Genomic DNA, 72089 nt, shown 5'->3' on the forward strand with positions numbered 1-72089 from the left:
GAGGTCTTCTCTGGCAGGGGATGCTGTAATCAGCCTTGTCTTTCCTCTGAGAGGAGGCAGGAGGACGAACAGAAAGCAGAAACAATATCCAAGGCGTTCTCAGCGCCCCAGGTCTAATGCTCAGATGCAATCCCCAGGTCATCACAGCCTAGAACCTTGATGTGAATGTGAACTTCATTCCATGGCGATGCCCTAAGGATGTTGCCTCCTCATTTAGAGGGCTCCAGGCAAGATCAGCCTAGCACAGGTTACTGAATGGGGACCTGAAGCCCAGGCCTGACTCTCAGGGGCATTTATAGATCTGGGACTTGCCCTGGTCTCACTGAAAAACCTGATATGCCATCCCTAGGAGTACAGACAACTGGTAAGCCCCCCTTGGCCATGCACTCCTTTGTCATCAGCATTCTGATGGCTGAGGGGGCAGAATCGGGGCCCCTGGGATGCAGATGACAAGGCAGAAACTGTGCATCAACTATATTAGGGATGAGCTTCCCCTTCTGTTTGCTTGTTTAAAATCTAGAAATGATGGACTCCATCCTCCACTGCTCCAAAGTCTGTTTGGCAGCTAAATGGGGGAATCCCCCTCCTCACCCACTTCCCAGAGTATTCACCCTTTGGAATGGCAACCTCCTCCCATTGGACACCACTGGTGGCATTTTTCTGGACCCATTATCTGAGTCTCTCTTCAACTTCCTAAGGCTAGGGGTGCACTTTGGTTCTCTGCTAAAGATACAGCACTCGTGTGATCATTTTCTCAGAAATCAAAGGATGCTAAGGGTTGCTAAGACTTAGAAAGTAAAAGACCCGAGATTTTTCTATTTTAAAAAACCCAACAATCATCCTTGCAATGCTTATAACTATGTGGAAAATGTGTGCATTACTATACGTGGGTAGAGACTAGAAAGAAAAATATCTCCTTTGATGAAGAGAAAAAAACAATGCCTTTACTGGGGTCCTAAGCCATTCCCCACCTAGCAGGCTGAGTCCCTATTTTTTCAGTGGGGGAAGTTCCTACAGTAGAGCTGCCTGAGCCTGGAGCCCACGGAGGCCCTCCTAGCACCCAGTGGTGTTCTTCTGGGCCAGGGGGAAAAATGACTTCCCAGTGTGGCTTTCCTCCAGGCTCCCTTGCCTGGATGGATCAGTGCCTTTCCCTGAAGCATAGGTGGGGTGCCAGTCTGGGTTGCCTCGGGGAGCATTTCTGCAGCCAGCAAGCCCAGAGGAGGCAGTTCTCAAGACAAGAGACACAAATGGTGTGGCCCCCAGCTGCTGAGGAAGCCCCATGTCAGGCGGCTCTGGACAACCAGCATTGCCGCTGTACCAGACCCCTGGAGGAAAGGGGCACCCTCGCCGGTCTCCTGCCTCTCTAAAGTTTCTCTGCTCTGCCACAGTCCTGCCCACTTCTGCCTATCAGCTGTGCTTCCCCCAGGGCCCCACACCCACCAGCACTTGGCTTGGTCTCCCATTTTTGGCTCCACTGTCCTCCTTTAGGGTTGTTCTTCTATCTCAGCTTCCCCTCGTCCATTCCTTGGAGCCTCCATGGACTCGCTTTGCCTTATGCTTCTTGTAATGTCCATGCTTAGCTCCTCTCTGATATTCTCCATCTGGGTCTGCCCCTCTGTTGACTGTTGCCTGAACTGAGCCAACCCTTGACGCCCCTTGAATGGGCATCTTTTGGGTCATATGCTTATGGGAACACCAACCTTGGTCAGCGTCTGGCTCCCAGAAGACGCTCTATTGAGTTACTTTCTTCCTGCCTTATCTTCCTATTTCTTGCATCTCCAGGCTTCTGGAACATACAAGTGACCCACACTGATGCCATTCTCTTTGCAGTACTGGATCTAGTACTGGTCATGCTGGATGGCAACCCATCACCATCTCACACGCCATTTCCAATCAACTGGCAATGACTTCCCAGAGTGTTAATGCTAGAATTGAGAAGCACAAATCTAGGCTCCACGGGAAAGAATTCCAGGATGGACCAACAGTGTCTGTCATGAGCACAGGGCTGCTGGGGGACCACATGCGAGGTGAGCATGTGCAGTTCCCTGGACTCGCCCTAGTTCTGGTCTTCACTCCATCACAACCCGTGTGACAATAGGAAAGTCACTTCCCTTCTCTCTCTCTCTCAAGCCTCTGTCTCTAAATGACAGAGGAGTCCCTGCCAGTTCAGTGAGTCACCCTGAGTCCCGCATATACTAAGAAAGGACAGAGTATTGCTGAGTGACTTTTGGGCTTCTTATCCATCAAGAATTTGGCTCGGGTATCCTTTGTCGTGTGTTCCCACAGCGCGCTGCTTCTGAGCGGCTTCCCAGGATTGGAGTCTCGCCTTTATTTCTAACGGCAGGCCTGCTGGCTGTGGCTCCAAACCCCTAAATTGGGAAATGTTCAACTGCAGAATGTTTACATTGTGTATTCAGAGTATGAAGTGGTGTTTGAGAAGTGTTGCCATGGAGACAGGGAAGTGAGGAGGCAGCTAACTATGAAGAGAAATAATCCAATATTAACACGCACAAGCTACGCTCTTGGGCTGCTGTAAATGAAATAGCACGTTATTGGGCAGGCAGCCACTGTACATGTGCCTGGTCTTGGACTTAGAAATTGGAAAAAAACTACCTCTTGGGTCTAGTTTATTAAAGAAACCATAGCAGATTCTGAGGTTCCCTGACTTTGGGGCAGAAGTCCCTCCCAACTCCAGGAGGTGATGCCTAGAGGCTCAGGCATCTCAAACTTTGTCGCATGGTGACCCGATTGGATAAAAGATGCCCCGTGGGCCACTAGCCCCAACCTGTCCCAATTTTCAGTAGAAAAGGAACTGTGTGGTAACATGCAATGCCACCATCCAAGCAAATTTGTGGTACTGAAGCGTACATTCACATCTGTCTTTGCAACAGGAGTGTGGATAGTTTGCATGTGAATTTAATGTTATTGATGTTGTTCAGTCACTAAGTTGTGTCCGACTCTTTGCGACCCCATGGACTGCAGCCCACCAGGCTCTTCTGTCCATGGGCATTTCCAGGCAAGAATATGGCAGTAGGTTGCCATTTCCTTCTCTAGGGGATCTTCCTGAATCAGGGATCAAACCATGTCTCCTGCATTACCAGGCGAATTCATTACCACTGAGCCACCAGGGAAGCCTGAATATAATGTTAGCTTCTAGTTATTGGAAAATGATAGATTCCCCAAACTGATGCAAATGGACATCACTGCACACTGCAGGGTTAACCAGATAGCTCGCCACCAACGCCACTGGTGAAGCTGGAAACATAGGCAGCACAGGCAGCACCAATGGGACTCTGGCAGCGTGTATTCCTTCCCAAAGTTGCAGGATTCCCAGCCATTTCTGATGCCAAGAGCTGGGTGACAGCCAGGCTTCTCAGTAGAATACTGAATTAAGAGTCTTCAGTCAGCTCTAGCAATAGGCTCATCTTACCTTATAAACAACAAATATTAGAAACCCTTGACATTCATTCATTAACCTTGGTCTTAGGTGAAATGACAGCCTTTGGGGTGGAGTGCTGAGGAAAAGGTTTGCATGTTTGTATCAGGAGCCCACCCCACCCCCACCCTCCTGTGGCTGCAGGTCACCCTGAGAACTGGGAGGGGGCAAAGCCAAGTAGGTGTGTTTGCCTTGGCTCTGCAGCTCCAGCTCCAGCTCCCTGGGTCGCTCGGTGTAGCCTGGGGCCCAAGAACCTTGTCCCCCAACCTGGACTGTGGGCCAGCTGCACCAGGGTCATCACCTATGGAATTCTGAAAAAATACTGCCCTGGACCACAGCCCTGAGATCAGGGATGGAGACCAGGGATCCACGTGTTCGAAAATGGGCCCAGAGGGTGTGACAAACAGCCAGGTGAGGACGCCCTGGGCTCTGTGAACCTCAGGTCACCTTGGGACCCCACCTGGGATCTTGGTCTGGCTGGGAGAGGTTCAGCACCTTGGTTTCTCTGTCTCCAAGCTGAGCGTGGCACGCCTGACTCCCAGGGGAGGTGAGAGCGACAGAACAAAGGAAAAAACCAGAACGCCCTCAGCTCAGCTTGGCCCCTGGAGGGTAGGGTCCCTGGCAATGTCTGTGTGGAGGCAGCGTGTTCCACGGAGAGCCCAAGGGCAGGTTCACAGGGGGCATTTTTTTTTTTTTTGGTTATGGATTATAACCTACATCCTGGAAGAGGACATGGAAACCCACTCCAGTATTCTTGCCTGAAGAATCCTCATGGACAGAGGAGCCTGGCGGGCTACAGTCCATGGGGTCACAGAGTCGGACACGATTGAGCAACTAAGCATAGCACATAATCTACATAAGTTTACATATATTCTTTTATATGTATCAATTCTTCATATCTTTTTTTTTTTTTTTAAAACACCTATTGGTGAAGAAGAGAGAACATGATTTGTGGTCAAAAAGATCAATGTTCCAATCCCAGTTCTGCCATTAGCTGTGCCCACTAGCTATGCTATGTCCCCCCTCTAAGCAGCAGTTCAAGGACTTTAAAACGGAAATAATAATCCTTACCTCACAGGCTTTTGTGAGGGCCAGAAAACAAATTTACCTTAAAACCCTTTTGAGGCGAATCCAGCTATCAGGACATGAATAAAACAGATGAGTGGATCAAAGTGGGAGAAAGCACAGAAGAGAGTGGGTACAGTGCCTGAGGGCAGAGGGGGCGCTCGGAGGGCTGCTCCTGCTGGTCCTGACAGGTACCCCAGCAGGTCAGCATGGGGAACCTGCAGCCAGACAAACAGCAGGCACCCCAGGCGGACAGCGAAGGGTCTGCTGGATGGCAGGAGAACTGCGTCTCCCTGTCCCAGGTCAGGGGTGGGGCCGGCACCCCACATCCAAGGTGACATCTCCTAAGATCTCTTCAGATGAGCAGAGCCCAGTTTCAGAGAACTGAAAGGAACAAAATCTTGAGTCATTGGTACATCCTGCTTTGTGGGCTCAGAGCTGCAAACTGTATCACCACACAGCAGAGGCCAGAGCATGGCTCACCCTTCTGCATGCCGACTTGACCAGAGACGCCCAGACTTTGGTCCTGGGCCCTCCACCCTGTATGGTTCAGGAATCCCTCAGAGGTGCCTCTGTGTACCCAGGCTCACTGAGGTCTAGTCTCTAATATCTTCACTGTGTCCTTAAACTCAGGCAACCCCTCGAGGCAGAAATTCTTAAGATGTCATTTGCAGACTGCTCCCTAATTATTAGCAGCAGTATCTCCTGTTAGAAATAGCTTGTTAGAAAGAAGTAAACAGACATTTCTCCAAAGAAGATACACAGATGGCTAACAAACAAATGAAAAGATGTTCAGCATCACTCATTATCAGAGAAATGCAAATCAAAACTACAGTGAGGTACCATCTTACACTGGTCAGAATGGCTGCCATCAAAAAGTCTACAAACAATAAATGCTGGAGAGGATGTGGAGAAAAGGGAACCCTCTTACACTGTTGGTGGGAATGCAAACTAGTACAGCCACTATGGAGAACAGTGTGGAGATTCCTTAAAAAACTGGAAATAGAACTGCTGTATGACCCAGCAATCCCACTATTGGGCATACACACTGAGGAAACCAGAATCGAAAGAGACACATGTACCCCAGTGTTCACTGAAGCACTGTTTACAATAGCTAGGACATGGAAGCAACTTAGATGGCCATTGGCAGACGAATGGATAACTGTAGTACATATACACAATGGAATATTACTCAGCTATAAAAAAGAACACATTTGAGTCAGTTCTAATGAGGTGGATGAAACTGGAGCCTATTATACAGAGTGAAGTAAGACAGAAAGAGAAATACCAATACAGTATATTAATGCATACAAATGGAATTTAGGAAGACGGTAACAACCACTCTATATGCAAGACAGCAAAAGAGACACAGATGTAAACAACAGACTTTTGGACTATGTAGGAGAAGGCAAGGGTGGGACAATATGAGAGAATAGTATTGAAACGTACGAAAAATAGATGACCAGTGCAAGTTTGATGCATGAAGAAGGGCAGTCGAAGCCGGTGGGGTGGAAGGGAGGTGGGAGGTGGGAGGGGGGCTCAGAATGGGGAACACTTGTGCACCTGTGGCTGATTCATGTTGAGGTATGGCAAAAACCACCACAATATTGTTAAGTAATTAGCCTCCAATTAAAATTAATTAATTTTCTTAAAAAAAGAAATCACTTGTCAGAATTATTAGGCCCCACCCCAGAAACGCTGGGGGTGGGCCCAGCAATCTGTGTTTTAACAAGCCTTCTGGGTGATTCTGATGAGCTCGGGTTTGAGAACCACTGCCACAGGTTTTATCCTCTTGGGGATGGCTGAAGTTGGGTCCCTGCCATATCCTGTATCCCAGCTGGTGGAGGGAGGGGGAGAGAGGGAAGGTCCTAGAGAAGCTCTGCCAATTTTTCTCAGACCTAGACCAGCAAGTGGCTCACAGTCCACTGGAGAAAATGTTACATGGCCACACCCACCTGTAAGGAGGGCTGGGAAATGTAGTCTCAACTGGGGGGCCACCTCTCCAGCTCTGATCCTGTTATTCTCTAACTAATGGCAAGAGAGCACAGACTGTGGACCATGAGCCACTTCTGCTGTACATGTCCTCGGTCACCCTGGCCATCACAAGATGGGGATGGAAGCAGCCCTTGGGACCTCGCAGGGGAGGGCAGAAAATGTGGGTGTATGGCTGACCCAAGGGCCTCTTTTCTTAGACTTTCTGCCTGTCCTCTCTAGCAGCTCCAACACCCACAAGGTCCCACCATCCTGTCCCCAGGGTAACCTCTCTGCTGCTGCATTCTGTGCTTCCCTCCTATCAAATTTCACCTTTCCTGTGTCTCACTTGCTGTTCCAGGATCTTTTGGTAAATCTTACCTTTCCTCTGTCTCATTATTCTATGATTTGTTTATCAAATCTTACCTTCCCTACATATCATTATTCTAGGCGAAGTGTAGATTTTCTGCAGACTCTGGTGGCACTAATACAAGCCCAAGGTCCTAATCCAAGAAGGGGATAGTAAGGGTTCTACTCTGTTTCTCAGGCCACAGGTAGGCTATCATGTCAATTTCTGATAGGTTCCATCTTTAAAGGAATATTGACAATTTAACACATTCAAGAATGGTTGACAATGATAGTGAGGGTTTCTTAAAACTTTGGGGAGTTTTTTGGCTTAAAGAAGACCTGGGAATGGAAGGCATAAGTATCCTCAAAGACAGAAAAGATTGTCATGGAGAAGGACTCAACCTACTCCATGTAGCCAAAGAGAGTCATCAAATAAAGGCAGATAGACGTGGGCTCCGTAATATAAAGGAGAACAGAATGACGAGGAGGCTTGAGAAACAGTGGAACCAAGCACTTGTCTTGTGCGGAAGTAAATTCACTGCTTGAAGCATCCAAGTGGAAGAGAAGCGACTGCCTGCCTAGGAAGCTAAGAGGCATCTGAGAGGAGATGCCTGGGACTAGATGAGCTCTGAGTCCATCCCAACCATAAGAGTCCTTGGTCCTATTGTGTATTTGCTGGTGACCCTGAGTAAGTCACTGAACCTGTATGAGTCTCGTTTCTTCATCTATAAATGTGGGAGTCTCTGCCTCACATACCTCAATCGGGGTATTGCGAGGGTTAAATGGCAAACCAACAGGAGCCCTCTGTAACTGTGAAAACTAATCAGAGCACACCTGATGACCATGGGGACAGTGATATGGATGGTAGTGACAATAAGTGCATCTCCTACTTCCGGTATTTAGAGAGAAGCTTTAGGGACCCAGTGCCTCCAATAATGTAAAAGACTGGCTTGCCATTGGACACCTCAGGCATGAAAGGAGATAGTCAGAGAGGCGGAAGATGGCATTTTCATCTAAACAGGACATCATGAAACATCTCAGGTCACCCATGTCCTCTGCATCTGTTTGTGACCAAATCTGGGAGAAGCCCTATATCAGCTGGAACTCTGCAAGCCAGGCAGGGCATGGCATCTCACTCTGCCCCTGCATCTCAATCTCACCTGGCATTTAAGTTTATTGATTAAAGTTCTGCCGGCCCTGGGGCTCGTGCTCAGGAACAGCCCTTTCTCATTATAGCCCAGCTTGGTTTCGCTGAGGTGTCTTTTCAAGATTCCAGCAGACGTGGGGGCAGGGGGACGCATCTGTGTGTGTTTCAAGGCGCGTTTGTTTCAAAGTGGGCTTGGAATAATGCTGTGGTGCAGAACTGAGCCATTGTGAGCGGATAAATGCAGGGCTGACGCCTGTGGGTCTATTATCTGAACTGTAATAACTGCCCAGGAAGGGCAGGCTTGCTGACCATCGCGACTCACTTGACCAAAAAGCAGAGGGGAGTGGGGGCAGAGCACCCAGCTCTCTGCTGATCATGTCACTTTGCTGATTGTGTAACGAGGGGGCTAGAGAAAGTTCCATCAACTCGCGCCACACATCTGGGCTGGGGCAGGAATTAGTGGGGCTTCTGTCCTTCTTCTGGCTCTTGAACACCACACTGACAAAGAAAAGTAGCAGTTACTCATTCTGTGTTTTTCTCTCTATTCTCTTGGAGCCTTGGTTTCCCCTGTCTCTAGTATCAATTGATATTATCTGGGACCCAGAGAGTAGATTTTGGAACCCATGATGTTTATAGTATTTTGTTAGATTGGTTTCACCCATGCAGGAAGATATATGGGGACGTGATGTAGAATTATAGGTGTTCAATATTATTAGAATCAAAGCTTCAATTACTTAATTGATGAAGCAAGTCATTTTTATAGATAAAGAAACTGGCTTGCTCACACTCAGATCCCAGGATTCAAACCCAGGTTTCCAGTATTCTTTCCATTACAACAGAAATGCCTTTGTTCCTTCATTCATTAGGAAAAATATTGACTGACACACACCCCCACCCCCACCCCACTACTACTATGTGCTGGGTACCATAATTGCTGTTGTTTAGTCGCTAAGTCGTGTCCTACTTTTTTGTGACCCCATGGACTGTAACCCACCAGGCTCCTCTGTCCATGGGATTTCCCAGACAAGAATATTGGAGTGGGTTGCCATATCCTTCTCCAGGATAGGGACTGGCAATAAAGCCGTGACTCAGACAAGCCAAGTCCCTGCTCCGTGGACCTTATATTCTAGTCAGGGAAGACTTGTAGTTTTTTTAAATTAATTTTTATTAGAGTACAGTTTCTTTACAAAGTGGTGCTATTTGACTTACACTTTTTGGTTCACATGTGTGTACCTCCTACTTGCCCAGTGCTGGGCACCTAATCAGTTGTTAATAAATATTTGATAAGTGAATGAATGCAGAGCAGTGACTTTGATCCGTGACTTCATTCGCTTCCCCAAGGCTGCATCAATGGGGTGTTGCAGCGAACACCACACCTAGACCCAGGCAGGGTCACTCATGGATGGGTACACTAACTCTAGGCCGGGGAGAAATTTGTAACTTTTTTCACAAAGCATGAACTTGGAATCATTTCTAAATGGCAGGCACAGAGATGATGTCTCCAAGGAGAAGACAATTTGTCTTCCCACTTTCCATCAGGCAAATCTTTCAATCGCCATAGGGAATAAGTGGAAACAGATTGAGGAGACCCAAAATTTGCATTTAACTGTTTGGAAGAAGAGTTGTCACGTCATGGCCAAGAGCAGCTGAACAGAACTCGGGGCTGGCGGGGGTGGGGGTGTTTCTGAGACATGGCTGGAACTGCAACTGAGGTAGATGTCAGAGCAGAGAGGGCAGGAGAACTGAGTTTTAGAGAGAATTTTTACAATTTTTAATGTCAAAGTTTAGTATTTCAGGGTCCGGGGAGCAATCGCTATTTGTCTTTGTTTGGTCAGCTGTGCCTTCAGGATCATACTCCATGGCCTTGGCAGGGTGGGCAAAGCCCTCCACAGCCTACACCACCCCCTCACCGACCCCATCTGCCTTTCTGAGCTCTCCTGCAGGCTCTGCACTCACTCAGTCCACCCCAGTTCTCTTCCTGGGGGCCCTTTTCTCTTCTAGAACACACCATTTTCACCTTGTGTCTCCACTCAGGCTGTTTCCTCTTCCGGGACAAACCCTACTCCACCTTTCAAGGACCAGTTCCAGTGTTAGCTCTCAGCAAAGCCTTCCATTAGACCAGAAAGATCGAAGCTGTATTCTTATGGCCCTTGGGTCACATCTCTCATACAGCATGTTTGAATCCCTCTCTGGTTGTTCAGCTGATCTCTCTTTTTGACTAGATTTTGAATTCCTGGAGTCTTAATTACCTTTGAATTATCCGCAGTACTTAAAGCTGTGCCTGGCATCCATGTGTGAGAGCGAGAGGATACAATACCAATTAAACTTGAGGTTCAGCTTGCGGGGAAATGCTTGTTGGCCAGAAAGGACTGGGCAATGCACTGTTACTAAAGCAGGATTACCGAGCAGGCTTTTTGGAATATCTTAAAGACATTCATTAGTCTGAGATACCATCTGGTCCTTTACAGAAAAAGTTGGCTCACACTCGATGTGCACTAACTGTACGTTAAGGGGCCCTACTTTAAAGTCTATCTGCAAAGTGCCCTCTAGACATTTCAGCTTCTAAAGTCTTGTTCTCTCTCCCATCCCCCTTCCATCGTCCAATCCAGCTGTCCCCAAACTTTTTGGCACCAGGGCTGGTTTCGTGGAAGATAATTTTTCCACCGACGGGGGCAGGAGGATGGTTTGGGGATGATTCAAGGGCTTTGCATGTATTGTGCAATTTATTTCTATTATTATTACATTGTGCTATATAATGAAATAATTATACCACTCACCAGATGCAGCTAATTGTCACTTTCCACTCACTGATAGGGTTTTGGTAAAAGTCCGAAAGCAATTCATTTATTATGGCCCCTGCGCAGTCAAACCTCTCTGCTAGTGATCATCTGTATCGGTAGCTGCTTCCCAGCACTAGCATCACTGCCTCAGCTCCACCTCAGATCATCAGGCATTAGATTCTCATCAGGATTAGAGAGACTCTCATCAGACTCTCATCGATCCCTCACATGTGCAGGTCACAGTAGGGTTCGAGCGCCTGTGAGTATCTAATCCGCTGCTGATCTGACAGAAGGTGGAGCTCAGGAGGTGATATAAGAGATGAGAAGCAGCTGTAAATACAGACGAAGCTTCACCAGCTCACCTGCCGCTCGCCTCCTACTGTGTGGCCGGTTCCAGCAGGTCACAGACTAGTACTGATCTGTGGCCAGGGGGTTGGGAACACCTATCCCAATCCACTCTTCACTGGACTTCTAGTCAGATCTTGTCAAAAGACCAATTCGACCCTTCCTATCCCCCTTCAGACAGCTCCACTAGATCAAGTCCAGAACACAACAGCTCTCCCCATTTCCTGCCTTACTTGCCAAAGTGATGGTCCCTTCTGCCACTTGCCACACTGTCTCCTCTGATCCAATACGCTTATGATTCTGTGATGCACCATTGATTTATTAAGTTTCTCGGGGCAGGGGTGGGGTGGGGGATGAAAGTATGTGTGTCAGTTTCAGACATGTATGAATTTCAGAAATGTTACACATAAAAAAAAAAAATCAGGCACACCCCTGAATAGAGGAACAACAGTAACAGGGAGAAAGAGCATGTGCCAAGCAATGGCTGAAGCATTCCTGGGGAAGCCAGCCACTTCCTCAAGGACCTTGGGTGTCAGGCCACGGGGCTGGGTCAATGTCCTGGAGGCAATACCAGCTCCCTGGGGATTCGGCGTGAGTGAGTGAGTGACGTGATCAGACTCGACTTTGAAAGAAAGCACTATGCAGCCTGTATGAAAAGATAGTTTGAAGAGGGACCAAAGGAAATCACATGGAGGAAGCCAAGTGTGGACGAAGCCTGATGGGGCGAAGGGGCAGGCACCAGGGTTCGGACTTGGAAGAAAGTTAGGAGATGAATGGATGCAGTTGCTGACTGACAAGATCAGTGGGGTCGTGGGAGGGGTTAGGAGGATGACTCCAGGCTCCTGTCTTGGGAATCTGGAAGAACCAGATATGGGCTCGGAAGAGACATTCACAGGAAACCTTATATTTCCTGGATTCTTAAGCCCAGGTTCAGTTCTCGTCCCCTTGAACAGGTTCCAATCTGACCACTACACCTTGTCTCAGTTTTATGAATTTAGTAATGGAGCTAAACTACACAGCCTACACTGCAGGGAAGAAGGGGGTAACCAGAGACGACCTTCATGTGCCATTGGAGGCAGTACCAGAGCTGCCCACAGAGGGGAAGGGATTCTCCTTCTTGCTGGAAGGTGGCACTGAGGGGTACGGGTGAGGCAGGCACTGGCAAGAGTGAAGAAGCCTCATTCTCCTTCTGAAGGACTGCCTGCAGAAGGGCCATCCCCAAGCTTCCCAGGACCCCTGCGTCCCTGCCGCTTCTCCGCCAGCCCACTCCATGGATCAGGGTGCCAAAGAAGGAGAGTGAGCTCCAGCCAGTGGCAGAGACTCTGAGGAATGGCCTCACCAGCGCCACCACCTTCCCTGGCAGGGAAGCTTGCATCAAAGCCCCCGAGCAAGGACCTCACAGTTGCTGGAAACCAATTCTCTGGGACCTCCCAGAGCACCCTCCCTGCCAGAGACAGGTCCAGCCCCTCCTTGTGCCCTGGGCCTTAGAAAAGAGGGGAGATTTGACAAGAGTAAGGCGTGTGTCCTGGGGCCAGGCTTTGTTTTGTTTTGAGCTTTCTGATCAAAGGTGGAAATGGAGGCGTGGTGTGGTCCTCTGTCCCTGAAACCTACGAGCGGCAGGTGGCAGTGTCTGGACCTGCGGGTGCGTCTCCACTCACGGTGGGACTGGCAGTGGGCGGCCGGAGGTACCAAGCTGAGGGTGGCCTCCCCCTTGCTGGTGGTCTAAGGCTTTGCCTTCAGCAACCACAGGGGAGCAGCCACGGGAGCCGCAGGACCACGGGGGATGGAAGGACTAAGTTTGCTATGGGACGTCTCTGGGTATGACACTCTTTGAGGGTAGTGCAAAATCAATGGGGAAGGACATGTCAGGGAGTCCTAAAGAGTCGTCCCCTTTGAATCAGAGCGTCAAGGCCAACTCCCGAGCAGGGGCTGGGTTGGAAGCTCACTTGATGTTTAAGTCAAAGAAAGTCATGGTACAGGGGACATCTACCAGCCCCATTCCGGTCTCTCTGTGGTCGCTCAGATCATTTACTACATGGAAAATAGCACTTCCCACTTACACAGTTTTGCAGTTCGATGTCAAGGTTGCTGACAGTCTCTCTTGTGGATGGGGCAGGTAAGGGCAGGAATCATTAAGCTCCACTCTCCTGCTGAGAACCTCATGACCCCTACACTTTTCTGAAGTCCCATAGTCAGTAGGGATGGAGGCATTTCCAGCCTGGGGTGGTGGTTATTGTCTCCCTGGTGAGATGACACCACATGATATAATTGAAAGGTCTCTCCCCCATTTCTGTAATCAGATCTTCAAACAGGTCTCGCTGAAACAACCAAGCTTTTCATAGCCTGACAAGAGACCTCACATGAAAGAGATGTTCTCCTGGTCGGGGTCACCTGCTGGGTCCACATCTGCCAGGAAAGGCTGTTGGCTCAGGTATGTGTTGGTTTCAGCCCCACTGAGACATGCATGATATAGAACAAAGTTTTAACTCAGTCAAGCTGTATTTTTTAAATCTTAACAATGTTAGAGATGTTCATCACCCCCCTCTAAAAGTTGAGACAATTATTCTGGAGTATTTGATTAGTCCTAATAACCACATGCTATTAAAAAATCATGGAAACTCATCCAATTAATTAAGCCTCCAATTACAAGGAAGGTAAGAAGAGGAAGCGGCAAGATTTTCTGAATGCTACTTAATAAGGCTTTTAGTTTGAAGAGAATTGTGTCATTTTGTTCTAACACCACAAAAACCTGCCTTGGGGGAGATTAAAGTAGGGATTCTTCAAAGAAGATAATTTTTGTTAAAGTACATAGTGAGCTCTTTATGCAGAGACTTGGCTGAGAACACTGAATTCATTCTACTTGAAACCTTTCAGAAGAAAGATGGGGTTTGAGAGGGAGAGAAAGAGGGTGAGGAATAGAGGATAGAGAGAGGATAGGAATTGAGAGGGGGAGAAGCAGAGGCAGAAATGTCCTAAATTATAAAAAATAATTTAAAGAAGAAAATGTGTAACAAACTATTAGAAATGATCCCTGAAAGTATAGTCTTTATTGTGCTAAGTGAAGTAAGACAGATGGAAAAAGACAAATACCATATAATTACACTTACATGTGAGATCTAAAAAGATACAAATGAATTTACAGAACAGAAACAGACTCACAGATTAGAAAACAAACCTATGGTTACCAAAGGGGGAGGGTCGGGAGGGAAGGGATAAATTAGGAGTTTGGGATGAACATAGACACACTATTGTCTATGAAACAGGTAAACCACAAGGACTCACTGTATAGCACAGGGAACGCTACTCAATATTCTAGTATTTCCCTAGATTCGAAGAGCCAACTTATTGGAAAAGACCTTGATGCTGGGAAAGATTGAGGGCAAGAAGAAAAGGGTAGGGGGTGGTGGAGACAGAGGATGAGATGGTTGAACGGCATCATCGACTCAACAGACATGAATTTGAGCAAACTCCAGGAGATAGTGAAGGACAAAGAAGCCTGCCCTGCTGCAGTCCAGGGGGTTGCAAAGAGTCATGACTGAGTGACTGAACAACAACAATCTGGAAAAGAATCTGGAAAAGAATGGATATATGTATATGTATAACTATGACTTCCCTGGTGGCTCAGACGGTAAAGCGTCTTCCTACAATGCAGGAGACCTGGGTTCAATCCCTGGGTCGGGAAGATCCTCTGGAGAAGGAAATGGCACCCCACTCTAGTACTCTTGCCTGGAAAATCCCATGGGCAAGAAGCCTGGTAGGCTACAGTCCATGGAGTAGCAAAGAGTTGGACATGTATAACTGAACTACCTTGCCCCACACCTGAAACTAACACATCATAAATAAACTATACTCCAATATAAAATAAAAATTGAAAGTGAAAGTGAAGTCCGACTTTGTGACCCCACGGACTGTAGCCTGCCAGGCTCCTCGGTCCATGGGATTCTCCAGGCAAGAATATTGGTGTGGGTTGCCATTTCCTTCTCCAGGGGATCTGAGTCACCAGGGACCTGCCTGCTAAATAAAAATTATAAGTAAATAAATAAATAAAACAAACAAAAAACAAATGTGTAGAAGCTGTTGTCAATCCTAAAGTCAATCCTAAAGGAAATCAGTCGTGAATATTCATTGGAAGGACTCATGCTAAAGCTGAAATTCCAATACTTTGGCCACTTAATGTGAAGAACTGACTCATTTGAAAAGACCCTGATGCTGGTACAGGTTGAAGGTGGGAGGAGAAAGGCTCAACGGAGGATGAGATGGTTGGATGGCATCACTGACTCAATGGACATGAGTTTGAGCATGCTCCAAACTTGAGTTGGTGATGGACAGGGAAGCCTGGTGTGCTGCAGTTCATGGGGTTGCAAAGAGTTGGACACGACTGAGCAACTGAACTGAACTGAACTGACAGGCTGTTGGAGTGAGGAATGGGGCAGAATGGTGAATTTTAGAGAGCCAAACTCTGGTTAAAGATCTCTGGTTCTGCTGGTTGACCTTGAGCAGTTCTCCATTCTGAGTTCTGCTTTAGAAACATCCTGGTATTAAATTCCCGCAGCCTCCCACTCTAACACTTTCTCCCTCCCTCCTTCAAATTGGGTTTTGTGGCCATCCTGATAAAATCAATACCTTAGATTTGTAAGCAATTTTCATTTCAAACTGGTTCACTCATATTCGCTCTCATTTGATCCCCCAAAAACCCCAAGAAATTGACAGAGCAGGAATTATAGACCCAGTTTACAGATTAGGAACTGGAGGTTTATAGATCTTAAGCATCTTATCCAAGGCTCCAGTCATTAGATTTCAGAAGTAGCTCTTGTAGTCAATGGCCTTCTACCAGAAGGTGCAAAAGTTCTTGGGCTCAGGAGTGAATTCATACCCCGAAAATTGGATCATGTATGGCTTCTCTCTCCAAATCTCCCCTGTTGTAACTAAATTGTGTTACCTGGCTGTTGAGACTTAACTCAGAAGGTCGAAGGAGTCTTCAAAGTTGGGAAGCATGACTACCATGGTGTCCAGTGGCTGAGATTCCACCTTTCCAATGCAGGGAGCCCAGGTTCAACCCTTCATCAGGGAACTAGATCCTGCATGCTGAAGCTTAAGATTCCACATGTCACAACAAAGATCAAAGGTCATGCATGCTGCAATAAGACCCAGCACAGCCAAATAAATAAATAATTTTTTTAAAAAGATTGGGAAGCAAAAAAATGACACAGCAACTCCAGCAGGTGGCCATAGCAGCAGAATGGGGTATTTGCAAGGTCACTCTGAGTCAGTCTGACAGTTTAGGACCTGAGTTTCTCTGAAGAGCCAGGGATGGCAGAGATTGGGTCTTGTTCTAACTGGGAGAGGACCTTGGAGCCCATGGTGGCTATAAGAGTTTGCTCAGGCTGCCATAACAAACTACCACACAGAGGGGATCTTCAAACAACAGAAATTCTTTCTTTCATGCTTTTGGACCCAGAAGTCCAAGATCAAGGTGTTGGCAGAGTCAGACACCATCTGAAAGGTCTAGGGACAAAGTCTACATTGCCTCTTTCCAGCTTTTGTGGCTTCGAACAGTGTTTGTTGTTCTTTGGCTGGCAGCTGTACCAATCCCACCTCTGCCTCTGTCCTCACTTCTTGCCTCTGCTTCTATTTCTGTATCCAGATGACACCAGTCTTTGGATTGGGGCCCACCCCAATTGGGTGTGACCTCATCTTTAATTGATTACATCTGCAAAGACCTCATTTGCAAATAAAATCTTATTTACAAGCTCTGGAGGTTTGTGCTTCAGCATATCTTTCTGGGGAATACAATTGAACCCAGAACACTGGATGGCTTCTACTCCACCACTTTCCAGAGCTTCGTAGACAATTATCAGGATGGCTTGCCACAGTGGACACATTTCCGAAGTTCTGACTTTGAAAAAGATAATCTTAAGCAACTTCAGAGAAAAATCTTTACTTGCAGTTATGCAAAAAAAATTTCAACAAGTTCTGGACAATTTTCCCCAGCACTGAATTACTTAAAGAAAACTGAAGCCCCTCCACTGGATACCCTCTAGATGGGACAAATACTTAAAGCTAAAAGACATTTTTAAGGCTCTCTGAATAAAGTACTATTTGTTAATGGAGGTTGTGAGGCTGCTTTCTCTCTCTGCATTTAAGATGCTCATTAGATGCAGAAGGAAAGCAGTTTCAGTCTGATCCACTTGAATACTTGTCCTAATACTTGCTGAAAAGACGTGAACTTACTGTCTTCTGGTCCCATGCAACGAAGTGCATTTTTCCAGAAATTTTAAGAAGACTTTTTGCTTTTCTTACCAATGGTATGGAGTATTGGCAAACAAATAAAGCAGTATAAAAATTATAGAGAAGCTTTCTGTTCTAATTTTGGCATCTATCACAATTGGTTGTGCCACTGGAGAAGCAGTTTTACCTTTTGCCCGTCTGAACCAGGAAGTATGGTGCTGTGTCATTGACGATATGTCTGCTTCATCCCCTTTCCTGATTCTTTGTATTTCTTTCCCCAACTTGAGAAAGAATGTGTGTGTGCATGCTAAGTCACTTCAGTCCTGTCCGACTGTTTGTGATCCTATGGACTGTAGCCTGCCAGGATCCTCTGTCCATGGGGATTCTCCAGGCAAGAACACTGGAGTGGGTTGCCATTGCCTTCTCTGGAAAATAAAGCAGACTCAAAATGAACTCCACTGATCAATCTCCTTTTAAAATCATGCTATCCCCTCCTATCAGACGTCTGTGGGTAAGACCTCTGATTCATGTTTCTGTCATGTCTTCCCTGAAGCTCCCAGTTCCTGTCTGAGAACGCTCGTGCATCAGGAAAAGCTCATTCCAAGTGATTCCAGATCTGGAGATGGACCATTGCACTAAGCCAGTCAATACTTTCCATGCCTCTGGCCACAGTGATTGGTTCAGGCATAGGCAGTCAGCATGCACTGATCCAACCAAAGTGAATCTCAAGATTTTGATTGATAATGCCAAGGCAAAAGCACTATTTACAATAACCATGACATGGCAGCAACACAAGTGCCAATCAACAGATAGCTGGCTTAAGAAGATATGGTACATATATACAGTGGAAAATTACTCAGCCATAAAAAGAAATATTGCCATAAGAAATATTGCCATTTGCAACAACATGGATGGATCTAGAGACTATAATGCTTAGTGAAATAAGTCAGAGAAAGATAAATACTATATCACTTAACATGGACTCTAAAAAATAATTTTAATACAAATGAATCTATATACAAAACAGAAACAGACTCACAGGCATATGACACAAACTTAAGGTTACTAAAGGGGAAAGGGAGGGAGGAAGGGCCAAATTCAGAGTAAGGAATTAACAGATGCAAACTGAAAGTGAAAGTGTTAGTCACTTAGTGGTGTCTGATCCTTTGTGACCCCATGGGCTGTAGCCTGCTAGGTTCCTCTGTCTGTGGGATTCTCCAGGCAAGAATGCTGGAGTGGGTTGCCATTCCCTACTCCAAGGAATCTTCCTGACTCAGAGACTAAACCCTGGTCTCCCACATTGCAAGCAGATTCTTTATCATCTGAGCTATCAGGGAAGCCCAGAGATACAAACTATTATACATAAAGTAGATAAGTATCAAGGATCAATTGTATAGCTCAGGAAATTATACCAATATCTTCTAATAAGGTATAATGGAATATAATCTGCCAAAAAAAAAAAAAAAAACCACTGTGTTCTGTACCTGAAACTACCCCTGTCTTCCTTAAACAAGAGTGAGGAAGTTTGTTGCTTTGGAAGTTTCTGGAAGCCACCTTGTGTCTATAATCGGTGCTGGCCTTTGGATGAAGTCAACGCTACAGATACAGTAGAGACATAGTAGTCCTTGATAATGTTGCTGAATTGCTAGAACTCACCCTTCTTTTAGACCATTTAGTAACATGGCTCAAAAAACTCCCCTTATGATTTAAGACCATTGAGATGGGTTTTATATTACTTACAACTGAAAGGTGTTTTTTCCCCCCCTCTCTTGTGTCTTTTTGTCAGCCTTTTCCATGCACACCAAAGTTAATCTGATAATATACTTGAGGCAGGATTAATTTGAGGTGTTTGTGGAATATTCAGTTCAGTTCAGTCGCTCAGTCATGTCCGACTCTTTGTGACCCCATGAACCGCAGCATGCCAGGCCTCCCTGTCCATCAACAACTCCCAGAGTCCACCCAAACCCATGTCCATTGAGTCAGTGACGCCATCCAACCATCTCATCCTCTGTCTTCCCCTTCTCCTCCTGCCTTCAGTCTTTCCCAGCATCAGGGTCTTTCCCAATGAGTCAGTTCTTCACATCAGGTGGCCAAACTATTGGAGTTTCAGCTTCAACATCAGTCCTTCCAATGAACACCCAGGACTGATCTCCTTTAGGATGGACTGGTTGGATCTCCTTGCAGTCCAAGGGACTCTCAAGAGTCTTCTCCAACTATTCAGGTGGCAATAACTAGAACAGCATGTCCAACAGAGCTTTCTTCGGGGAATTCCCTGGTGGCCCAGTGGTTTGGACTCTGTGCTTTCACTGCCAAGGGCCCGGGTTCAATCTGTGGTTGGGGAGCTAAGACCCCACAAGCCACAGGGCTGGACAAAAAAAAAAAAACTTTCTGCAATGATGGCAGTGTTCTATAGCTGCACTGTCCAACATGAAAGCCACACACAGCTATCAAGCCCTTAAAATGTGGTTTGTGTGACCATCTACAATAGCCAAGACACGGAAACAACCCAAATGGCCATCAATAGATAAATGCACAAAGAAGATGTTGTATATGTATATATAATGAAATACTATTCAGCCGTTACAAAAAGAATGAAGTGATGCCATTTGCAGCAACATGGATACACCTGGAGATTACTATACTAACTGAAGTAAGCCAGACAAAGACAATATCATATGATATTATTTATCTGTGGAGTCTTAAAAATTGCCACAAATGAGCTTATTTACAAAGCAGAAATAGACTCACAGACATAGAAAACAAACTTATGGTTACCAAATGGGCAGAGGGGGCAGAGAGGAATAAATTAGGAGTTTGGGATTAACAGATACATGTCATTATGTATAAAGTAGATAAACAACAAGGACCTACAGAATATCACAGGGAACTATATACAATATCTTGTAATAACCCATAATGGGAAAGAATCTGAAAAAGAGTAGACATATATATATGTGTATATATATATTTATGTATAACTGAAGCTTCTTGCTGTACACTTGAAACTAAGACAGCATTGTAAATCACCTATACTTCAATTTTTTAAATGTGGTTTATGGGAATGAAAATCCAACTGTTAAATTTTATTTTATTTTGAGATTTTTAATTTAAAAGGCCACATGTTACTAGCAGCAACTATATTAAACAGCACAGATGTAGAAAGAATTTGAAAACATGGAGCTAAGACATATAATGGGTGAAGACAGAAAGTTGAGAGTCTCAAAGCTGCTCGGAATGTGTAGGATGAGAGGAGCGTGAAGGACAGCCCCTGGGACATTAATATTCAAACACAAGTGGTGATAAGGAGCCAGCAAAGGATACTGAGAACACAGGGATGAGCAACAGGAGGAAAAGCACAAGCTGCAGGTATGAACGCTGAGAAAGGCCCATTTCAGGGAGTCAATATCAGTGCCACATAAAGCAAGGGATAAAATATGATAAGTGTCCATTGGCCTCAATGAAAAGTAGTTGTGTGATAGGAGGGGAAGCCAGATGGTTGGAGACATCAGAGCTGAAACACCTTCGGTCATGGTTATTAATGACCATAAAGAAGAACTCAGACCCTGGAATGTCCAGAAGACATCAGCCAAGTAAGGACTAAATTCATACTTTCCTGGGTCTTCACCTTATTTGCCTTGATCTGTTTCTAAGGGACATGGCAACATTTTCCCCCAACTGGCCCTTAATTAATAGGTATTTTGCCAAATCAAATATGGCTCCCTAAAAGACATGGTGATATCATACCCCATACTTATAATCTCTCATTCCAATTTCTAGATTGTCAGCTTAAACCATCAAGCGATTCATTCCAAATCACCATTTTCTCTTTTCTTCCTCTGATATATATTTATTTATTTGGGACTTCTATTTTTAGCCTGTCTGAAGGGGAAAAAAATAATAGGAATTCACAGGATTTATTGCACAAATTACTTCCCTGGCTCCCTCCAACCTCCATCAAGGCTTCTGACAGTGGCATTGTATTTCTTATTTATTAGATTTTTAAGTGCTCTGTTAGGTATTTTACAAGCTTTCCTTAATGTCGCTGCAACCCCAGTGCACAACAGCCACTGAAAATTGATCACAGGTCATATCTGGCCCATCTTTAAATTTAAATCACATGTAGCCTTCTTCATCTTCACACTGGCTTCCAAGGGAGATTGTTGCAAACCTTACATAAAAACCAAGGAGATTATTTTCCAAGTTATTTAAAATAAATACACAGAGCATCATTTATCCTTAATACTAATGGTCTAAGTGAAATAACAAATATTCCCCTCAAGTGTGGCTGGATAGAGAAGGAACGAATGAATGACGTCTATGGAATCCAAAGCCAGCTAGGTCTGCAAAGTCATTGCAAAGCAGACATTTTGGAGCAAGTTCACAATGAATGTGGATTAAAACAGATATTCTCTGAGCAAAGAAAGCATGCTGGAAAGAGGTGCTATACTGGGAGTTGAGAAACAGGAATTCTAGGAGTGGCTCTGTCACTAATGACTTATGTGGCTTTGGGCAACTGGCTCCCATCTCCAGGTGCTCACTGTAAAAGAGACGGCCTGACTGATTGATCACTAATATTCCTTCCAGTTCTTGTGTGTATTAGCCACTTAGTCATGTCAGACTCTTTGCAACAATATGGACTGTAGTCCACCAGACTCCTCTATTCATAGGATTCTCCAGGCAAGAATACTGGAGTGGATTGCCATCCCAGTGGACTCCTCCTTGGAGTCTTCCCAACCCAGGGATTGAACCCACATCTCTTACATCTCCTGCATTGGCAGGCAGGTTCTTAACCATTAGCGCCACCTGGGAAGCCCATTCCAGTTCTAACTTCTTTTAATCCCAAATCACAGGATGGAATTCCAAAGAGCCAAAGTTACATTGATGGTAACTTGCTATAGACAGATGCCAACAACAATCAGATTTAGAGAGGGAGGAAGCTGTTTTCACAAGTTTGGGTCCAGCTTGTTTCCATCATTAGGACAAAGATCATATCTATACTTCTTTTTAAACCACTCATTTTTCTCCCCAGCATTCCTTCCCTCTACTCAGCACAATATAGGATAAAGCAGAGGTTCCATAGATACTGACTGATTGATCCAAACACATCCAGGTTGGCCTTCTCCACTTCAGTGAGTCATCATTTTATTTACTCATCCATTAATCTATTTATTTATTCAACCAGTCATCCGTTCTTCTAACCATTCATCCATCTATCCTTGTATTTATCCAGTAAATATTTACTGAGTACCCTGTATGTGCCCAGGTACTAAGTACTAAGGTACTAAGTACTGAGGTAGTGACAGCCGCCACTTGGATGTGAATAACTGTGGATGGAATTCACATGCTTGTCCTGGGAAGTAAGTGAACTGTGCCACTGGGGAGCTCTCCCCAAAGGGCTCCTGTCACAACACCTCCTTTCTATGGGAAAAGTGTAACACTGATGTGGGTTCCCATCCCCCACAGAGGTAGTGTACAGAACCAGGGATGGTTAGTTTGAGCAAGAGAAAACCTCCAATCCTTAACTTCTCTCTACATGACACAAGCAATCCAAGCAAGTCCCTCCTCTAGAAGTATCAGCTTACCCTATCATGGCATCCGGTTCCATCACTTCATGGCAAATAGATAGGGAAACAATGGAAACAGTGGCAGACTTTATTTTGGGGGCTCCAAAATCACTGCAGACGGTGACTGCAGCCATGAAATTAAAAGACGCTTACTTCTTGGAAGAAAAGCTATGACCAACCTAGACAGCATATTGAAAAGCAGAGACATTACTTTTCCAACAAAGGTCCATCCAATCAAAGCTATGGTTTTTCCAGTAGTCATGAATGGATGTGAGAGTTGAACTATAAAGAAAGCTGAGTGCCAAAGAATTGATGCTTTTGAACTGTGGTGTTGGAGAAGACTCTTGGGAGTCCCTTGGACTGCAAGGAGATCAAACCAGTCAGTCCTAAAATAAATAAATCCTGTATATTCATTGGAAGGACTAATGCTGAAGCTGAAACTCCAATACTTTGGCCACCTGATGTGAAGAACTGACTCCTTGGAAAAGACCCTGATGCTGGGAAAGATTGAGGGCAGGAGAAGAAGGGGACGACAGAGGATGAGATGGTTGGATGGCATAACTGACTCAATAGACCTGAGTTTGGGCAAACTCCAGGAGTTGGTGATGGACAGGAAAGCCTGGTGTGCTGCAGTTCATGGGGTCACAAAGAGTCAGACATGACTGAGTGACTAAACTGAACTCTATGAGAAAACTGGCAAGCAGAGCAATCAGAAAATGGAACGGGCTGCCTAAGAGAGTAATGAGTTCTCTGGCATGGGAAGTGATTGCATGGGGGTTAGATAATCAACATTTGCTGGGAATGTCACAAAGGTAGGCCAAGTGTGGAAAGAGGGGCTAGACAAGATGACCTCCAAAGTTCCTTCTCACCCTGAACTTCCAGAATTCCAGGAGCAAGACCGTACTGTTTGTGTCCAATTCAGCAGCCGGCCAATTCATTTAGTGCTTGCCATCCTCCCCTTTCCCCAAACCCCCTAATTCTCCTGGAGATAAGTTGGCAGGGAATACAATAGCCTCGCCACCAGAACAATTGGTTTGCATCTATGAAAACAGTTTAGCAGCAGGAATCCTTCAAGATATCAAATTCTCACATAGGAAAAACAGAAAGGAAGAGATCCATGCAGAAGAAATCAGATGAGTATCAACCCCAATTCTTTTTTTTTTTTCCAAAAAATATTTATTTTTTATTTTTTGGCTGCATCGGGTCTCAGTTGCAGCCAGTGGGCTTCTCTCTAGTTGTGGCATGCAGCCTTAGTTGCTCCAAGACATGTGGGATCTTAGTTCCCCAACTGGGGATTGAACTCATGTCCCCTGCATTGGAAGGCAGATTCTCAATCACAAGACCACGAGGGATGTCCCAACCCCAACTCTTAAAACCAAGTTTGTACCTGAATTCACAGTGTCAGGCAGAAATTCTCCAGCAGTCTTGGGTCACCAGGAGGTAGGAAATATCCCCAGCCTGCATTTCTATAGCTTAGTACTTGAAGTCAGTTGGGTTTGCTAGCAACACACCCGTCAGCTCTGCTTTCCCTGACAGCTTAGCTACCCTTTTAGAACAAGAATCTGAGCTTCTCTTTTTTTCCATATTAAAAATTAGAGCAGTCAATAGAACAAAGAAAAGAGTTCTGAGATTTTTTTCCCCCCCTAAAGAAGCTCATTTAACCCTGCAAACACAGGAAACAAAGGCCAGGCAAGCAGCCTTGATCAACTGCCGGCTGGTGGTGAGACTGAACCCAGTTTCCCTGGTCCTTTCTTCTGCATTCCCCAGCACCAGAAATCTACGTGCATCCTGTCCCTCCATTTCTCAGTAGGAGGAGCAGATGAATGTGGCTGTCTGGAGAGCAGGGTTTATTGGAGAAATAAATCTCTTTGGCTAAATATGAACCACACAGAAGAAACAAAGGAACTGCTCTTTAACGACCAAGGTTTAAATGAAGCCCAGCACCCTAAGGCAGAAGCCCAATTAAGAAGAGATGGGAAATTAACGTCCAAGAGACCACTTAAAGTTACATAAAAATTTACCAAGCACCAAGGATATACCAGAAAGTATGTTAGTTGCTGGGGTTTCAAAGAGAAAGAAGACAGTCCTCCTGTCACCTGGGGCTGACAGGGAGCAGGAGCATTGCCAGGTGGGGTTGAAGGATGAGGACACAGCAGGATGGAAAGTGCTATAAGCAGGTATGACTTTGCACTGCAGCCACAAGGACTTATCAGGAGGCAATCAGGGAAGGCTTCCAGAGGAGGTGCTGCTGGGTCTTGTCTTAAAAGGTGTGTAGGAGTTTGCACGGAGAAGGCAATGGCAACCCACTCCATTACTCTTGCCTGAAAAATCCCATAGACGGAGGAGCCTGGTAGGCTGCAGTCCATGGGGTCGCTAGAGTCGGACACGACTGAGTGACTTCACTTTCACATTTCACTTTCATGCTCTGGAGAAGGAAATGGCAACCCACTCCAGTGTTATTGACTGGAGAATCCCAGGAACGGGGGAGCCTAGTGGGCTGCCGTCTGTGGGGTCGCACAGAGTCGGACACGACTGAAGCGACTTAGCAGCAGTAGCAGCAGCAGGAGTTTGCAAGGGGGAAAGGAGGGACCATTCTTCCAGACAGAAGGACGAACATGTGTAGAGGAATGTGGAAAGGGTAGGACCCACACTTGCAAGGAACAATGACAAGATCACTGTGAGTCCTGTTGTGACAAACAAGGCTGGATAATTAGACCAGAGCCTAGCCGTGAAAGATGCTAGTGCCGCAAAGACAACTGAACTTTATTCTGTAGGTCAGGATGCCCCAAATTTAGACAAAAAGCTGGAATCACCCAGGGAGCTCATATGAGTGATAAAGTATGGATTCCAGGGCCGCATCCCCAGAAACTGTGATTCTGCGAGTCCAAGAGGCAACCTGGGAATCTGCATGTTGATAAGCAGTGAGCATGCTTGAAGAATCTCTCTGTAGGAGCCCAGGAACTGCGGTGGGGTTTCAAGGAAGAGGCAGGGCATTGTGTTTGAGAATTCTCAGCTGGAATCTCAGAGAAAATGACCTGGAGGAGGAGGCAGTGGAGAGAGATTATCACAGAGGGACAGGAAACGCAGAGCAGGTGCCCCGAGGGAAACTGCAGGGCTATCTCTGGCTTGATGCCAAAGAGGCCTCTCTTGGTGGGCTTTCTGTGTCACCTGGAGCAGTGAGGTCGATCCGGGCCAGGGAGAGAGGTTGGGGCAAGATCTGCGGCACTCCGGGGCGAGTGGCCGTCCCAGGAGAGCCAGACTTCATTTCTGTGCCGTGCGGCTAATGAAGCCTGAGGCCCCAGGGCTGGGGAGGGGCTGGCACCCAGGCTGGGAGCAAAGCTGGAGCACAAACAAGTGTCAGGGCGGCAGGGTGGCCTGCCCCAGGGTGCAGGCTGCACGCACACCCCGCCCTGCCCAGTGTCGTTGCCGGTGACGACCTTGTCCCCAGGATTCTGTTCCAGCCGAGCCTCCGGGTGACTCGGCTTCCTGGGCTGTTGCCAGCTGCTTGGTACAGGTAGCCGGGCTCGGGGGAGCTGTGCTTTCAGCCATGCCCTCACCCACAGAAGCCCAGAGACCTCAGCCATGACCGATTCTATCATCTAACGTGATGAGTAGTGACCAACACAGATGCCAGCACCTCACCGGGTGAGAGGCAGAAGAAATGACAAGAGCAAAGAAGTTCTCTTCTCTCTGAGGGAGCACCACTGCAACCAGATCACCTGGGATGTCAGGGTGCCTGTGTCCTGGGGCTGAAGAAATGCAAAATCCCCAGAGAGCCGCACTGACCAGCCGGGCACAAGTCGGTACCCACGTGGTGCCTTTGAGCAGAATTTCTCAACCCCTATATTAGAGGCACCATTTAGAAATATTTAACATTCACTTTACAATCTTTAAGTGAAATTCATAGATAATATAACTACCCAACTCATAATTTTAAGAAAATATATGACGCCCTGGGATGGGAAAAAAAAAAAAGTAAAAGGGATGGAAGGAAAGTAAGTTAGGACAATATATTTCACAGACTTCTCTTGGTGAAGTGGGCAGTAAAGAATCTGCCTGCAATGCAGGAGATTCGGGTTCCATCTCTGGGTTTGGAATATTCCCTGGAGGAGGAAATGGCGACCCACTCCAGTATTCTTGCCTGGCAAATCCCATGGGTAGGGAAGACCAGTGGGCTACAGTCCATGGGGTTGTTGGACACGATGGAGTAACTAACAGTTTCGCTTTTCATTTCACAGTTAAGCTAGGAGACAGCTTGAGGAGACACCTGTATCTCTAGCTGAAATGGACGAGGCAGCCACACACGCAAGCTGGTACAAGCATGTCTTACCAATGACTCAAGCGCCATGCACAGCACTGCATTAGAGGACTGTTTGCTGAACGTGTTGTTAAAAATGTGAGTTTTCTAAAATGATGAATAATTTTTGATATAGTTCCAAACAAAACAAGGCACAATCTTCCCTTGATTTGCTGGCAGTGCCTTCCTGTAAAAAGTATACATTTAAACTTTGCAAAACAAAATCCTTTTTGTTTACACGTAAAATAGAATTAGGTGCTAGGTTCGGATGATTATGGTTGTTTTTTTCACCTACATGAACACACAGAGGATATTTGAAAGTCGTGAGTGACAGAGGACCATTCTTGGTGTGGACATGTCCCCCAAAAGCAGGACAGCTCCTGGCTCCTGCCCTCAAACGGTCCTGAGGTCTTCCATCTATGGTCACAACCCAAAGCGTGAAGCTGTAGACTTAAAAAAAGTTCCCATTTGCAGGGCAGCAATGAAGACGTAGATGTAGAACAGACTGTGGACACAGGGCAGGAAGGAGAGGGTGGGACGAATGGAGAGAGCAACATGAAAACAAAGACGTTACCGTGTGTAAAGTAGATAGCCAGTGGGAATTTGCTATATGACTCAGGGAGCTCAAACTGCGGCCCTATGACAACCTAGAGGGCTGGGAGATGGGAGGGAGGGGACATACGTGTACCTATGACTGATTCATGTTGATGTATGGCAGAAACCAATCCAATAATGTAGAGCAATTGCCCTTCAATTAAAAATAAATAAATTTTTTAAATGCTCCCTGGGGGGTGCTTCTGTCCCTCCCAGGACCACCCCTTTGGAGATGACCAAGCACTTTCTTGAACAGTAACTAATTTGAGCCTCCCAGGTGAGGGAGGCAGAGCAGATGGGGAAACTGAGGCCCAAGGGAGGATGTCACACCTAGGTTCATGGGGAGTTAGCAACAGAGAACAGACCCTGAATTCCTGAAATGTGGATGGAGTTGGGGACTGAACTGTGTCCCTACAAATCCATATGTTGAAGTCCTAATTCCTAGTAGCTCAGAATGCAAATGTATATGGAAAGAGGGTCTTTAGAGAGGTAATTAGGTTAAAATGAAGTCATTAGCATGGACCCTAATCCGATATGACTGGTGTTCTCATAAGAAACGATTAGGACACAGGCCTAGAAGGGAGACCGCGTGAGCACACAAGGAGAAGGCAGCCATCCATAAGCCAAGAGGACAGACCTCAGGAACAACAAATCCTGTCAATAACAGGATGTTGGACTTCTAGCCTGCAGGACTGTGAGCTAATACATTTCAGTTTAAGCCACTCAGTCTGTGGTTCTCTGTTATGGTGGCCCTAGCTGACTAATACAGGTGGGATTTGAAGATCACCTAGCCTGCCTGCCTGCCTTCTGTGTAAGTGGTCTGTGGATTATCAGAAGCCAGTCTGATGGGTTCCCACCTACCACAGGGCTGAAAGTATAGACGCTGCATTTAACTCTATAAGCCAGATGAAGTCATTCACCCAGAGGGTCTCCCACCAGCGGGTCAACAGGGAACAACCTCTAATTTAACGCAAATGTTGGCGAGACCCGTATAGTCCAGATGAGACCAAATCAGGTCAATTAAGTCCCCAAATGATCCTAATTACCCAAATCTCTGTGTTGAAGCTCTGTCTGCTTGGCTGAAGAGAAACTTACTCACTGCCTGAGGTTCTTAGAATCACCAGGTGTGCTGACTCATGTCTGGAAATCAGAAATTTTGTCCTCACATTTGGCTTGTCCTGAGGGTGGGGCAAAAAATCAGGTGCCCCACCCATGATGGCCAGACTCCACTGACCCAACCCACTACCACCTCTGACGTCCCATTCCCAGCTGTTTAGGGCTCAGGTCCCCCATCTCATCCCATCAGCTCTGACTTGGAGCTAGGACAGCTCCAAGTTGCATTTCCAAGTAAAAACACCTTCGGTTTAAGCTTAGGCAAGAGGGTCCTACAGCAAAGCAACCTCCTTGAAACGTGTGACTTGATTATCCCATGAGTCCACCAGGCTTCTCAAACTTGACATGTCCACACAGCACTTCTGACCTTCTGTCCCTACGAACCAATTCCTGTCACAGGCTTGCCTCATCTCAATACACATCCACTCCATTCATCTAGTTCTCGCGACTCATCCTAAATACATGACCATCAGTAAGTTGCTTCACCTTGCGGTGCCTCAGTTTTCTCATTTGTAAAATGGGGTCCATAGTCTTTATCTCGTAGAATTTTTATGAGGATTAAATGGGCTTGTAATGGATTGAGACCAAGGTCTGCAGCATAGTAAGTTCTGTTAGTATGAGCACGGACATGACCGATTGAATGAGCACACTAATTGCCTCTTCTTTCTTTCTCTCACATCTCATGTCTAATCTGTCAGCAAATCCTATTTGTTGCCCCCACAAAATACTGCCTGTTTCTCACCACTTCCCCTCTTATCACTCTGGTTCAACCCAATGATTTTGAGTAAATTTATAGTTACATAACCATCACCGCAGTCTTATTTTAGAACATTCCATCACGTCTTTTCTGGACATTTTGAGTAAGTGGAATCATGCAGTCTGTGGTCTTTGTGTCTGATTTCTTTCATTTAGCAGGGTGTCCTTGAGGTTCTTCCATGTTGTAGTAGGTTTCACTTCGTTCCTTTTTGTTGCTGAGAAGTATATCCCCTTGTGTGGACTGTGACTAACGTTTGCAACAGACTTCTCTTGGGTCTCCTTGTCCCCTTGTCCCCTCTGTTCTGGGCAAGAAGCCAGACAAGTTTTTTTAACCATAGGTCAGTACATGCAACTCAAATTCAAACCCTCCCAGGGCTCCCAACTCAGAGTAAAAGCCAAAGTCCCTACAGAGGTGGCCTATTTGGCTCCAGTGGCCATAACAAATTCTACAGACTGGGGGGCTTAAACAACAGACATTTATTTCTCATAGTTCTGGGGGCTGGGAGGCCATGGTCAGGTTCCGGTGAGACCCTCCGCTTAGCTTCACTGTGTGCTCACTGATGTGATATCTCTCTCCCTTTGCTTACAGAATCTTATCAGATTTGGGCTTCCCTGGTGGCTCAGACAGTAAAGAATCCTCCTGCAATGTGGGCAACCTGGGTTCGATCCCTGGGTTGGGAAGATCCCCTGGAGAAGGGAACGGCTACCCACTCTAGTATTCTGGCCTGGAGAATTCCATGGACGGAGGAGCCTGGCAGGCTACATACAGTCCATGGGGTCACAAAGAGTTGGACACCACTGAGCGACTTTCACTTATCAGATTAGGATACCCCCCAACCCCCTGTCGTTTAACTTTGCCTTCTAAAGCCCTGCCTCCAAACACAGCCACCTTGAGGGTTAGGACTTCAACAAGGGAATTTGGAGGGGACACGGCTCAGTCCACAGTAAGAGACCTACGAGGCTTTGTCTGATCTGACCTCAAGCACACCCAGCACCCTTCTGCCGCAGGGTCTTTGTCCTTGTGGTCCCCTCTGTCCAGACCATCCTTCACCCGGACATCCACATGGCCTTGATGTCACTCACCTCCCATGAAACCCACCTGTCCACCCTCCACACCATGATGCCCTCAGCACGGCTCTCCTGCCCCACACCCACCCTCCCTCTCCCCCTTCCAGGCTTCATTTTCTCCATTGCACCATCTGACAAAAGAGATGTTTTTCTTATTTATTGCTTATTTTACTTAGAATGTGAACTTCATGAGGACGGGGGATGGTGTTGCTTTGCCTGGGCTCCACTCCCCTTCCCCCAGTTACTGCCATCCCTGCAGTAGGTGCCTGACAAATATTTATGGGAGAGAAGAATGAGGAGCCGGGAACTCTAGGCCTGGCCCGGCCATGTGTCCTGCCAGCACTGGGGACAGGCCAGAGAATTGCAGGCAGCCGTGCAGAAACGGGGCTGGACGGTGTGTATGCAGCCGTCAGTGTGAATTTGCTGTCTTGAGAGAACAGAACAGCACCCCAGTTCCATAAGTGTACTTGGGGAGACAGGCCCATTGCAAGGCCCCACCCAACTTCCGTCCATGCCCCTCACTAACATTTCCTAAGTGCTGCTATGTACCAGGCATACAGAGAGCCCCTGCCCTCCAGGAGCTCACAGGCTGTTTAGGGATACAGGTCCAATCCAAGACAGTTAAGGTACCAGTAAAGGAGGCAGACAGTGACTAACCCTTCTAGTTGAGTGCAGTCTACTTTAGGGCATTCAAACTGGTTCCTGGAAGATGATTTACATGATACAAGCAGAGGAGGGGGGCGGGCATGTTAGGGAGAGGAAACTCATTGTGCTGGGGAGGGGGTGGCGACTTGGAGATGGAGGAGGAGAACACAGTGGGCTGAGGCCAGGTCGCAAAGCAGTCTGAACCTTAGCCTATGAACTAGTGGTTCTCAAACTCTCCTCCGAGGGCCCCTGTGGGGTTCCTTACAGCCTCTCAAAAGGTGGACGGAGAGCTGGAGGACAGGGTGGGACCAAGAATTTGGCAGTGCTTATCGAGTGCCGTCTGATAGAACTTTCAGTGCTATTCAATATGGCAGCCTCTACTCCCCACCCCAGGTGGGTGTTGAACATTTGAAATGTAGCTAGTGCAACTGAGGAACCAGATACCCAGTTATATTTCACATTAATCAATATAAATTGAAATTGCAATAGCCACTTGTGGCCACCATACTGGACAACACAGTAATGGGAATGGAAAATTTTCAGTGAGAGAACCTGACCAGAACCAGGCCGTAGAAGCAGCAGAGTCTCGAAACTACCTTAGGAAGTGGGTGCATTTATCTCCATTTTGCTGATGAAAAAATCAAGTCTTGGAGAAATGAACTGATTCGTTTAAGGTTTCTGAGCTAATCAGTAGCTGAGGTGGGTCTTAAATCTGAGCCTTTTAACAGCAAATCTGGGAGCCAGTCAGGGACCCTGGTACCAATGGGGCATGTCCAATGGGTTTATATACATTCTATCATTGATAATTATGATGGCACAGACATCTTTTGTCAAACAAAATATTTTGTTGTTGTTTAGTTACTAAGTCATGCCTAACTCTTTTGCAACTCCATGGACTGTAGCCTGCCAGGCTCCTCTGCCGGGATTTCCTGGGCAAGAATACTAGAATGGGTTGCCATTTTCTTCTCCTGGGGATCTTCCTGACCCAAGGATCAAACCTGCGTCTCCTGCATTGGCATGCGGATTCTTTACCACTGACCCACTGGGAATCCCATTAGTTGTTCCCATACTAGAAACACATCAAGTTCTACTTCAGGGATAATGAGCCAATATGATAGGACTTAAAAACTTTATATTTGTAGAATGTTCTCAAAAGGAAATTTTCTACTAAAATTTCTTTCTTAAGTCCATACATTTGCTTTACTTAAATCAGCTACTATTTGGTTAGACATGAAAATTCTTACACATGTAATCAGCTTTCCCTGGTAATAAATGCCTGAGGCAAACAGTGAGATGGACAGAAGTAATAATCCCTCTCTATATTATTCATAGTACGTCCTATCATCTACCAACATTACTGAAAACAATGAGGAAAGTTCTTACCCATCACATGACTCCTAAAGATAATTTCCTAATGAATATTTTCTTTTCTTCCCCCTGGCAGATAAAGTACTAAGTCAGGAAATGTCGGTAGACTCATTCCTGAAAGATTAAACTGTCTTGTTTTCCCTCCCTCAACTGCTTTCTCATCCATCTGACTCAGAAAGAGCTTGATAGGTAAAGGAAACTCCTCGTGTTGGGGTACGGAGTCAGGCTGGGGAGAAGAGGCAGAGGACAGACAGACCCCACATCCTAAGGTCTGAACTGATGCAGCAGGAATTTGCACAGATCTTCACTTTCATGCAGGATTCCCAAGGCCTCTTTATCCTTCAAAATTGCACCCTGGAATATGGGAAGGAAAGACTCAGTTAAGCTCCCACATGGGCATATTGTGTTTTTTGCTTTCCACCAATGAAGGTTTAAGTGAAAGTTGCTCAGAGGAAATTAACCATGTTCTCTATTGCTCTTGGCAAAATCTAGGTTTGTGTAATAGTCAGGACATACTGGGTTATGCTGTAGTAAGAAATAACCCCTAAGTTTCAGAGACCTAAGAAAAAAGGGTATTTCTCTTTTCTGTTACATGTCTCTCTAGGGTTAGCTGGACGCTCTGTTTAACACAGTCACTCAGAGACCCAGACTGACTAAACAGACTGCTTCTCAAACACTGTCAAGAGCACCAAAGGGTTTCACCTCTCACCTCCATGCTCTGGCCGGGAAGTCACGTGCAAACTTCCCCTCATAACTTATTGGCCAGAATTAATCCCATGGTCCCATCCAAACACAAAGGGGTCAGGAAGTGCAATCCTGCTGCTTACCCAGGAGGCAGAGAGCAGGAAACCCCTGGCCCTAGCACTTGACCACCTCAGCAGAGACCCGTCCCTCTGTTCTGCCTGTGCTTTCCTTATTCTGGAATTCTACTTTCCTCTTGATTTCCAGTAGTGGAGAGTGGAAGGAGAGGGCAGGTGTTGCAAGTGTGACCGGTCACCAGGAAGTCTTCGCTGAATGAATGCTCCTGCCGCCGTGTTCTTCACATCAGGAAACTAAGTCAGAGCAGAGCTGTCCCCAAGGGAGGTGCTGAAGCACAGTGACTCGCCAAGCTTCAGGGAAGGCCAGACGTGGGTCTCATCCTCAGCTGGGAGGGGCCCCCGACGTCATCTAATACAGCCCCGTCTTCTCAGGGTCGAGAACCGGGGCCCACAGGAGGTTTACCTGAGGTCACCCCAGAGGCAGGACTGGAACCCAGCTCCCCTAGGACCAAAAACAGAATTTTCTCCATGGCTCACCTACTGGCATCCTGGTCTGAAAGGAGTGGAGGGGAAGACAGAGGCTGGAATGCAGGGGTGTGGCCCCCGAGACATATAGCCTCTTTCTGAGGTCACTCGATCAAGGCCTTTCCTCCTGCTTAAACCAATATCTCTGGCAGGCCCCCCTTGGGAATGCCATTTCGTGTTGGCAAAAGCTGCCAATCCAGATGCTTCTTCTAGCTTCCTGTGACATTCGAGGAAACTGGAGCTGTGTATGTCAAACAGAAGAAAGTGATTCAGAGAAAGAAACACAGACACCAGAGGTGAACGGGATGAGAGCGCGGTTCACAAAGAAGCACTAACTGTGGGCCTTCCATCTGCCAGTCTGTCCAAGATTACGTACCCTGAGGGCTACAGTCTGAAATGTTCTGGTCTGTTTCACTTATCCAGTCCCACTAGGAGACAGACTTCCTCTGGAGTCTTGCCTGTGAACAGCATCAGCCCCAGGTATAGAGAGCCACAAGGCAACCTTTGCATAAGGTTCCATGGGTATTTGTTGAATAAATTCATAACAATGGGAAGTCATTTAAAGGTTCTAACACAGAGGTGACAGTATCATGTTTGTCTTTCAGAAAGATCAAGAGAGTGACATGTACAAGCAATGTTTGGGCTGAGTCAAGGATGGTACAGGAGGGGCTGGAAAATGGAGCATGTGAAGAACATTCCAAGCCAAGAAGGAGTATGAGGGTCCGATGAGGGGAATAAGCAAGATGCAGATCAACTTCATTTATTCATTCATCCACTCACTCAACCCATATTCTCTTCCCTTGGAAGTGGTAGTGAGGGTAGGAGAAGGTGCAAATGATAAAAACTCAATAGATAATGCCATGCCAAACCCTTTTGTCCACATTATGGCTTCTCCAAGACTGCCTGGGGAGTCGATGTGAAACCTGGGTTGCATTCTTCCTGCGCCCAGCACAGCTGTGCTTCACCAACCACTCCTGGAGAGAAGGACCCAAAAGCAGAAACATAACGGGTCCAGTAACCCCTGAACTGGACAGACAGACAGCAATAACGGAGGGCTGACAGGGATGGTTGTCAAGGAGGCATTTTTGGACCCAGGGTCAGAGTCAAGATGGATGAGACAAAACTATGGTGGAGACTGAAACCAGATTCCTGCTCTGCACTGCTCAGTGGGTTCTGCACTGCTCAGTGGGTCTCTGCTCTGCACCCCAACCCTGGCCTTGCATGCTCCCCTACTCTTCTCTGCTCCACCCCAGATCACCCCAACCCCCTTCACTCACTCAATTCCTCACCCAGCTGTTGCGTCCTTTAATCTCACAAGTCCCCAGGAAATGCTCACTTTAGGGGACTAGCTTGGGGATCCATGCATTTGTTCTTCTGATTCACAGATTTTTTCTTCGTCAAAGAGAATAATCACAGGGAAGTAACAGCTGGGTGCTATTTTTATATCATCTTTGTGATTGAAGAAAGCCCACTTCACAGATCACCAAGATTACCATTACCACTGTTACCAACCTGGGTTCCTGGACTCCTTTTAATCAGCAGCAATTGAGAAAAGGCCAGATGAGAAATTCAGGCAAGGCTTTATTGAAGTTAGCGCTGCAACATGGGGGAGTGAAAACAAGTAACAGGTGCCCTTGTTTGTTCCCTGAGGTGGCGGGGGCGGGGGGTAGGTGAGCTGGTTGCTTAATTGGGGTGAGGGGCAGGGGCAGATCAGTGGCTTAGGTGGTCTGCCCACCCCCTTGATGGTGCTGTAGGAATCATGTGCCATTCCTTGCTTTTGCTCCAGGCACTCAGAAGGGGCAGTTAGGTTTTGGCCTTTCTGTATCATGTTGTTCATAATTAGCCCCAATTGTGCATGTGTGCAATTATGCGTAGTCCCTTAGGGTTTCTTGGTATCCTGTTGCTCGAGGAGTTGGTTGTCCAGGTGCAAGCACTGCAGTAAAGGGCCCTAGGTCTCAGGGCCCAGGCTACATCGCTACAACTACATAAAGTTCACGAGGAGCCCCAGCAACTTGTCAGACCCCTGGGGAAGCCCAAGCATATGGCCTCTCCCAGCCTCAGGAAAAAAGCATCCAACGTCAGGAGAGTCATGTGGCAGCCTTTGCAAAGATGTTGCTGCTGCTGCTGCTGCTGCTAAGTCGCTTTAGTCGTGTCCGACTCTGTGTGACCCCACAGACGGCAGCCCACCAGGCTCCGCCATCCCTGGGATTCTCCAGGCAAGAACACTGGAGTGGGTTGCCATTTCCTTCTCCGTTGCAAAGATGTTAGAACACCTGTAATTAAAAGCAAACCCTGATTAGTCTGCGTGAGGGCAACTTAGTTTCTTCCTCAAATCCGAGGCAAATTGACTTTCCTCCGGTGGGCCAGAAGGAGAAGCACCTCCAAGGTGAGAGTCTCCCAGACTTGAAGCAGTGGTGGGGGAGGAAATCCCAGCTTGAATAACATGTCAAAAATAATAATCTTGTTATTTAAAGCAGGGACACAGGGAGAATCCTGTAAAAGCACTGATGACATTGCCATTAATGCCAAGAGAGTTCAACATGACTGATGGCTCCAATAAACAGCCAGTGAATCAGAAGTGATTGATTAGTCTTCTCTTTAAAGCGTGGCCAAAAACTGCCTCGGCCAGCATCCTTGCATTTTCCACCGGTGAAAAATGCACGTTCGAATAACGTCAGCTGTATTAAATGATCACCCTTCTGCAAATCAATCTGCTAATACCTGCCCAAGATGTGAAGTCTAGATCTGGGGATGTGTTATATATATGTGTCTGTGTACAAGCTTCCCTGTGCTGTCACCCTCTGCTCTGGAAGGTCAGTTAAAGCTGGGGTGCATGAGGTTGACTTCTAGGGGTGGTCTCAGAGAAAGGTGTGAGGGAAGCAGGATGGAGGGGGGAAACCAGCTGAGCAGGAATGTGGACTCAGCTGGGCCAGCTTCATTTGGAGCTTACGGGAGCTCTAGATCATAGCTGTCTAGATGTCACCCCCCAGAGTCACCCCCACACAGAACTGTGGCAAAGAGAGCAGCTGGGTTGTAGCCCATGTCCGCCTTTGCCCGTGATCTGTAACGGGAGAGATGGAGGTAACCTCCCAGGTGAAACTCCTTCCTGGCAGGGGCACCACTGCAGGGAAATGGGCATCAGTGAGGGGTTAGCAGCCAGCACTTCCAGTAGCTGGGCGATGCCTGCACTAATCTGTAAAGGTCACTGGGGGAGGGGCACCAGCAACATCCACTGTGCCAATGGTCTCAGACCTGAGTGTCTGTAAAATTCTCTGCAAGGCTTCTTAGCACACAGACCACTGGGCCCCAGCCCCAGAGATTCTGATTCAGGAGGTCTGGGTTGGACTGACAAAGTGCATGTCCAACAAGTTCCCAGGTGATGCTGATGCAGCTGGTCCAGACGTCATTCTTTGACAGTCACCTTCTCTTCCCTTCCCCTCTCTTCACCCTGTCGCCAGAATGGAAATAACCTCACTTGGTTCACCCAACACTTGGTCGATTGCACCATACAACCACGGCTGCCTCGGGTGATGATCGATCTTCCTTGTTGTTTAGTTGGTAAGTTGTGTCTGACTCTTTTGCGACCCCAGGGACTGTAGCCCACCAGGCTCCTCTGTCCACGGGATTTCCCATGCAAGTATACTGGAGTGGGTTGCCATTTCCTTCTCCAGGGGTCTCTCTGATCCAGAGATCGAACCTGCGTTTCCTGCATTGGCAGGTATATTTTTTACCATCTGAGCCACCTGGGAAACCCCATTATCTGCTCTAGGTAGCTGCAAATAGAACATTCACCTTTAAATGCTTTTGACAAACACATCCCAGCTCAGTGCCCAGTACACGATAGGTCTCAGTAAATGTCTTGAGTGCATACATGAATGCCTCAATGTAAAGGCAACAGTGATGTATAAAAATATATACTGTCCCAGGGGTCAGGAGCAGGCTGCTATTTTAATGTTGCCTTGCTCTACGAATGACTGCAGAAGTCACATTGGAGGGAAGGAAGCTCTGATTGTTTTGAAAAAAAAAAAACACATCTATGAATCTTCTCACTGGCAGAAGTGAAGCAAAGTTGGGGGCATGAAAATCAGAGGCTGAGCTGTGCTGTTGTAATAATGTCAGAGCCAGTCTTCACTGTAGAGAAGCACCTCTAAGAAAGATTGCAATAGTGATTGGGAAGAAGATCATGGATGTTAGTGATGTGGGGCCCAACAGGTCAGGGTCCTCTGTTGGGGAGAGAAGAGGGGCACCAGCAACATGGCCTCAGCAGAGGCCATGTTGACCCACACCAAGCAGCGGCAGGCTGGTGACCAAGGAGAGAGAACCAGTCTGGGCAAGCATCCTGGGTGGCCAGGGGCTTTGAGATCCACAATAAGATATTAGCCTGTTCTCTTACCCATAATATAAGTCCCAGGTCTTCAGAGAGATTGCAAAGCAAGAGACAGCCTGGTTTAGGCTAGGCTTTGGAGAAGCGTGCAAGGTAGGCAAAGAAGAATCAGTTTGGATAGGTGAGTAATGAGAGAGTAAGGGATGACCCAGGGGCCTGGAGCATGTTCAGGTAAGAAGTTGACTTGGGAGGGTGGCCAACTGCCCCTGCTTGCCCTGGAAGGAGGAGCTTCCCAGGTGATAGGATTTTCAATGCAAACACTGGGAAAGTTCCAGACGAACCAGGATAAGTTGAGAAACCAACTAGATGGGGTGATCAGAGAAAACCAGTGCCCATGAAACCTGTAAACACTCCTCCAAGATCTCCCTAAACTGTCAGGAGGAGAAGTGGTTAAAAACTGGCCTTCTTTCCATCTCTCAGAAAAGGGACTGGGCTAGTTGGCTAGTAAAGGGATGGGTGACCTTGAAGGCTGCCCATCTGGGGGACATGCAGGATATACCACTATAATCTGAAGGTATTTTGAAAATTTGTATCACAGCTAATGATTTTATACTAATCTTCACCAGGGGAGAATAGCCAGCAAATGTGATGTAGTGGACCCAGCAGTGAACTAGGAATCAGAAGATTTCAGCTCTTGCCCAGCCCTTCCACCAACCAAGCTGTGGGACCACAGATAAGTCAATTTCCCTCTCTGGGCTCCTTTTTTCTCCCTTGTAAAAATGAAGGTTTCAACTAGGTCCAGGGTTTTTACGTACCATGGATCCCTTTGGCAGTTTGGTGAGGCTTCTGGACCCCTTTGCAGAATACTGTTTAAAAGTGCAAAAAATAAAACTGAATTTGCAAGGGAAACCAATTATCATAAAGTTATCAACATACTGAGAAAACCACATTATATAGCAACATATAGGCTTATTCATAAATGCAACGAAGAAGAACCAGCAGTGGGCTTAACAACTGTAATTTCAAAGTAGTTATAAATATAAAAAATATTTTAGGATATCTGCAACAACTATAATTTGATGTGAAAATATTTGTGACTTTTATTGGTAATAATGTCACAGGTGCTGCCAGGGCAACCATGGTTTATTGCCCACATTTGTAATGTAGGAAGGAAATGTCACATTTCAGTTAGAGGTTTGTGAAAATAAAAATGGGGAAAAAAACCCACTTTTTTCCCTTTCTACTTTCCTCTAGTTTTATCCACAAACCCTATTGGGAGCTGAGTGATCCCTCATCCTTAAATTCATTATGTTGAAGTCTTAACACCCAGGACCTCAGAATAGGGCTATATTTGGAAATATGGTCCGTATAGTCAAGGCTATGGTTTTTCCTGTGGTCATGTATGGATGTGAGAGTTGGACTGTGAAGAAGGCTGAGCACAGAAGAATTGATGCTTTTGAAGTGTGGTGTTGGAGAAGACTCTTGAGAGTCCCTTGGACTGCAAGGAGATCCAACCAGTCCATTCTGAAGGAGATCAGCCCTGGGATTTCTTTGGAAGGAATGATGCTAAAGCTGAAACTCCAGTACTTTGGCCACCTCATGCGAAGAGTTGACTCATTGGAAAAGACTGTGATGCTGGGAGGGATTGGGGGCAAGAGGAGAAGGGGACGACAGAGGATGAGATGGCTGGATGGCATCACTGACTCGATGGACGTGAGTCTGAGTCAACTCCGGGAGTTGGTGATAGACAGGGAGGCCTGGCGTGCTGCGATTCATGGGGTCGCAGAGAGTCGGACACGACTGAGCAACTGAACTGAACTGAACTGGAAATATGGTCCTTAAACAGGTAATTAAGTTAAAATGAGGTCAATAGGCTGGGCTCTAATCCAACAGGACTGGGGTCCTTAAGAAAAGAGGAGATCAGGACAGGCACACACAGAAGGAAGAGCGTGTGAAGACACAGGAGAAGGTGGCCATCTGCAAGTCAACAGGAGAGGCCTCAGGAAAAATCAAACCTGCAGACACCTGATCTTGGACTTCCAGCTTCTAGAACTGTGAGAGAATAAACATCTGTTGTCTAAGCTGCCCAATCTGTGGTGCTTTGCTATGGCAGCACAAGCAGGCTAACATAAACCTCCAAGCCATAGATGCAGTTGAAGAATTCCAGATTATAAACAACAAGGACCTATTATATAGCACAGGGAACTATGCTCAGTATCCTGTAATAAACCATAATGGAAAAGAATATATATGTATAACTAAATCACTTTACACCAGGAACCAACACATTGTAAGTCAACTATACTTCAATAGAACTTTTTTTTTTAATTAAAAAAAAAGAATTCCAGATCAGAACGGTCTCTAATATTCTTTGACTCTGCCCACGCTAACAAAGCTCTCAACACGGTAAAAGAAGGGCTCTGAGAATGAAGGTGAAAGGACATGTTCTTTGAGCCACAAGACAGAAGGAGAAGGATTCCCACATGCTCCAGGCTCCCTTCATTTAATATGATGGCTGGTGGTCCCCAGCGTGCTAAGAATCTCACCACCCACATACTCTCACCTCTGAGAGTATGTATGATCTGCAAGCTCTCGAGGGCAGCCCCTGTGCACCTCACAGTGTATCTGCAGAAACCTTCAGCCCGGATGGATTTATGACCTTGATCCCAGGACACAGTGGATGGTGCCTGCCAGCAAAAGAGCAAGGTTTGAGGAGTATCTCCTGCCAGTTCCCGGTGAGAAGCTGATGTTCATTTTTCCCGAGCTCTCATCACTTTCCCAGCACCAAGGGCCTGTCACAGGGCTACCACGCCCAGCCAAGGGGCACGAGATGTGGGCATGGTGAGGATGGGTCTGGATTCCCTGGAGCTCATGATGAGGAGCCAGAAAGTAGAAGAGAGTTGGGGCCTGAGGAGGGGGACAGGGAGCCCAGGGAGGAGAGAAGGTGAAGACAAAGGAGAAGGGGATTGTTGAGCAGAAAGGAAGAAGGTAAAAGAAAGGAGATGGAGGGAGAATGAGATAGTTAGATGTGGGAGACAGGAGAGAAATGGAGGAAGAAAGAGAACAAAGAAAAGGAGAATGGGTGTGAGCAGTTAATTCTGCCTTCAGGGAAGGCTGTCTAAGGCTCTCTGGCTTCTCCAGGGACTTCCATGACCCAAGGCCAATGAGAACCAGGAGAACACAGAGAGGACCCCTCCCCTTCACGTCAAATGTGGAGCCTCAGCAGCTCCCACATCTGTTTCAGCAAACGGCATTTGCACAAAAGGCATTCCCCTGCAGAGCCTCAACTGCTAGTTCTGGGGAGGCAACACAAGAAGAGGCTGCTCTCAGCCTGACCTGTGACCATCTTTGAAGGGAGCTGCCGCCATTCATGCAGCAGGGTGCCCCACCCACAGCTGGACAATGACGCCTCTCCCCAGAGCCCCAGTCCTCCGGCTTCTCGTGGAAAAATCAATGACAGGGTTTATTTTCTTGATGCCGGCTTGTTTTTCTACCCTGTCGGCCCTGATGTGATGCTTAATACTTCCCTGGGGAGTTGGGTGAAGCCACTGCAATCTCTTAGATAAATACCTAATTAGGATGCTTCTGAACAGAGTACTATTTACTTGGGAGAATGTATCTTGGGTCAGTGTGCAATTAAGGAGGTTATTATTTTCTCAAGAGAAAGTGGTGGTTCCGGCAGGTTCTGTACTTAAATATGTCATTAGATGCTTAAAGCATCTGGGGTACCTGGAAATCACTATTTATTTTTAAGAAACTCACCTATTGCAACATTCATACCACTGAGCCACTGGGATGAGGAGAGACAGATGATGGTTCTAACTATGCAGTTGAGGGAGGCAAAGCCATACTCTGGGGTCACCATTCAACTAAACCAGTAGCAATGAATGATGTAAAACTAAATAGGCCCATTGATTCAGCCAAGAATCAAATCTATACTGGCAGTGGTGCTCAGTGTTTCATTTAGGAGTTCATTTGATCCTCAGCACAACCCTGCAAGGGGCTCTTCTTCTTTTTCAGGGAGTAACACCCCACACTGAATTTTTTCCACTTAAAAAAATTTAGGAAAATCCCTGGTGGTCCAGTGGAAGATTCCATGATTTCACTGCCAAGGGCACAGGTTCAATCCTTGGTTGGGGAACTGAGACCCCATGAGCCATTTGGCATGGCCAAAAAAAATATTGATACAGTCTTTAGAGTTCACATTCTCTTTACAGTTACTACAAAATATTGACTATGTTCCCCATATTATACAATACATCTCTGAAAATACATCTTATACTCAATAGTATGTACCTTCTACCCTCCTACCCCTAAACTACTCCCCCAACTAGTAACTACTAGTTTGTTTTCTATATCTGTGCGTCTGCTTTCTTTTTGTTATATTTGCTTGTTTGTTGTATTTTTTAGATTCTACATAGAAGTGATATGATATAGTATTTGTCTTTCTCTGCCTGACTTATTTCATTTAACATAATGCTCTCCAAGTCCATGTTGCTGCAAATGGCAAAATTTTGTTCTTTTTTATGACTGAGTAGTATTCCGAGTAGTATTCCATTGTATATATACCACATCTTCTTTATCTATTCATCTGTTGATGGACACTTAGGTTGCTTCCATATCTTGGTATGTTACTATTCTTATTTTACAGGTTAGGACATGAGGTCAGTGAAGAAATGTGCCCAAAGTTAATGAATCACAAAGCCACACCAAGGGTGCCCCAATATGATAATACTGGATTATAGCTGAAAGGGATGCCAGACATGGACTCTGTCTAAGGAAGAGTGCTTTAGTCAGTTCAGTTGCTTAGTTGTGTCCAACTCTTTCTGACACCATGGACTGCAGCACGCCAGGCTTCCCTGTCCTTCACCAACTCCCAGAGCTTGCTCAAACTCATTTCCATCAAGTCAGTGATGCCATCCAGCCATCTTATCCTCTGTCATCCTCTCTTGCCTTCAGTCTTGCCCAGCATCAGGATCTTTTCCAGTGAATAAGTTCTTCACATCAGGTGGCCAAGTATAGAAGTGTCATCTTCAGCATCAGTTCTTTCAATGAAATTCAAGACTGATTTCCTTTAAGATTGACTGGTTGGATCTCTTTGCTGTCCAGGGGACTCTCAAGAGTCTTCTCCAACACTGCTGTTCAAAGCATCAATTCTTCAGCACTCAGCTTTCTTTATGGTCCAACTCTCACATCCATACCTGACCACTGGAAAAACCATAGCTTTGACTAGATGGACCTTTGTCAGCAAAGTAATGTCTCTGCTTTTTAATATGCTGTCTAGGTTGGTCATAGCTTTTCTTCCAAGGAGCAGTGTCTTTTAATATATCATGGTTGCAGTCACCATCTGCAGTGATTTTGGAGCCCAATAAAATAAAATCTGTCACTGTTTCCACTGTTTCCCCATCTATTTTGCCATGAAGTGATGGGGCCAGATGCCATGATTTTTATTTTTTGAATGTTGAGTTTTAAGCCATCTTTTTCACTCTTCTCTTTTACTTTCATCAAGAGGCTCTTTGGTTCCTCTTTGCTTTCTGCCGTAAGAGTGGTGTCATCTGCATATCCAAGGTTACTGATATTTCTCCCTGCAATCTTGATTCCCGCTTGTGCTTTATCCAGCCCAGCATTTCACATGATGTATTCTGCATAAAGGAGAAGGAAATAGCAACCCACTCCACTCTTGCTTGGAAAATCCCATGGATGGAGGAGCCTGCGAAGAGTCGGACACGACTGAGCGACTTCACTTTCACTTTTCATTTTCATGCATTGGAGAAGGAAATGGCAACCCACTCCAGAATTCTTGCCTGGAGAATCCCAGGGACAGCAGAGCCTGGTGGGCTGCCGTCTATGGGGTCTCACAGAGTCAGAAATGACCGAAGCGACTTAGCAGCAGCAGCAGTACTCTGCATAAAAGTTAAATAAGCAGGGTGACAACATACAACCTTGATGTACTCCTTTCCCATTTTGGAACCAGCCCTTTGTTCCATGTCCAGTTCTAACTGTTGCTTCTTGACCTGCATACTGGTTTATCAGGAGGCAGGTAAGGTGATCTGGTATTCCCATCTCTTTATTTTATTTTTTTAATTTTTTAAATTATTTATTTATTTTAATTATTTTTATTATTATTTTTTACTTTACAATACTGCATTGGTTTTGCCATATATCAACATGCATCCACCACGGGTGTACATGTGTTCCCCATCCTGAACCCCCCTCCCACCTCCCTCCCCATACCATCCTTCTGGGTCATCCCAGTGCACCAGCCCCAAGCTTCCTGTATCCTGCATCAAACCTGGACTGGCGATTCGTTTTTTATATGATATTATACATGTTTTAATGCCATTCTCCTAAATCATCCCCCCCTCCCTTTCCCACAGAGTCCAACAGACTGTTCTATACATCTGTGTCTCTTTTGCTGTCTCCCATACAGGCTTGTCATTACCATCTTTCTAAATTCCATATATATATGTTAGTATACTGTATTGGTATTTTTCTTTCTGGCTTACTTCACTCTGTATAATAGGCTCCAGTTTCATCCACCTCATTAGAACTGATTCAAATGTATTCTTTTTAATGGCAGAGTAATACTCCACTGTGTATATGTACCACAGCTTTCTTATCCATTCATCTGCTGATGGACAGCTAGGTTGCTTCCATGTCCTGGCTAATATAAACAGTGCTGCAATGAACATTGGGGTACACGTGTCTCTTTCAATTATGGTTTCCTCGGTGTTTATGCCCAGTAGTGGGATTGCTGGGTTGTATGGCAGTTCTATTTCCAGTTTTTTAAGGAATCGCCACACTGTTCTCCATAGTGGCTATACTAGTTTGCATTCCCACCAACAGTGTAAGAGGGTCCCCTTTTCTCCACATCCTCTCCAGCATTTATTGCTTGTAGACTTTTGGATCGCAGCCATTCTGACTGGCATGAAATGGTACCTCATTGTGGTTTTGATTTGCATTTCTCTGATAATGAGTGATGTTGAGCATCTTTTCATGTGTTTGTTAGCCATCTGTATGTCTTCTTTGGAGAAATGTCTATTTAGTTCTTTGGCCCATTTTTTGATTGGGTCATTTATTTTTTCTGGAATTGAGCTGCAGGAGTTGCTTGTATATTTTTGAGATTAGTTGTTTGTCAGTTGCTTCATTTGCTATTTTTTTCTCCCATTCTGAAGGCTATCTTTTCACCTTGCTTATCTCTTTAAAAATTTCCCACAGTTTGTTGTGATCCACACAGTCAAAGGCTTTAGCATAGTCAATGAAGCAGAAATAGATGTTTTTCTGGAATTCTCTTGCTTTTCCTATGATCCAATGGAAGTTGGCAATTTGATCTCTGGTTCCTCTGCCTTTTCTAAAACCACCTTGAACATCTGGAAGTTCTCAGGTCATGTACTGTCAAAGCCTGGCTTGAAGAATTTTGAGCATTACATTGCTAGTGTGTGAGATGAGTGCAATTGTGCAGTAGTTTGAGCATTTTTTGGTATTGCCTTTCTTTGGGATTGGAATGAAAACTGACCTTTCCCAGTCCTGTGGCCACTGCTGAGTTTTCCAAATTTGCTGGCATATTGAGTGCAGCACTTTCACAGCATCATCTTTTGGGATTTGAAATAGCTCAACTGGAATTTCATCACTACCACTAGCTTTTTTCATAGTGATGCTTCCCAAGGTCCACCTGACCTCACACTCCAGGATGTCTGGCCCCAGCTGAGTGATCACACCATCACGGCTATCTGGGTCACTGAGATCTTTTTTGTATAGTTCTTCTGTATATTCTTGCCATCTTTTCTTGATATCTTCTATTGAATGCCCAGATTCAAGCAGGAACAAAAACAAGGAAACTAGAGAAGTTGAAGCCTCTGGAACACAGGGCTGCAGCAAACATTAAACACAGTCCAACTCCTAGACAGATTAACATAAACTCTCACACTAAAGGCCATTTACCCCATGCCTGGCTTTCAAGAAGAAATAACAAAGTCTGACAAAAGGCAAGAGAGAACAGTCCAAAGAAACAAAGCCGTCATAAGTGCCAGACTCAGACATGCTACACCTGTTGGATATCAGAGAGTACTGAAATAAATGTGGTTAATGTGTTGAGGGCTCTAGTGGAAAGAGTAGAGAACATAGAACATATGAATAATGTAACCAGTAAGACAGAAGCTCTAGGAAAGAATCAAAAGAGAAATGCTAGAAGTCAAAAACACCATCAGAGAATGAAGAATACCTGGGATGAGCTCATCAGGAGACTAAACACAGCCAAGGAAAGAATCGGTGAACTGGGAGACAGATAAATAGAAATTTCCTGAACTGAAATACAAAGAGAAAAAAGCATGAATAAAAACAGAAAATCCAAAAATTGTTGGACGCTATCAAAAGGTATATGCATAGTTGGAATGCCAGAAGGACAAGAAAGAGAAAATAGAGCAGAAGAAACATTTGAAGTAATAATGGCCAAAACCTTTCCAAATCACAGATCTAGGAAGTTCAGAGAACACTATGCAGAATAAACACCAAAACAAACAATCAAGCAAACAAACAAAATAACTTTACACCTAGACACATCATATTTAAATGACAGAAAACCCAAGTCAAAGAGAAAATCTTCAAAGAAGCCGGGGGTGGGGGGGTGGGGGAACATATCTATAGAGGGGGAAAAAAGAGAATAGTTATACCAGATTTCCCAACAAGAAGAGAATGGCATGGAATATTTTAAATGTTGAAAGAAAAAGCCCACCAACCTAGAATTCTATACCCATAGAAATTACTCTTCCACAGTAAAGGAGACATAAAGAATTCTCAGGCAAACAAAAATTGAGGGAATATGATACCAGCATACCTGCCCTGCAAAAAAAAAAAAAAAAAAAGATATAAGAAGTTCTGTAAGCAGCAAGAAAATGATATAAAGAAAAGGAAAACATTAGCGAAGGAAAATATTTTTACTTTTTTTATTCTTAATTGATCTAAAAAATAAATTCATTTAAAGCAACAAGAATAAAATGTATAATTACAGCATATGGTAAGTGAAATGAATAACAGCAATGTCAAAACAGGTAGAAGGAGAAACTGGGGGGAAAGTACCTGTACCACATAGGAAGTGGCATAGCGTTATTTGAAAGTAGACTTACACTGGGACTTCCCTGGTGGACCTGTGGCTAAGATTCCATGCTCCCAATGCAGGGGGTGGGATTCGATCCCTGGTCAGGGAACTAGATCCCACATGCTGCAACTAAGAGTTCACACGCCGTAACTAAAGGTCTTGCGTTCCTCAGCTAAAAAGACTGAAGATCCCAGATGCCACAACTAAGACCCAGGGCAGCCAAATAAATAAATAAACTTTTTTTTTAAAGTAGACTGACATCAATTAAAAATGTGTTTTGTAAGCTACCACCAAAACGAAGGAGTTATAATTGATAAGTTAAGAGGAGAGATTAAATGAAATAATAAAAATGTTCAATTATAACTAGAGAAAGGAGACTTCTGGTTTCTGTTTCACCATATAAGAAGCTCTTGGAAGTCACCAAACTATCCTCACAACAAGCAAATGTCAAATAAACAGGAAAATCAACACCTCTCCTTAGATCTGTAAAAGAAGTGAGGTCATGCAGCATCAAACCACTGCCCCCAAATTGTAGAGGCCAATAGATAAATATAGAGAATCACAGCTTATTGGAGCAGAAACCCACAAGCTGCAACCTCTAAACATGACCTGTAATTAACAAATTGCTGGAGGCTCAGGTGATCAAGTCTGGGAATAAAACACTCCAGGGTGACCCCCTCATCAGGAGGCCCCTAGACTTTTGTGTAGCACTAGCCTTCCGAATGGAAAAAGGGAAATACTCAACTTCTAGCCATCCTGTCTCACCTAAGGGGAAGAAAAAAACTGAAAAGCATGAGTGCAGTTCACAATCCAGAGGTACAGGCTCATGGAAAGGCCAATATCTTGTCATAGGACTACAGAATGCTTCCCCCACCAGACACACACCTCATCATTACATCACTAAAGGTCTGTCTACAGCAGTTCATTTCACCCAGTATATCATGTCCAGTTACCAAGAAAACATTACCAGACATGCTAAAAGGCAAAAACAAAAAAACCATAGTTTGTAAAGACAGAGCAAACATCAAAACCAGATTCAGATATAGCAGTCATGTTGAAATTATCATACCAGGAATTTAAAACAACTGGTATTAATATGCTAAGGGCCGCTGCTGCTGCTAAGTTATTTCAGTGGTGTCTGACTCTGTGCGACCCCATAGATAGCAGCCCACCAGGCTCCTCCATCCCTGGGATTCTCCAGGCAAGAACAGTGGAGTGGGTTGCCATTGACTTCTCCAAATATACTAAGGGTGCTAACTGATAATGTAGACAGTAAGCAGGAACAGATGGGAAATGAAACAGATGAGAAATGAAAATTCTAAGAAAGAACCAAAAGAAATGCTGGAAATAAAAAACAGTAACAGAAGTGAAGAATGCCTGCAATGGGCTTATTAGTAGACCAGACTCAGTTGAGGAAAGAATCTCTAAGCTTGAGGATACAGCAATAGAAACTTCCAAAACTGAAAAGCAAAGAGAACAAAGACTGAGAACCAGAACAGAATATCCAGATCGTGAGACAACTACAAAAGCTGTAAGATACACATCATGGGAATACCAGAAGGAGAGGAAAGAGATAAAAGGGACAGAAGAAACGAATGAGAAATGACTGAGAACTTCCCCTGCATTAATGTCAGACGCCAAACCACAGATCCAGGAAGCTCTTAGAACATGCCAGATAAATTAAACACACACATAGAAAACAAACAAACAAAAAACTACACTTAGGCATATCATTTTAACGCTGTAGAAAATCAAAGGTAAAGAAAAAAATCCTGAAAAAAAGAGAGAGAAAAAATATTACCTGCAGAGGAACAAAGATAAAAATTACATCCAACTGCTCCTCAGAAACCATGCAAGCAAAAAGAGAGCAGAGTGAAATATTTAAAGTGCTGACAGAGAAAAAGCACCAAACTAGAATTCTGTACTCTGCAAAATAATCTATCAGAAATAAAGGAGAAATGAAGACCTTCTCAGACAAAAATTAAGAGAATTTGTTGCCAGTAGGTTTCTATGGAAGACATGTTAAAAGTTCTTTAGAGAGAAGGAAAATTATATAGGAAAGAAACTCAGATCTACATAAAGACATAAAGAGCATTGGAGAAAGAATAATTGAAAGTAAGATAAAAACTTTTAAAAAAAACTAAATTGAGCTAACAGACAGTGGTTTGTACAAAATAATAACAGCAACAATGTATTTGTTACCTATATATATGGCTTAGGTATAAATGAGATAAATGACAGCAATGATAAGAGGGACAAGCCAGTAAAATCAGTATTATTGTTCTGTACTTGCACTACCCATGAAGCAGTGCAGTATTACTTGAAAGTGGACCTAGATTAGTTGTAAATGTTTACTGCAAACTCTAGTGTGTATGTATATGCTAAGTTTACTCAGTTGTGTCCCAGTCTTTGTGAGCCCATGGGCTATAGCCCACCAAGCCCCTCAGTCCATGGGATTACCCTGGCAAGAAACTAGAGTGGGTTGCCATTTCCACCTCCAGAGGATCTTCCCAACCCAGGGATCGAACCTGCATCTCTGGCTGATCCTGCACTGGCAGGCGGATTCTTTACCACTGAGGGAAAACCACTAAAAAAAAATTTTTTGTGCTCAGTTAAAACCACAAAAAAATAAAAAGACAAAAATATAAGCAAAGAACAAGGACAACTTACAGAAAAAAATAAGTGTGGTAAACATTAGTCAAATTGTATCAGTGATCACTTTGACTAAATCAGTGGTCTAAACTCCAATTAAAAGACAGCAACTATCAGAAGGGATCCAAAAAACAAAACACAATGATACATTGTCTACAAGAAATGTAATTTAAATATAAAGACACATATGTGTTAAAGGAAAATGGACAAAGAAAGATATACATTGTTAAGACATCAAAAGAAAGGAGGAGGAGCTATAGTAATATTAGAGCAGACTTCAGAGCAAGGAAAGCTATCATGGATGAATGAGGGCATTATACAATGTTGAGGGGTCAATTTCCATGAAGGCAAAATGATTCTAAATGTGTATGTGCCTAACAACGGAGCAACAAAATACACAGGACAGAACTGATAGAGCTGCAAGGAGCAATATATGAGTCCACCATCAGAAACTTCAGTCCTCCTCTACCAGAAATGGACAGACTCAGCAGGCAGAAAATCAGAAAGGACGTGAATGAATCCAACACCAGCACTCAGCTGTGTGTAAAGGACGTCAATGGACTGCTTCCATCCCCACATATCTGGAGATTAAACATATTTCTAAATAACACATGGGTCCAGGAATAAATCTCAAGAGAAATTTAAAAATATTTTGAACTGCATGAAAATGAAAACACAAGAAATTTGTGGAATGCAGCAAAAACAGGGCTTAGAGGGAAATTTATTTATTATGATCTTAAAAAAGAAATAAAAAACACTCCCTGAAAAATAAGCCCCCAAACATGTATACACTTTCAAAGGATAACATATATCAATTAAACCTACATGAGGTAAATTGGAAGCATGTATGTATCCACTGAGGAGGGCATGGCAACCCACTCCAGTATTCTTGCCTGGAGAATTCCATGAACAGAGGAGCCTGGGGGGCTATAGTCTCTAGGGCTGCAAAGAGTCAGACGTGAATGAAGTGACTTATTATCTTACTTACTGCAGAGTGGACAGCTCTAGGGGGAAGGGCCTAGTATGGGGACCTGTGTGAAGGAGAAAAGATGATCAAGATAAAAGAGGATCTGGGCACAGGTGGATGGTGATGGTGAGTCGTAAAATGGGACATTGATGCCCCAAGTCTGTGCATCTGAAATTCCTTAAATGGAAGTTTTGGTTTAGAGACAGCATTCTGCGAGGTTGTGAGCGGTGGAAGCAGAGAAACACGGGACGCAGGCATGTGGCTCGGCTACACGGAACACGTCTGCTGTTACCATCTGCATCCACCTGACCTCAGGCAACGCACTTAACCTCCTACATCCTGTTTCCTCATCTGTAAGGCGGAAAATAATCAAGCCGACTTCTGAGACTGACAGTGAGACTTAAGAGGTGAACACATGAAAAGCACTTATATAATGTCTGACACATAAAAGCTTGATAAATTGATAAATGGTCACTATTATCACTTTATTTATTTATTTTTTTTTTGGCTCTGGTCCCCCTGCCCTCCAAGGTCCGGCCCCGTACGACCTGTTAAATCACTATTATCACTTTAAATGCTTTTCTGTATTCAGTATACTTCTTAAGCCAGATGTGTAATTCTTTCTTGCAGGAAGCGTGTTTCATTGCCCGCCCTCAGCCCCCTTGTCAGAACCTGCCCCTCCCAAGGGCAGCCCACACAGCCTTTCCCCTGCCTCCCCACTGCCTGTCCTGTCCAGGCCACCCTGATGGGACATGCGGTCTGACTCAAGAGAGCTGGGCAAGGCCAGGATCTCTCTCCATAATGTAATCAGAGAGACCAATGATCTTGGTGAGACTGCGCTGGATTTGTATAATCTCAGGGAATCGGGGCCTGAGCCAGCGGACTGCAGGGAAGCCAGCATCGCCCCATGGGCAGATGTTCTGGGGGAGCAGGAACCACATGTGATGTGGTTTGCAGATGCTCAGAGAGGCAGAGAACAAGATAATGCCAGGTCCCCGAGATCTAGCTGTACTTCCTGAACTTTGATTCCATCACATTCCCTTATCCCTTTCAATAAGACTCCTTGAGTTTATTTTTTAATGGGTTTCTGTTTCTTACAACCAAGACAGCCTTGACTGAAACATTAATTTACAGGCCTGTATTGCCCACCAGACACTGTCTGCATTCCTAGCATCTGATGTGGTTCTGGCTAAATAACTGCCTGTTAAAAGAAGAATGGGCATCCCTGGTGGCTCAGTGGTCAAGAATCTGCCTGCCAATTCAGGAGACATGGGTTCAGTCCCTGGGTTGGGAAGATCCCCTTGGAGAAGAGAATGGCTATCCACTCTAGTATTCTTGCCTGGAAATTCCATGGACAGAGGAGCCTGGTGGGGTATGGTCCATGGGGTCTCAAAGAATCAGACAGTTCTTAACAACTAAACAAGAGCAAGAGAAGAATGGATGAATGAATGAACAGACAACACAACGACAGGCCTGTCCAGGTCCTCACTCCTAGCCAGTGTCCCTGCATCCAGCCTTGGGTACTTCCCTGGTCCTTTGGCCTGAAGAACCCTTCACCCCCCACATCCTAGGATCAGGAGAGGCCAGTGGAGATGGATTCTCTTGAGTTACAGAGCCTGCAGTCCCACATAGACAGGGGTGACAAGGGAAACCACTGACGGTCAAGATGGCATCCCAAAAGACATGGTTAACCCCTGTTTAACCTGGCTGGCTGTTTCCAGGGGCGGGAAGGACATGCGCTTCATTGATGTGGTTGGCAGTGTGCCGGGACATTTACACAGGCTTCCCCGCCAAGTCATTGACCCTGTGAGGCAGGTCCTGAGTGCGTTCATCCCCGGAGCCGGTCCTCCCCTTTCTTGCTCTACCCTGGGGTTGCAGCATGGCTGACCCCAGCAGGCCGTGTCTCCCAGCGTCCAGCTACTTTCAGCCAAGGGAAGCAATAGCAGAGACTGGAGGGTGGCGGAGGGAAAAGCAGGGATCTTTCTCCTGCTTAGTCCTGGTTGAGGTAGCATCCTGGCAAGGCTGTGTTCTCTGTGGCTCCAGCTCCCCTTCCATGACTGGACCCCTGGGCTGCAGAAACACTGCCTTCTTCCTGGGCCTCCAGCCCACAGCTGTCTCCCTTCTAATTTCTGATTGCCACTCATTCCCCCACATGGCTTCCCAAGTCTGCCTTCTCCTCTGTAACAAATCCCCTACATCACATCACTCTATTTTAAATCCTCCAGGAGTTTTTATTTTTTTATTTTTTGGTCAAACCTGGCATCATCTGTATGCTATCCTGAAGAAAAAGAACCACAGGGATAAGGTATTTGCCATGGGTTGAACAGCCTTCCGGAGAAGGCAATGGCACCCCACTCCAGTACTCTTGCCTGGAAAATCCCATGGACGGAGGAGCCTGGTAGGCTGCAGTCCATGGGGTCGCTAAGAGTCGGACACGACTGAGCGACTTCACTTTCACTTTTCACTTTCATGCATCGGAGAAGGAAATGGCAACCTGCTCCAGTGTTCTTGCCTGGAGAATCCCAGGGACGGTGGAGCCTGATGGGCTGCTGTCTATGGGGTCGCACAGAGTCGGACACAACTGAAGCGACTTAGCAGCAGCAGCAGCAGCAGCAGAACAGCCTGCAAATGGCAATGGATTGGAATCTGGCTCTGTCTGACTCTGCCACGCACTTCCTCCCGCTGCCCTCGAACATCCTTCCACCGGCTAGGGGAACAGGCCTGGGTCCCACCTGTGCCATGGCTGCCATGGGAAGGTCTCACAGCCCTCCCTGGAGAGTAGACTCCAGGCAATTTGGCAGCAAGTGCTAGGCTCCCTGCTAAGTTCAGACATGTAGCCGCAGACCTAAGCTCTGTTCCTAATGTTGGAAAGTATTTACCCTGCACCTTTCCTGGAAACTGTGAGAATAGACTGTTCCAAGGAGACTTTAAAAAGCTGTCTTTGATTGACTCATTTCATCATCCCCTCAAAGAATGTCTATCCTGAGGATCTGTAATCCTCTTACCACCAAAGTAAGACATGAGTTATTTTTTTCTGACTGTTTTCCACCTCTGCATCCACCCTGCAAGGAACTGGATGTTTTCTAGCTGATGACTTGCTAAATGATCTAGATCTTTGAACGCACAGTGTGGCCTGCAGACTGGCAGCATCACCTGGCAGCTGAGAGTCTCTTGGAAATGCAGGATCCCAGGCCCCACCCCAGCCCCACCAAATCAGGATGTACTTTAACAAGATCAAGATCCCTGGATGATTCCTGTTTATGTTAAAGTTGGAGAAGGGCGGCCCTAGACGCTTCAGTAGATATTTACTTGGTATCTATTATGTATAATCTCATAACAGTAACACATACCTTGTTAGGAAGCAGGAAGACTTAAGTGAATTAATAATTAGTTCGGAGTCTGTCACATGATACATGGCTATGTTTTAGTATAATGATCACTAGTAGTATAACTGTTCGCTGGACTAGGGGGCTCAAAGATTAATAGATGAGTAAGACAGAGCCCTGCTTCAAGGAGCTCTCAGGCTGTTGAGAGATGTGCATATAAACAAATAACTCTAAATCACATAGAGTCTGTGCTCTGATGGTTACACACCAAGCTATAGGACCTGCTGCTAAGTCATTTCAGTCGTGTCTGACTCTGTGTGACCCCACAGATGGCAGCCCACCAGGCTCCTCTGTCCCTGGGATTCCCCAGGCAAGAATACTGGAGCGGGTTGCCATTTCCTTCTCCAATGCATGCATGCATGCTAAGTCGCTTCAGTCGTGTCCAACTCTGTGCGACCCCATGGATAGCAGCCCACCAGGCTTGGACAGTATTCTGTGACTTAAAATCGCATCCCATATTACTTGAGCATAAAACTGCTTTGTCAAGTAAGTAACATGACCATGTTACCCCATTATTGAACTCAGAGGGGCAATGCCCAAGATCACACAGCGACTTGAATCCAAACCTTTCAACTCCAAATCCAGCGCCTTCCGGTCCCTCCATGGCCTCTCAGAAAGAGAAGCTAACAAGTACCTGTGGGTCTTGAAAAGCTCAAGGTAGAAAGAAAACTGCAACCAAGGACCAGTACCTTAGGGGCCATTGGAGTGGCTCCTCATTTTTTGTTTTTAATCTTTTAACATTTTGCTTTACTTATTTATTTTTGGTCGTCCCGGTCTTCGATGCTGCACCGGCTTTTCTCTGGCTGTGAAGAGTGTGCTTTTCATTGTGGTGGCTCCTCTGGTTGTGGAGCATGGGCCTAGGGTGCTCGGACTTCAGCAGTCGTGGCTCCTGGGCTCTGGAGCACAGGTTCAAACGTTCTGATGCATGTTCCTCCGCAGCATGTGGGATCTTCCCAGATCAGGGATCTAACCCATGACTCCTGAACTGGCAGGCTGATTCTTATCCACTGAGCCACCAGGAAGCCCTGAGTCCTTGTTTTGTATTCATCACTTTTTTTTTTTTTGATGAATTTGGAGAAGAACAGTGATCAAGGTTGGAGCGAAGTGGCTCCTTCTGAGAACATACAGACAAGTGGAAATGAAGCCCAGCCAGCCTATGGGGGTGTAGGAATGTTCTGTTGGGTTGAAGTGGGGTTTTTTTTTTGGCAAATTCAAAAACATACCCCACTGTCCCACCAATGTTTGCTTTTAGAAAACTGGTCCCAGGTTCCATCTGCAAGCTTGGCTCAGGGAGCTGTGTCCACCAGTTCTTCTTTTGCACCATCAACTCTGGATCAGCACACAGGGCCTTCCAACCAGGCTCTCCAGTGGTTGGTGAACAGAGCAGCGGTTCTCAAAGTAGGGGCCCTGGAGGAACCACTATAGCATCACCTAGGAAACCATCAGAGGTGAAAATCCTCCAACCTGTCCCAGACCCACTGAGATAGAAACTCTGGGGTTGGCTGGGGGAGAGCATGGGCAGTATTAGATGTTTTAACAATCCCTCCAGATGATTCTGAGCTTGATAACCACAGCTCTATCTCCATGCAGTAAAACTTTCTGCAGTGGTGCAAGTGTTTATGTCTGCCCAGTCCAGTATAGAAGCCACCAGTCATGTGTGGCAGTCAAGCATTTGAAACATGGCCACTGCAGTGGAGGAACTGGATTTTTAAATTTTATTGGCTTTTCATCAATTTAAATATCCAGGTGTGACAAGTGGTGGGCAGTGCAGGTCTAGAGGGCAGTCTCTCCCACCCCTACTTCACATATTAGAAATAATCACTCCCCAACCAGGTAGAAGGTGGGAAGTCAGGAGAAGTACAAGGAAACAAGATGTTCAGAAAGAGACAGCTTCATTGCCAGGCCCGGGGAGAAACAGGATCCTGCTGAGGCTGAGCTGAGACCGTGGCCGGAGTGGACATTCCCTAGAGACCCCTGGTCCTCTTGTCCCTGAAGGTGGCATGAGAAGAACCCTCAGGGAGAGGCACTGGAGTGGCCGTGGGAGGACAGACAGAGCAGGGCTGAGTGGCAGGGGGAAGGCTCACTGTCTCATATAGTAGCAATTCAAATAGACTAGAAAAAGGCCTCTGTAGAGATGCAGCAAAAGATGAACATAAATTGAAGCAGGAAAGATTTGGGTCTGACATGAGGAAGAATGCCTGATGAAGTAGCTGAGACAAATCTTGCTGACAATCTAAGACATTGCATACCCTGCAGGGGAGGGTGGGCTGGTGAAAGGTCCCTGTATCCTAGCTCCTCTTTTATTGACTAACTAGGTGACCATGCGGAGAAGGCAATGGCACCCCACTCCAGTACTCTCGCCTGGAAAAATCCCATAGGTGGAGGAGCCTGGTAGGCAGCAGTCCATGGGGTCGCTCAGAGTTGGACACGACTGAGCGACTTCACTTTCACTTTTCACTTTCCTGCACTGGAGAAGGAAACGGCAACCCACTCTAGTGTTCTTGCCTGGAGAATCCCAGGGATGGGGGAGCCTGGTGGGCTGCCGTCTATGGGGTCACACAGAGTTGGACACGACTGAAGTGACTTAGCAGCAGGCGACCATGAACTAGGGGGCTTCACCTGGCTGGCCTCAGTTCTATTCTCTGCAGTAGAGAACCCAAGAGGCCAAACACCAGGGGAAGGAGACAGGATAGCAAAGTGATTAAGAGCTCAGGCTTCCGGAGCCAGATGTGGTCTGACACTCAGTGTGGCCTCAGCTACGGGACCCTCTGAGTCACCTGAAACTTCTGGGGCTTTAATTTCCTCATCTGTAAGACAAATCTGCTAATAATAAAGGTGCTATAAGGACTAGATAGGGCTTCCCTGGTGGCTCAGCAGTAAAGAATTCGCCTGCAGTACAGGACACTCGGGTTCAATCCCTGGGTAAGGAAGATTCCCTGAAGGAGGACATGGCAACTCACTCCAGTATTATTGCCTGGAGAATCCCTTGGACAGAGGAGCCTGGCGGGCTATAGTCCATAGGGTCGCAAAGAGTTGGACACGACTAAAGCAACATGGTTAGGAGCACTATAATAATTTTACTTTTTTAATAATAAGTTTTAAAGCCTACTTTTAAAATTACACATATTCACTCATTTATTCCTCACAATAACTGGAGGAAGCAGTTCAGTTATTATAGCCACTTTTTTCAGGTGAGGAAACTGAGGAACAGAAAGATTATATAACCTATATATAGGTTTTATATATATATATATATATATATGGATATATCCTTATATACCTAAGGATACAAAGCCAGAAGTCAAGCTCCACTGTCATGATTTCAAATGCCGCTCTAAAGTGCCTCCAATACCCTCTGGCTTTTACTGGTATTCACCTGCAAAACAGCCAGGAGGAGAAGGGCAACAGCAAGAATCAGGAGCTGAGGGACTTCCCTGTCGGTCTCGTGGTTGAGACTCCATGCTTCCAATGCAGGGGGCGCAGGTTTGATCCCTGGTTGGGGAACTAAGGGCCCACACGATGCACGTGCGCTAGTGCATGCTCAGTCATGCCCGACTCTTTGTCAGGCTCCTCTGTCCACGGGACTATCCTGGCAAGAATACTGGAGTGGGTTGTCATTTCCTCCTCCAGGGGATCTTCCCCACCCAGGGATCAAACTCATGTCTCCTACAGCTCCTGCTCTGGCAGGTGGATTCTTTACTACTGAACCACCTGGGAAGCTCATGATGTACAGTACAGCTAAAAAATAATAATAAATTTAAAGAAAAAAACAGAATGAGGAGTTGAAGGCGCAGATTCCAGTCTCTTCATGTTGTGACCATAAGCCCCTTCTCCCCACCCCACCCCCAGCCCAGCGTCTCCATCTGCGCTATAAAAAGCACTACATGGACCCTGAGCCTCAGAAGCTGTGACAGTCTTTGGGAAGAAGTGAGACAACTCTGTTCTGCAGAGTTTAAACCCACCTACGCCAGCTGGTCAGAAAGAGACTGGCCCAAAAGTCCCTGGAGGCTCCTTCCAAGTTGAAGACCGTTTAAAGTTATGAGCTCATTCCAAGGACTTGGAGGGAATTCCAAGAACTACTGGGAAACGCCAAAGTGTAAGTTGGAACCGAAGAATCCAGTCTTGGCTTGACAGGGTGAACTGAGGCAAGCCACGCCTTCCATCTCCCCTGCTGGTGCTGGTGCCCATTCACCCTCCCAGCCTCAGGGGATCAAGGCTGACTGGTCCAAGTCAGTCATAACTCCGCCCCTCAGTTGGTGATTGGCTTAGACCTAAATACAGGACTCAATCCTGGCCAATGAGGAGAAGTCACCAAGGCACAGCTGGGAGAGGATTCCCTCCTTAACAGCACAAGAGCCCTAGGAGAGTCTGCTTCCCTCTAGGACGCTCTGAGTGCCTAGAACTGCTGCAGCCGCCTTGTGACCATGAAGAGTAGTCAAGAGACGCACAGAGAAGCTGGGACTTTGTGTTACAGAGTCCCTGAATTAACCAGCCCTGCAGCTACCAGGACTACTTCTCAAGAAGATAATAAACCTATTGCTGTCTAAGTCATTTTGGTCCAGTGTTCTGTTTCTCAGGATCAAATGCATCCTAAATTACACATTTAGTTTTCTTCATTTCTGAAATGAAGATAATACCACCACGTTCTCATGAGGATAAAATGAGATGAAAGATGGGAAAATGCCTAAAACATCCATGAGAGGCTTAGCATTTCAGTGCCCTGAAATCTAACAGCTTTACAGATGGGAATGGGGAGGGACTATTAGTCCTATTGTAACCCACTGGCAGATGATTCAATGCCTAAGGGGCTTTTTTTATGGGGGAAAAGAGCTTTTCTTAACTCTTAATTTGTTACAATTACATCTAATTAAGAGAACTCAGAAAACCTATTTTTCTCAGTTACAAATATAATGAATGATATGTTCTTAATTTGTAAATGCAGTTACAAACACTCCATTTGATTCTTTTGAAGATCAAAAGAATTCTTTCAAAGCTCTCAAATGGCAGACAAAACATTCAGAAATGCAATGGTTACACAACTTATTACTGCACCTACTTATGTCCACTCTAGAACACACACACACCATGGCCTTAATTCATTATTCTGCACCTGATATATCACCTTCCCAGGATTATTGCTACATTTATTCTTTACTGCATTTCTTATATCATCCTAGGGTTTCAGTAATATTTCTCCTTCCTGAGGAGTCCTATTAGAGCCAAAAGACAGAGAACAATTTCTCAGACAAGCTGAGGACATAGAATTGGGCAATTGGCTAATTGGTTCTTGGCCGGGACATAGGGCCTGGATGTCCAATGTAAGGTGATGCAAACATGAGTCCCTGGACTCCAAGCTGGGTCCCTTTTTATAAAAGAGATTTTTACTTGTGATGACTTGGGAATTTTAAGCATCTGGTTTTTATTATGGATTTTTTTTTAAAGTGCATTTAGCTGTGCCAGCTATTAGTTGAGGTGTGCATGATCTTTAGCTGTGGCATTCAATCTCTTAGTTGCAGCATGTGGGATCTAATTCTCTGACCAGGGGTCAGAATCATGCCCGCTGCATTGGGAGCATGAAGTCTTAGCCACTGGACCACCAGGGAAGTCCCTATTAAGTATTTTTTTTGAGTTTTTAAATTTGGTGTCTTCCCTGAGATGATCCACTGAGAGAGGCACTTAAGTTGTGAAATGCTTTTCCTCTAAACCCATCGTTTTTGTCTAACCTTGAGAAAAATATCAGAAAACTATCAACCCAAATCAAATGACATTCTACAAAATGCCTGAGCAGTACTCCTCAGAACCGTCAAGGTCATGAAAAGTAAGGAAAGACTGAGACACTGTCACAGATCATATGGGATCCTGACCAGGAAGAGGACATTTAGTTCAGTTCAGTTGCTCAGTCATGTCTGAGTTTTCGACCCCATAAACTGCAGCACACCAGGCCTCCCTGTCCATCACCAACTCCCAGAGTTCACCTAAACCCATGTCCATTGAGTCAGTGATGCCATCCAACCATCTCATCCTCTGTCATCCCCTTCTCCTCCTCCTGCCCTCAATCTTTCCCAGCATCAGGGTCTTTTCAAATGAGTCAGCTCTCCACATCAGGTGGCCAAAGTATTGGAGTTTCAGCTTCAACATCAGACCTACCAGTGAACACCCAGAACTAATTTCCTTTAGGATGGACTGGTTGGATCTCCTTGCAGTCCAATGGACTCTCAAGAATCTTCTCCAACACCACAGTTCAAAAGCATCAATTTTTTAGCTCTCAGCTTTCTTTATAGTCCAACTCTCACATCCATACATGACCAGGGAAAAACCATAGCCTTGACTAGACGGACCTTTGTTGACAAACTAATGTCTCTGCTTTTCAATATGCTGTCTAGGTTGGTCATAACTTTCCTTCCAAGGAGTAAGCGTCTTTTAATTTCATGGCTGCAATCACCATCTGCAGTGATTTTGGAGCCCAGAAAAATAAAGTCAGCTACTCTTTCCACTGTTTCCCCATCTATTTGCCATGAAGTGATGGGACCAGATGCCATGATCTTTGTTTTCTGAATGTTGAGCTTTAAGCCAACTTTTTCACTCTCCTCTTTCACTGTCATTAAGTGGCTCTTTAGTTCTTCTTCACTTTCTGCCATAAGGGTGGTGTCATCTGCATATCTGAGGTTATTGATATTTCTCCCAGCAATCTTGATTCCAGCTTGTGCTTCCTCCAGTTCAGCGTTTCTCATGATGTACTCTACATATAAGTTAAATAAGCAGGGTGACAATATACAGCCTGACATACTCTTTTTCCTATTTGGAACCAGTCTGTTGTTCCATGTCCAGTTCTAACTGTTGCTTCCTGACTTGCATACAGGTTTCTCAAGAGGCAGGGCAGGTGGTCTGGTATTCCCATCTCTTTCAGAATTTCCCATAGTTTATTGTGATCCACACAGTCAAAGGCTTTGGCATAGTCAATAAAGCAGAAATAGATGTTTTTCTGGAACTTTCTTGCTTTTTCCATGATCCAGCAGATGTTGGCAATTTGATCTCTGGTTCCTCTGCCTTTTCTAAAACCAGCTTTATAGTAAATGATAATGTGTGGGTATAAAGTTTCAGTTATGCAAGATGGATAAGTTCTAGAGATCTGCTGTATAAAATAGTACATATGATTACCACTATGTATGGTGAACTTCAAAATTTGTTAAGAGGGCAAATCTTATGTTAAGTGTCCTTACCAAAAAAAAAAAAGGAACAGGATACAAAGATACTTTGGGAGGTGTTGATTATGTCTGTTACCTTGATTGAGGTGATGGTATTCTGATGTCTGCATATTTCCAAACATATCCAATTGTACAGGTTAAATATGTGCAGTTCTTGGTATATAGATTACACCTCAGTAAAGCTGGGTTGTTTTTTTTTTTAAGAAATTAACTTTGGAAGGAACTGAGTGAGAAGTCTCTGTATTATCTTTGCAACTTTTCTCCAAATCTAAAATTATTCCAAATGAGTTTATCTTTTAAATGGTGCCTTAGTCTCATCTCCTCCAGAAGCAGACACTGAGACAAGAATATAAGTGGAAGTAGTTTTTTTTGGAAAGCGATTCTTGGAATCACCCAGCAGGACTCAGGAATGTGAGACCAGCAAAGGAGGAATCCAGAGAGGCCGTGTCAGCAAGCTGGTGACCACTGTGGGTGACCAGGAGCAGTCCTGCCCAGAAACATGGGAGGTGGTGTAGATCGGCACCTCGGTTACCCCGAGTAGTAGGCAGGGGTGCTGGAATATTTATCCACCCTTCGCCTCAAATATTGATTGAGGGCTGCCCAGCAGATGGACACTTCCAGGCTGCTCATGTGGACCATGTAGGTTCCAGTGGCCAGAGACAGACCTCAGGCAAAGAGTGGCAGGGCTGGTGGTCCAAAGCTGTCCAGTCGGGTGAGGAAAGGATGGCTACCAAAGGGAGCTGGACAGGACACAGACGACACCTCCCTCTCTTGGGTGCTTTCCCAGAATTGATTTCACTTTTAGACGTCTCTTGCTTGAGAGCATCTAACCCATCGTCTTATTAGGATGTACCGACTTGGTGCAACAATATTATTTAAAATTTATTGTTCTTTTATTTGCATTTTATTATAATTCATATAAGACTATCTAAAAATTGCATGTCCTGGGATTGAATGTGCAAAGTGAGTCCCTGCCCCCCTCAGGACACGTGCTGAATATGTCACCAGGAACATCCTGCAGAACCCTGTCCTGCTTCGATTTTTGCATGGACTGCCTCTTGGCTTTGAGTCCCCTGCCTGGATTTTATGCCACGGAAGTGCTCACTGACCGTTCTCACCCTTGCCACTGTGTCCGTTTATTCTGGGATTATCTGGTTTACTCACAGTTCCTGGTGTTTACTCTTTCCTGCCTGTGTGGATAGAAATAATAAGATATTCTATTAGACACTAACTGGGAAACAGGTCATTTCAGTAATTTACATGGAAGGGATTCATTGAAGAGAATTGACTATACAGCTGGGAAGACAAACAGAGGACAGTGAGATTAGCGATTCAAGGAAATTGCTAGCACCTTTGGGCTGGTGGGACTAAGGAGAGATGCTACTGGAGCCCTGGGGCTGGGGCTGGGGCACCCTCAAAAGAGCCTGGCAGTGTGGAGCCTCCAACAGGACAGCAGCTAGAGCTATGGAAGGCAGTGCTGGGAGGCGAGGCAGCCAATGCTGGAGACAGAAGCGTGGGGAGAAACAGCCTGGCTTCTCCTTCCTTCTTATTCTCCAGCCTCCCTCCTAATTGGCCATGACCAGCCAGAAGCCTGGGAAACCCAGCCTGTGGGAGCCAGTGCCTGTGTGATAAGCAGCAGAGGAAAGAGGCCAGGAGTGAACCTAAGGCTCTCACACTCATCCCCAGTTATTACAACCAGTCACATGACTTAGAGAAGAAATAAAATACACATACATGTTAACAATCCCTTAATCTTAGAATAAAAAGTGAATACTGTACCCTACTCGTCATCCACCTCAAATCATTCAATTACCCTTTTGTTCGACGTCAAACTAACCATTCTTATTTGCATATCATAAAAAGCCCATGGCCTTTCACGAGTTCTCAGCAATATACCACATGATTAGAAGGTCAAATTGTCAAATGTGTCCATGTGAGCACCTTCAGGATGCCCTTGGCCTCCTGGATAGCATTCTTTCCTTTCTGACAATAATAAGATGATCCAGAACTTTCCAGCTTGATTTGTCTTCCTCCCTCCCCCATCCAAGACATGATCACCTACCTTCCAAGGAGACCTGATTTCATTAGTGGAGAACAAATGTTAAAAGCCAAAATCTGGCCACAAGGAGTTTACCCTTGGTAGTGACACAGTTGGAAACATTTCTTTGTGAGACTATGGATTTATATCAACAGTTCCAATTCAACATAATGTCTTGTGGAATCTCACTTTTAGTAAACAGTATATAGTTTTCAAGATCATCCCCTGGCAGGACCAAAGTGCCTTGGAAGAACTGAACTGGGGGAGTGTTGGCTTCAGACAGGACTAGCACACAAACTCCTCTGACACCAATGCCTGTGAAACACTCTGAACGCGTGCCCATAGGGCCCCAAGCACCTTACCTGCATCATCTCATTTAATCACAGTTGCCTTGTACAAGCGTGGTTACTACCCCCCTTTTACAGACAAGAGAAGAGCTTCCAGAGAGTGGATGAAGTGCTCCTGGTCCTGTCTGTCCTGCTGTATTGACAGCATCCCCCCTAACTCCCCACCACGCCGGGACTCTTCAGCCCCGCACCACGTGGCCAGGCTGGGGGCGTCCCTGGACCCCAAACAAACTGCCTCTCCGCTCTTCCTGCTGCCTCTGTGTGTGTTGTCAGCTCTCCCTCCTGTGCTTGGGATGCCTCCTTGAACTTCAGATTCCAGCTTCAATGTTCCTCTGTGCTCCTTGCTCCATGTACATCTCAACACACATTAGAGCTGCATGTGTGCTTACGTGCGTGTGTATGTGTGTGCAGCCCCCCCTATACTGCAAGCCCCTCACGGGCAAGTTCTGTGTTTCATTCATCTCCACATCCGTAACGCACAGTGCCTGTCATTTTCAGGTGCTCAAATCACACGTGATGGAGAAGGGAGGAGGACGACCTGGCTCCCAGGTAGCTCAACCCCTGGCAGGTGCCGAGGGGTGCCCTCTCCTCCACAGCTATTTCCTATTCTAAAAGGGGGCCTTCCCCCAAGCTGCGGCTTCCCTGGTGGCTCAGGTGATGAAGAATCCGCCTGCAATCTGGGATACCTGAGTTGGATCCCTGGGTTGGGAAGATCCCCTGGCAGAGGGCATGGCAACCCACTCCAGTATTCTCACCTGGAGAATCCCCAAGGACAGAGGAGCCTGGGGGACTGCAGTCCATGGGGTTGCAAACTGCCTCCCAAATACACACCAGTATTCGATGGGTGCTTTTCCTAAAAGGAACGAGTTTTTACCGGCTTCGGAAAACAATAGTCTGATTTGCTCTAGTCTTCAAGATTTCACTGACAATCTGGGAGGCCGACAAGGAAAACTGAACTGTGGTCCAGACCAAGGACTTGCATCTCCTGGGTCTGAGGGCTTGCGGCAAAATCTCCACGATTCAAGTGAGGCGCTTGCCAGCTGGTGTGCAGTCTCTTTCTTTCTCTCTCTCTCTCTCTCTCTCTCTCTCTCTCTCTCTCTCTCTCTCTCACACACACACACACACGCACATACATGCACGCACACGCTGCCTTGGTAACCAGCGGCTACTAAAAAAAAATGCAAACGCAGCCACTTTCCCAGGAGAAAAAGTCCTCTGCCAGTACACAAGGCTCAAGCAAGTTTCTTCCGCCGACTCCCGTGTGCGTTGCGTTGTCACCGCCCGTGAACGTGAGTCCAGGCATGTGCATAGCTTCCGGTGCATGTACCCTGGAGCCTCGTCCGTCAGGGTTCCTCGGGTTTAAAACTGTGAGCACTGCGGCAGTACCTGCTATGATATATGCATAGCTAGCACCTTGTTGTTCTGCCAGGGGCTACGGCTCCTCGCAAGAGGTCTGTTCCCTGAAATAGGTTAAGCCCTCCTCCACCGCCCCTGTTCCCGCGTGCACACTGCTGACTCAGCCAGTGTGGCCTGTAGAAACTCCCCCAAAGACGTGATTTGTGTTGGCATAGCAACAATATGTTAATAGGATCTTCCCTGGAGCAGGCTGGCAGGACCTCTACCCGGTGTCGGTCCAGTTACTGTGCACTTCAAACTGGAGTAAAAACCAACTGCCTTCCTTTGAACAGAGGCTGTAATTCAGACCTCCCCCCTCTTTAAACCCAAGTTAATAAGGTTTAGGTGATTTTTAATGCTTTCATGATAAAAGAGAAAAAAATGATACTAGGTCCATGCAACTGTCTTGATGTTGCACCATTAAAGAGAGGTCATTGTCTTTTCCTCCTTTTTCCTTCGTCCTCACTCCCAGAGTCGCTCTGTACCTTTGAAGCCTGACTCGTGAACTAAGCTTAATGAGGGGACAGCGTATAACAGCTGCTGTGCTCAGGTTGCAAATAAGAGACTGGACTCAAGCCAAATTAAACTGTAGAGAAGATGGTCAGCTTCAGCAAAGACTTCCAGGCTGGATGGACTTCAGGCTCAGGGAGAAACCAAGGACTCAGGTCCTTTTCACATCTCTGCTCGTCCAGCCTCAGCACCAACTCCTTCCAAGTCTGAGCCCCTGTGGTCTCAGCTGCCAGCACCCCAGCAGAGGGAGAGAAAGTCAGAGACAGAGAGACACACAGACCAACAGGGTGAGACACAGCGAATGGATCTGGCTTCTCACCGCCCCCCCCAACAGAAGGCAGAACTACTTCCCAGAGACCTTCAGCAAACCATTCCTTGTGTCCCATTGGCAGAATCAGGTCATGTGCATTCCAGAACCAGTCAGTAGCAGGGTGAATGGGATTGTCCTCCAATGCCTCAGGGTCACCCCGTGAGTTGAAGTTAATTCTTCAAACTGAAGTTGTCCTGTGCTTAATGGGAGAGGTGGAATGGACAGTGGGGAGGCCACCACTATACCCACTACTATAACATGAGCACTGCTAGAATACAGGTTAGCACTACTAGCTTACAGGTGAGCACTAACAGATTGGGCTTCCTGCGTGGCTCAGTGGCAAAGAATATGCCTGCCAATGCGGAAGATGCAAAAGATGCAGGTTTGATCCCTGGGTCAGGAAGATCCCTTGGAGTAGGAAATGACAACTTGTTCCAGTATTTTTGCTTGGAAAATTGCATGGACAGAGGAGCCTGGTGGGCTACTGTCCATGGGGGTCACAAAAAGTTGGACATGACTGAGAGACTGAGTGCATGTGCACACACACACACACACACACACACACTACTAGATTACAGGTGAGCACTGCGAAGACACAGCTGAGCACTGCAAGGACACACGTCCTCTATATGTTGCCACTGCTGCCTCCTCTTAGCCACCCTCAAGTTTGGCTCAGTCCCATGCAACCCAGCAAAGCAATGGGAGCTGGAAGATGGAGTCCAACTGTCTTCCCTTCACTTGCAAACGGGGCACATCCTCTCTAGCATGTCTTTCTTCAGCCCTCACTTGTGACATGTGATCCTCTCTCAATGAGAGTGCTGGGCGCTGCCGGGGCCAGCGAGAGCTGCTTCCTGAGGCTGGGGCAGGTGATGTGCCAAGGAACTCCTGACATCAGCTACTCAGCCTCCATCAACCTCTAGCACCCTCCTGGCCAAGTCTCCTGGGCTCCTGGGGAGGAAATTGTGCTCCAGCAGTGATGCACAAGGTATAGGTGTCAGCAGTTGTAATTTCTCCGCACAATTTCCTTTCATCTTGAACCTTTTTATTTGTCAAGTACCTGCTTAGAAGGAACATAATATTATGCAAAAAATACTTGCTGGTCACAGACCATTCACACAAAAACCTCAGATCAGATCAGATGAGTCGCTCAATCGTGTCCGACTCTTTGCGACCCCATGAATCAAAGCACACCAGGCCTCCCTGTCCATCACCAGCTCCTGGAGTTCACTCAGACTCACGTCCATCGAGTCAGTGATGCCATCCAGCCATCTCATCCTCTGTCGTCCCCTTCTCCTCTTACCCCCAATCCCTCCCAGCATCACAGTCTTTTCCAATGAGTCAACTCTTCGCATGAGGTGGCCAAAGTACTGGAGTTTCAGCTTTAGCATCATTCCTTCCAAAGAAATCCCAGGGCTGATCTCCTTCAGAACGGACTGGTTGGATCTCCTTGCAGTCCAAGGGACTCTCAAGAGTCTTCTCCAACACCATAGTTCAAAAGCTTCAATTCTTCGGCGCTCAGCCTTCTTCACAGTCCAACTCTCACATCCATACATGACCACAGGAAAAACCATAGCCTTGACTAGACGAACCTTTGTTGGCAAAGTAATGTCTCTGCTTTTGAATATGCTATCTAGGTTGGTCATAACTTTCCTTCCAAGGAGTAAGCGTCTTTTAATTTCATGGCTGCAGTCACCATCTGCAGTGATTTTGGAGCCCAGAAAAATAAAGTCTGACACTGTTTTCACTGTTTCCCCATCTATTTCCCATGAAGTGATGGGACCGGATGCCATGATCTTCATTTTCTGAATGTTGAGCTTTAAGTCAACTTTTTCACTCTCCACTTTCACTTTCATCATTTTTAGTTCCTCTTCACTTTCTGCCATAAGGGTGGTGTCATCTGCATATCTGAGGTTGTTGATATTTCTCCCGGCAATCTTGATTCCAGTTTGTGTTTCCTCCAGTCCAGCGTTTCTCATGATGTACTCTGCATATAAGTTAAATAAACAGGGTGACAATATACGGCCTTGACGTACTCCTTTTCCTATTTGGAACCAGTCTGTTGTTCCATGTCCAGTTCTAACTGTTGCTTCCTGACCTGCATACAAATTTCTCAAGAGGCAGATCAGGTGGTCTGGTATTCCCATCTCTTTCAGAATTTTCCACTGTTTATTGTGATCCACACAGTCAAAGGCTTTGGCATAGTCCATAAAGCAGAAATAGATGTTTTTCTGGAACTCTCTTGCTTTTTCCATGATCCAGTGGATGTTGACAATTTGATCTCTGGTTCCTCTGCCTTTCTAAAACCAGCTTGAACATCAGGAAGTTCACGGTTCACATATTGCTGAAGTCTGGCTTGGAGAATTTTGAGCATTACTTTACAAGAACCTGGGTAGCCCAAATAGCAAAGGTGGTTCCTTCCCAACTACCAATGTTTCACTTGCCTTTGTCATTTGATCTTCAGAGCCTGGAAACAGGCAAAGAAAACTACATACATTATCCCCATTTAATGAGGGGAAGGCCCAGGTACTTAAGTATTTGCTTAAACCTTGTCCCCGATCTGACAAAGGACTTCTATCCAAAATACATAAAGAACTCTTAAAACTCAATGGTAAGGAAACCAGCAACACACTTTGAAAAATGACAAAGGTCTTGAATAGACCTTCACCAAAGAGGATGTAAGACTGGCAAATAAACATACGAAAAGATGTTCAACATCATTAACCATTAGGAAAATGCAAATCAAAACTATAGTGAAATATCACTTCATCGCCACTGGAATAACTGTAATGCAAAAGACAGACAATAGCAAGGGCTGACAAGGATACAGAATTATTGAAACACTTCTGGTGGGAATGCAAAAATGGTACAGTCGCTCTGAAAGTGGTTTAGTGGCTTCTTATGAAGTTAAATATATACTTTCCACATAACCTAACAATCTCAGTCCTGAATATTTACCTTAGAGAAATGAAAACTTATATTCACACAAAACCTGTACAGAAATGTTAATAGTAGTTTTACTTCTGATAGCCAAAAGCTAGGAAAACCCAGATGTCCCTCACCAGAGGTGAATAAGCAATACAATGGAATATCACTCAGCAGTAAAAAAAAAAAAAAAGAACTGTTGATAGATGACAACTTGGATGAATATCACAGATTTTATACTGAGTGAGAGAAGCCAGTCTCAGAATCACATATGGTTTCATCTACAGAATATTCTGGGAAAGACAAAACTATCATGATGCAGAGCACATCAGAATTTGCCAGTTTCTGGGTCGGGGAGAACACGGCTATAAAGGAGTCTTTTAAGGTCATAGAACTATTCTATATCCCAGTTGTGGGGGTGGTCACATACATTTACACATGTGTTAAACTTAGTGAAAAGGGGAAAAAAGTTCATCATCTTGCTGGATGATCATTTTTTAAATAAAACTTTAAAAAGCTGGTCATTTGAGACCAGGTCAACTCTGCCCATGCTGTCTCTACCAGAGTACGCAGCTGGTGTAGACTCCAAGCTTTGTTCACAGCACAGTCCTCGGACCCTCACTCAAAGCTTTGTCTTTCACAGAAAATTGTGATAAAGTTCACTCTCAAGTTTCCCAGCCCATGGAAGTAAGAATTAGAAGAAGAAGGAAGGGAGCTGCTGGAAGTGGGCACACTGGCAATGCCCACAGCAGCAGCTGGCAGTGAAAGGGGAGGCAGAAAAGTATGAGATGCAGACATTTATATGTAGAACACACTAGTGTCCGGGCCATTTTGTTCAAGGCCTAACAGCCCAAGCATGCACCTCTGAGATATGGGAGGACTCACCTGCATATCAACCCTGGCTCCTGATGAGGAGAAGGGTCCCTTCAGTGCACTGTCTCTCTCTTTGCAGCAGCAGGAAGGACTCTAAGTATAGTATGCATCTGGTCTACTCACCAGCAACCCTGAAGGTTAGATGTGATTTGCCTTGAAACAGGTTAAGAATTTGGGCACGTAAGTACACCTGTCAACGGCCAGCACCTGCCCTCAGACCTTGATGATGTCTATTATTCCCATGACCAGCAGCCATCACCTCTAACACTTATTGAGCACCTACTATGCCCCTGGCACTCTCTTAAGAGCTTTATGTGGATTGTCCTATTTGATCCTCACAACATCCCTATGTGTAGGGACCATAATAAGTCCCATTTTACAGATGAGGAAACTAAAGCCAAATAGGTCAACTGAGTTGCCTAAATTCATACATCCAGTAAGCAGTGGAGCCAAGACTGTGTAGCTGCAGAGCATCCCGTCCTAACCACGGTGCCCTGCTGCCTCAAAGAGTAAGCTGAGGCATAGGAAAGAGCACAAGGAAACAGATTTTAGAGCTGTAACACAAGTGAAGATAAAGTGAGGAGGACTAAGAAATTGGTGCTTCTTTTGCGGGAAATAGATGTTTAGAGTAACCTACAGAATAAAGTGTCTCATTTATACCATGATGTGTTTATACCGTAAATACCTTTGTTCGCCCTTTGCATCTCAATATTTGTCAGTTACATCATTTCTAGATCGTTTAGACTCTATTCTTCCTCATAGTCATTGCACGTGTTTTGTCTCAGTCTACGGTGGTATAAATTCAATGCCCTCTGCCTGTTCTTTTGTTGAAGATTTTCCTGTCATCTCTCAAGGGATCTAAGTTTACCCTCTAATAGATCCTGTGATTCAAACATACAGGAATCCTCAGTTGCCTATGTACCTGAATGACAGCTCGGTTTGGAATAAAAGATAATACTCATTTTTTAAAGAAAGAATGAAGGGTTTGATTCAATGGTGGCTCATATATAGGACATAACCAAGTCCCCTAGAAACAAGAAAAATTGATTCTCAAAGCTATTTTAGCAATTGCCTCAACCTGCACAAAAGTTTTTAATCAAGTGAAAGATTTCAGGAAACTTACAAAGTTATTTATTTAACATAATATGTGTTTACAAGAAAGGAGGCATCATGGAATTATGATTCCTGAGAAATCCAATCATACATACACAACTTTTCTTTTGTAATCTAGGTATTCTCAATGGTCTCAGGAATTAGATTCCAGAATTACACAGGTCTCCTCGTGTACAGTGTGGAAAGAACTGGGGTGCTCAAAGGGAAAAGACCTCGGTTGTCTGAAAAATCCACTTTGTGGAACATTTATGCTCAAACCACAGAAGATAAAGACTTTGTAACCTCAGGACAGAATTTCCTCTCCGGTGCCAAGATCTAGATTCCTGAAAACTCCTTTGCAGGAATGTTTGTGGTTGAGGAACTCCTAACATTAAAGAAAACATAGTAGGGACACTGGGATTATAATTAAGCCACAGAAATTCCTCAAGTATTTGTGAGGCTTGTGTGTTAGTTGCTCAATCATGTCCAACTCTTTGGGACCCCATGGACTGTAAGAAAAGGCAAAAATCTGGGGAAGTCAGCCTTTGAGATGCGGGCTCCCTCCCCACCCCCAATGATCACTGCCTCCTATTTTTACATCCTTGTTTCATCCCTTCCCCTGAGTATGGGTGGAACAAGTGACTTGATTCTACCAAGCAGAATGTGGCACAAGTAATGGGACCCTGCTTGCAAGATCAGGTTATAAAAAGACTGTGGTGTCTGTCTTGGGCTTCATGCTTTCCTGCATTACTCACTCTGCGGAAGCCCTTTATCATGTCTCAAGGCAGCACTGCGGTGAAGCCCACATGATGAGGGACAGCAGGGGCCTGAGCTCAGAAGCTGATCCTCCACCTCTGTCGGGGCTTCAAATGAGTCTGCAGCCCTGGCCGACAGCTTGACTGCAACTTCTGGGAGATCTTGAGCCAAAAACCCTGAGCTAAGCCTCTCCTGATTTCTGACCCAAGG

General features: G+C 45.6%; 2 long non-coding RNA genes across 8 annotated transcripts; one reads left to right on the forward strand and one right to left on the reverse strand.

Moving 5' to 3' along the window:
* Positions 1-32472: 32472 nt before the first annotated feature.
* LOC147349118 (uncharacterized) lies at positions 32473-35657 on the reverse strand. 7 transcript variants are annotated; one of them, XR_015150316.1, is made up of 4 exons: positions 35345-35511; positions 34878-34982; positions 33553-33985; positions 32473-33079 (listed from the first exon to the last, which is right to left on the reverse strand). It is a non-coding gene; the product is annotated as an uncharacterized LOC147349118 (long non-coding RNA). The 7 variants fall into 7 exon arrangements; XR_015150314.1 differs by having other exon boundaries at positions 35298-35511; XR_015150317.1 differs by lacking the exons at positions 34878-34982; positions 35345-35511 and adding an exon at positions 35521-35657.
* A 1-nt stretch (position 35658) lies between these two features.
* On the forward strand, positions 35659-41011 carry LOC147349119 (uncharacterized). Its single transcript, XR_015150319.1, has 4 exons — positions 35659-36394; positions 36483-36821; positions 37467-37566; positions 38959-41011. It is a non-coding gene; the product is annotated as an uncharacterized LOC147349119 (long non-coding RNA).
* Positions 41012-72089: the final 31078 nt, after the last annotated feature.

This window comes from Bos grunniens, chromosome 21, assembly GCF_055505025.1.
Source record: "Bos grunniens cultivar Pamir isolate PY7600 chromosome 21, Bosgru_T2T1.0, whole genome shotgun sequence".
Classification (NCBI taxonomy): domain Eukaryota; kingdom Metazoa; phylum Chordata; class Mammalia; order Artiodactyla; family Bovidae; genus Bos; species Bos grunniens.